The sequence below is a fragment of the Dendropsophus ebraccatus genome, chromosome 11 (genome assembly GCF_027789765.1).
Source record: "Dendropsophus ebraccatus isolate aDenEbr1 chromosome 11, aDenEbr1.pat, whole genome shotgun sequence".
NCBI lineage: Eukaryota > Metazoa > Chordata > Amphibia > Anura > Hylidae > Dendropsophus > Dendropsophus ebraccatus.
Window position 1 is genome coordinate 65,238,172 of NC_091464.1, and position 72,089 is coordinate 65,310,260.

Sequence of the window (72,089 nt, forward strand, 5' to 3'; positions counted from 1 at the left end):
TCCAGAAGGTAGGGGGAGGACAGAGTAGCTTAGACAGAGTGGAGCAGGCAGTGAGGATCTTCTGCAGCTGCAGGCTATGTTCACACAACGTAAGTTCTGTGTTAATCACGACCATTGTTGTACAACGGCAACAACGGCCGTGATTCATACAGAACTTACATTGTGCTGCAGGCTGAGGGAATCCCGGCCGGAGTGTATATACATAGTAGTACCCAAAATTAAAGGTTTGCCATTTTCTATAGTTTTTTTGCCTATGTATTAGAGCAGCATTGCTTATGGAAATACAACTCAGTGCCCACTATTTACTACAATGGTGTTTCATCTCTTAATGACCTTAGTAAGTCAGAGGGTGCTTGTGTGTCTAAGGCCTCATATACCTGTATTACAGATATAACATAATAACATCTACTGTCTGCCTTACTAATTTCCCTGTGCCACCATCTTTGTATGAAGGCACAAAGAGGATTTTCTGCCCGTATGAAAATGAAAATCATAGGTTCTGTGGGAGTTATATGAGCAGTGAAAAGGATGAACAGAATGGTGATGTTGTATCAGAAAAAACAAAAATAATCCCATTTATTATAATGTGGCAAATTCAGGTAGACCTTGACAAAAGATATGAATCAGATTGGGTAACAAAGGAAAAATAAATTAAATCAACATTCCAAAATTAAAAAAACAAACAAAAAGGTAACAGTATTTTTTTCTTTTCTTTACCATGGCCTCCAAGGTGGGTTAGGGCTGGGGGGTTAAAGAGTTTTTCCACAGGATAGGAGACAAGTAAAAGATTGTGTGTGTGTATGTGTGTGTGTGTGTGGGGGGGGGGGGGGGCGACCTCCGTACCCCTCGGCAATCTCCAAGTTGGGCCTGGCTTCTGTATTATAACTACAGCCGCGGGTATGACAAGTGACCCGCAGCTCAATTTATTCCTATGGAGGTGTAAGAAGGAGGCGGGGCCAATCTAGAGATGTCTGGGTCGTACAGAGGTTGGACCCCCTGCGATCTCTTACTTGTCCCCTATCCTGTGAAGAGGGGATACGTTAGTTTAATGTGGAAAACCTCTTTAAGGGTGCATTCACACCTACAGGATCCACAGCAGATCCGCAGCAGATTTGATGGTGCAGATTTGATGCTGTGTTCAGTTATTTAAATGAAATCTGCTGCGGATCTGCTGCGGATCCGCAGCAGAAAATAAGCTGCGGTTCCGGTAAGTGTGAACATACCCTAAAGGGGTGGTGTCATGAAACAGTCAACAGTACAGACACTTTCCCACAATCCCCCTTGCTGCATGTGAAGTGAAAATCAACTGCCAGTACTAATGGGACAGATCATGTTACTGGGATTAAACTGAGCATGAGCGTCCCAAGAAGGTGGATGCCTGGCGGGCCGTTACCAAGGACAACAGGCTATGAAACTAAGTAGCACATGGGGGATTAGTGAGTCTATATCTCTCAAAAAATACATTTTAAGAAATGCCTGTAAATCTTGAACATGTTTCATTTAACACAGTGCATCACTATAGGCCTCATTCTCTGTGACCCCACCCCTTTAAATAATTCATACCTTGCCCCCCAATAGAGGCATGGTTTGTGTCCACTGGTTGAGAAAAGAGTTGCAAAAACTGTTTAGCAAGTCAAACCAACTTTTTATTTCTATAGTACTAAGAAGTTAAGAAATAAATTTAAAATGATGCCCTTATTAAGCAGGGTAGGTAATTAAGTAGGGCAAACTAATGGCAGTTTACAACCTGCTGCAAAGGGGCTATTTCCTTTGTATCCTCAGAGCTTGGGCCTTACCCTCTTGGTATCTCTGAATATCATTTAAAATAGTAGGTAGTCCTATTTTTTTTTGTTTGATCCTTTGGAATGATAACTCCCTGTTATAAATTTTTGTTTAGTTGCATCTGTTTACAAGAGAGAAGAGCATTCCTTTATTTTACAGCATGCGTTATCATGTTCAGCATCCTCTCGGCCACTCAATAGACCCTTGTGTTTTAATGATACTTTAGAATGCCGATTTTCTGCATGGTGTTCTGCTAAATGATGTCTCATCACATCCCAATCTGCATTGTTTCTTTTTTTAGGCCATTATTTCTTTTCTAAGTACCTCCGTGCAGGTTATTAGTTGGAAATAGTTGGATTATTTAGTGTCTTGTAATTATATGCAAGGCCTCATTGTAAACAGGAACGCCATCTCCTAATTGCACAGGGCTGAGCTGGTTTACATCCTTACTCTCCTTATCGTTTTAACCCTAGGTGCAGATTAAAGAAGGACACTTAGTTCACACTTTACTGTCCCCTCTGTTCCTGAAAGTAGGTTGCTTCTAATTATCTATTCATGACAGGTGAAGGAGCAAGGATTCTTCAGTACTATAGAGACTCATGGGGGAACAAGGGTTGTCCATAATAAAGTGATTCAAGATAGAACATAGGTTTCTTACTGGGACGGGCCTTTTCCCCAGAGTCGTGACTTCATCACAACACGGTCATGCGGTGCAATGCAGGCACTGGGAGAGGTAAGTAAGGACTGGTTAATACATTCCCCCCTGCCCCTGCTGGCTGCCCCTTTTTGAAGATGCCTGGACTTCTCTATTAACCCCTATCTATACATACACATTCCTGCTGCAGATGCCCCATGAAACAGAAACGTAAATATACCTTCTTGAATTCAGGGGCTTTTGATGTGTGTGATAGATTGATCTGTATGTCCAGAGATGACAGGCAGCTGCGATCCTGCAGCTGCCTGTCATTAACACCTGAACGCTGCGATCACTATAGATAGGTAGTCAGTGACAGGACAAGTGACAGGTCCCGATCGCTAGTAGCGACGGGCGGGGTAAGCTACTTTGCTACAATTTTTTCATGTACACCAATATGATATTAATAAAAATTAGAGATCATGGGGCAAAAAAAATAGGTGGAAACCTTTTTGGAAACGCCCTTTAGAAATTAGGAAAAGCACAGAAATAAATAGGTGGAAAAATAAAAGCGCTATAGCTCTTAGAAATTTTTTCTGCATATATGTCCACCATACTATTGTATGAAAATAATACAACCATACGGGTAGTATTGAAAGGCCCAGACAGCGGAACGTTGTACTAAAGTAAATTTGAACTGATGTATATGGGCCAGACATGTCCAAAGCGCTGCATACTCTGCTGGCATACTCTGCATGTGTCTGTTTTGTTCTCATAGTCTTAGCATATATCTTTATTCTATTTCCCAACATGCAGGCAGCTTCCATTATATACTCGTCAATTGCGACCATCCAAGTTTCCCAAGCCGTATCCTATACACAAAGGAAAATATACTGTAAAAATAGAACAGGAAGAAGAAGATATAAAGAGAGAAAGCAGAAGTGGAATATAAAGGGAAAGGAACTCTTTAATTAAATTTTTCCAATGAGTAAGCCTCCTTTATCCATATTTGCCAATCTTCCAATCTTTTATAATATATTTTATGATCAACAATAGGGAAATTTCATCAAACATATGTTGGCTCTTAATCCTTTAGATTACTGATATCTTTGATATTACATCTGCTTTACTTAATTGAGTGATGCAAATACACGCTGCTAAAAATATGTAAAACTTAACGTCTACATTTTTGCAAAATGACTTCAGCCTAAATATGTCATAAAGCCAGTTCTGGCAACCGGGGAAGTGCCCAACCTGTTACTTGTAATATAAGATCAAAGACGGAATTCCTAAAGCTTAGCGATATAGGGCATTCCACCTTGTGTAGTAATGTGGCCTTACTACCATACTTCCTCCAGCAAACCTGTGAAAAGTTTGGAAAACTGTGACTAATTTTCATAGAGGATTAAATCCATTGTGGGTGCAGTTTATGTGACTGTTTTACATGAAGGGGTTTTATTTGACCGTGCTTCAGCTTTATTTCAGTTCTATAGAAAATGACTTCTCCAGATTTTTCGCCCATTTTTCTAACTGGCTACTTTGTCAAACTGATTATACTGACTGAGTAGTAGAAATGTCCTTTAGGGTAGCTTTACACGTACCGGATTTGCAGCGGAAATCCGCTGTGAATCCTGGTACAGTGAGCTTCAATATGGTTACATACCTGCAGCGGAATTTTCATTCCATCACTTCGACTATGTAACCCGGCCCCTTTAACTCCCTGCCGCCCGCAGCATACATTACCTACTCGGCGCCGCTTTTGCATGTGAGGCTCCCGGCTCCCGTTGATCCCTCTCAGCCAATCAGTGACTGCAGTGGGGCCATGCACTGATTGGCTGAGGGGACCGTCAGGAGCCGACGGTAGCCTTGAGCAGGTAATGTATGCTGCGGGCTGCGGGGGGTTAAAGGGGCCGGGTATATAACCCTATTGAAGTTCACTGCACCAGGATTCACAGCGGATTTCGCTGCAAACTGGCAGCGTGAAATCTGCTGCAAATCCAGTACATGTGAAGGCACCCTAAAGGCTTAGACAAACATGGCCATTTTCTTCCAGAAACAGCACCGCTCCTGTCCTCAGTTTGGCTGCATTCACATGTCTGTGATATACATACGGTGTATTTGTACACTGTATTTCATGGAATGAACTCTCCCTGCAACATAATTTATTATAATAAAGTAATCTCCACACTTGAACTGAAACAAACGTGTCATTTGAGCAGTATACAGCTGTAGCTGTTCTGGAGCTTACTGTTTCATAATGACTTATGATGCCGGGAGTCCCGTAGAATTCAGTCCATGGTATACAGCCAGCTTACAGACATGTGAATCTGCTCTTTTGGTGTGGTATTGCAGCTAGGTTCCATCAAAGTGAATTGAGCTGTATTGTAGTACCACACACAATCTGTGGGCAGATGTGGTGCAGTTTTTGCAAGAAAGTATCAGATTTTTCTTCTATAACAAACCAGCAAGGTCCAGGTGCTTTATCATCACTCTGATTATGTATGAGATTTAGGGGGAGATTTATAAAACTGGTGTAAAGTGAAACTGGCTCAGTTGCCCCTAGCAACCAATCAGATTCCACCTTTCATTCCTTACAAATTCTTTGGAAAATGAAAGGTGGAATCTGATTGGTTGTTAGGGGCAACTGAGCCAATTCTACGTTACACCGCTTTGATAAATCTCCCCCTCAATGTTTTATTGTAATTGGCCATCCCACTTTCCTAGAAGGTCAACATTCGGTAAGCGTCCGTATTACACAGTGAACAATTGAAAGCAGTTTGTCTCCATTTAATGTGTAGTGGCTATTCAAGTGAACAGGAGCTGAGCTGTAGTTACAGGTTGTCACCACGACACAGTGAGCGGAGACCAATTTCTTCCATCCTTGTTCCGTGTGCAGTACAGGCATTGATAGTAATTTTAGCCAAAAAAAAACCTTTAAGGTTTACAAATTCTTTTTCTTTTATCATTATAACATTGCACTGCTTTAAATCCCGTTTGCTCAAACAGACCTGGACTTTTCGCCCATTGAATTCTAATTTACTTAGGTTTTTATGACAATCACCTAGTGGGCCGAACCTTTTTTTTTTGGGCACCTTTTTAATTTCCTGTAGTGTATTATAAGCTACATTTACTTTATTCATTTTCCCTACATATTTAAGTTTGGTTATTTCATCCTCTAGCAATTTATTTTTTTCTCCTTTTTTCATTCACTACTTGCTGGATAAAAAGTCCTCGTATAAAAACGTACATCACGTTCAATTCCAAAAAATTATCGAATAACATTTTTAAATTGGGGTTTCTTAGTGCCAGAACTGGTATTTATGGGAAAAGTCTCTTGTTGTTCATTGATTGCCATGAATACTAGAGATGAGCGAACTTGCAGCGTAAGGAACGCTGCGTAAGAAACGCCTGGAAAACTGGGATACAGCCAATGCCAATGGCTGTATCCCAGTTTTCCAGGCATTCCTTACACTGTATCCACCCGCTGCACAGAGCGAGCAGACAGAGTGAATCAGACGCCGAGATTTCTGGTTCATACGAACCAGAAATCCGGCTAGTTCGCTCGTCTCTAATGAATACTATGGAGCTCTCTCATCCAACAATTAAGATCATGTCTGTCTTGGAAACTCTGTTGACTAACTGGATGTTAACTAGAAAGAAATGTTTAATTGAACGTGATTTGTGTCTACATGAGTAAAACCTTTTTTTTTTTCTTCTCTATTTAAATGATCATGTCTTCTGACTATATATCCTCAGTATAAATGATTGCAGAGCCCTTACAGTCTAAATTCTTCTATTTGGAATATTAATCCACTTTATTTTGCTCATTCTTAAAAAAATAAAACATTAAACCATTTTCAGTGCATTGATAAGGTGCATATAAGCAAATATAAAGGGCGGTGGAGCAAGAGGTTCCTTAAAGCGACTCTGTACCCACAATCTGCCCCCCCCCAAACCACTTGTACCTTCAGATAGCTGCTTTTAATTCAAGATCTGTCCTGGGGTCCGTTCGGCAGGTGATGCAGTTATTGTCCTAAAAAAACTACTTTTAAACTGGCAGCCCTGTCTCAAACAGCCGTGGCCTAGAATATCTGTGCCCTAACTTTGCACCACCCCTTCATCCCTCCTCCCCACCCTCTTCATCATTAGGAATGCCCCAAGCAGATTTTCTACTATTCATCACCTGTGTCAGCACGGCACATGGGCTGGATCGATAAGGCACCTGTGCAATGTTCAGACAGGAGAAAATGTTCTAGGGGCATTCCTAATAATGAAGAGGGTGGGGAGGAGGGGAGGAGGGACGGAGGGGTGGTGAAAAGTTAGGGCATAGATACTCTAGGCCACGGCTGTTGGGCACAGGGCTGCTGGTGTAAAAGTTGTTTTTTAGGACAATAACTGCATCACTCCATCACCTGCCACAGGACAGATCTTGGATTAAAAGCAGCTATCCGAGGGTACAAGTGGTTTGGGGGTTGCAGATTGTGGGTACAGAGTCACTTTAAGGGGTATTTAAGTAAATTAAAGTGCAGTTACATCCAATGACTCTGAGACAGTCACAGGTGACAATTTCACTTCTTTTTTCTTCTCCATATGGCCTTGGCCACCATGAAATATTCTACCAGTCAAGAATTATCTCTGCAGAATCCACCCCGATATAATAGGCCCCATTCTATGTACTCATATAGTGTTAGGCCCCCTGTGCCCACCTTATATAGTATATAGGTCCTTTCTTTCCTCCCATGCAGTATATAGGTTTCTTCATTGCCCCCGTGTAGTATCTGTGACCCCATGTAGTAGAATGGTCCCTCTGTGTCCCCATGTAGTATATAGATCCCTTGCGTGCCCCTATGTAGTATATGGGTCCCCTCTGTGACCCCATGTAGTATATTGGTCCCCTCTGTGACCCCATGTTGTATATTGGCTCCCTCTGTGACCCCATGTTGTATATTGGTCCCCTCTGTGACCCCATGTATTATATAAGCCCCCTCTGTGCCTCATGCAATAAATAGGCCCTCTTTGTGACCCTGTGTGGTATCTAGGTCCCCTGTGTGTGTCTGTGTGGTATATAGGTCCCCTCTGTGTCCCCATGTGGTATCTAGGTCTCCTCTGTGTCCCCGTGTGGTATCTAGGTCTCCTCTGTGACCCCATGTATTATATAAGCCCCCTCTGTGCCCCCGTGTAGTATATAGGTCCCCATGTGCCCCATGTAGTATATAGGCCCTTCTCTATGTCCCATTGAAAAAAAAAGACTTACCTGTCACCTGCTATCCAGAAGGTCCCTGCTGGCACATGCAGCATAATACACAGGCAGCGTAATACAGAGACACTGAAATCTGTGCCTGAAATCCCTCATTCTTTGATGATATCTCAGGTGATCGCCTGGGTGATCGCTAGATCGTCTGGGCAGCCCATAGAGGATAGTGGCGGTATGCTGCCACCACTCCTATTCCACAAGGCGACAGCAGCAGATGGCTGCTATCACAGCCGCTTGTTTTTCAACATGTTTGAAAAACAAACAACTGCAATGATCAGCCGGCATGAACGATGTCGGCTGATCGTTGCCTTTTATTCCACGGGACGATTATGGGCCATAACTGCCAATATCGACCGAATACGACCGTTTGTCTTTTAACATGTTGAAAGACAAACGACAGCAACGACCAGCCACCATTGTTCATGTCGACTGATTGTTGCCTGCTACTACACCAGACGATTATCGGCCATATACGGCCTATAGTCGTTTAGTGTAATAGGGCCTTTAGAGTTCTTACCCATAGAGACACAGAATAATGGTACAGTATGTATAACATAGTTAGATAACATAGTAGATTGTCTCTTTCTTTACTTTTAAGCTATTTAGTCGTTCTGCATGTTACCAGCTGCTATTATTGACTCCAGTTTCTGCATGACATTATAAGAGCTCACATTGAAGTCAGCTCTTGGGGTTAGCTAGACTCTCCGCTGCCTACACGCACACCCACGATCTTATTGTTAGTTGGCTGTAACTTCCTCAGACTAATAGGCTGCATTCTGCTCCTCTTAGATGGTGTAAGAAAGGTTTCTAATTGTTAATGAATAGGGTATATGCAGATAGCAGACAGAACAATCCATGCATTGAGTACCTACAGAAATGAGCGTTTGTTGCTATGAAGCACTCGGCCAAGACCGATCTCAGTAGCACAAACCGTTTTTTCTATTACTTGAAGCCCCCGTTATGCTGAGATTTCTATTGCTGGGCTCGGTTATGAGTAGTACATTGTACCTTATCAGTTCAACTGAAGTTTACCATGGAGTGGCGTGATCATAGACCTCCCTCCCCCAATAATAATTCCTATAAGAACTTTCAGAAATTGCGTCTTTATTATCTAATTGTTGTAATGATTCTAAAATGACTAGAAAATCAGAACGAATCATAATTTATACATTGAAAAGAAAGTTTGTACTATCTATCTCCTATCTATCTATCTATCTATCTATCTATCTAATATCTATCTTCTATCTATCCATCCATCCATCCATCCATCTATTTGTTTTCTATCTCCTATCTATTTATCTTTCAAAACTTAACAACAAAATGCCCTCAGGTTGTAGTGTGATGAAGCGCCAGCAACTTGAGTGTGAACTCACATCTCCTTGTAGTTATATCCAAAGAACTTTGCAGCACTTCCAAATCATGAAAAGTCTAGAGAAAGGCTTCGAAAGGAAGCAGAAACATTGCATGTGGCCAGGAGTGGTAACACTTACCCCCAGCCTCACAGCAACCGGACCTTGGTTAGAACTACTAAAGTTCAACTTTACTTAGCAAAAATATATTGTCAGGTAGGGTACTGGAAAGACAAGTAGACAATTGCAGCCCTAGACAGGCACCCGCCCCAGCTGTCCCTACTTACTTGCCACAAACAGTACTTACTGCGGTATTTATATAGGAAAGAGGAACCTAGGTGCAGACAGCTAAATGGCTAGGTCAGCTCTCAGTCACCATCAAGCCGTGCACCTTGGCAGAGGCAGGAACCGGGCGTGCCGCTCGGTTCCTGACATATATATAGTACAATAACATTTCAAACAGTGCTTAGGTACTTATTGCAAAAATCAACAGCAGGAATAGGAAAGGACAAAAAGAGCCTTCTGCCCCTCAGTGTTGAGTTTCCGTCCTAATGGGGTAGTACGAGTCCCAGATATTTGTCACTGGGTGGAGCTGGCTAGTAGTATCGTTCCTACTCAGCCGAGTGTAAGATAGTAGAGAGCGGCTAAACTTGTACTGTGCTCTAGTGTGGTACTGTCTTAGTGTTCCTCTCCTTTCTGTAGGTGGTTGACTGTCTAGAGTATAGAAAAATCCACGGTGTAGGCAAGGGGTTAGAGACTCCCCTGGGGGTGAAGTTTAGTTGGGTAACTAGCTGCTGTGAAACAGATCTAGTCTCTTCTTTGTCTGGGATTAGACTAACTATTCTTCCAGGAAGTGGTGAGCAAGCGAGAGAGGTGTGTAGCTAATCCTGGGTTTGTCTATCTATCTGTGGTTACCCAGGGGTAAAGTGTGCAGTGACTAGATGAGGAGAAGGGGACACACCCTCTGTAATGTCTGGCAATTAGAAAGTGGGCTGTTCATGGTGGTAGTGGTGCAATAAAGTGACTAGACACAGGTGTATAAAACATACAGTCTTGCCACCCAGCAAAGAAAATTTACAAAACCATTGAAAGGGCACATAGTAGTGCAGCAGCAGATGTGAGGAGCTAACCCTTATGTGTGTGAGTGTTCTAGATAGGCCATTCTATCTTCTCTTGCTTTTGCTGATGTAGGAAATTTGTCCTGAATTACCCCTGAGTGGGTTTAAATGTGTTGCAATAAGGTCCTCGTGCAACATGAGTTACAGGATCTGTTGTGGGTCTTTATGGAATATGTGATATGATAGCCACAATGCCCTGGACCTTGCCTAAGGCCCCTGTAGTCTCCAGGATTGCTAAGAGGTACTCCTTCCCCTGTCAGGTCTCCAAATTATCTAAAGAATCATCATTATCAAGGTATTATTACCCCTTTAGATAGGAGTAAAGGGGATCACTGTGTTGTTTAGGCTTTTTGTCTGGAGCCCAGAAGTTATCTCCATGCAGTCCTGGCTAGTGAAGCGACTATTAGAGAAGAGGAGGAAGAACACTGCTCACTCCTCCTTACTCTGCTCTAAACTACAACTAAACTGGTCACAAATTTGTATCCGTTAGCTAAAATAAAGTGTGTTCTAGGGAGGCTCCTCCAAAGAATAATAAAACCTAAAGGGATATTCCATTCAGGTAAACTATAGGCTGAATCATCCCCTCTCCTGGACACTAACAATTCACTCCATACTTGTTTTTATCTATTCAGTCTCCTTCCCGCAGTTTTGAGCTGCTGCTTTCTGCTGAAGACACAGAAAACTGTGTGTGAGCTTTTCTCTCTACCCCCCCCCCCCCTTCCCAGCTAATGTAATCAGTGTTTCTGGCCTATGCAATCGGTAATGCCGGAGAATGTACAGTCAAATTACTTGTGACCTTACTATGATCAGCCCTCCTGGTCCCCAGATACAGCCGGCAGATACAGCAGGCCAGGAACAATTTTTACATGAGTCAAGTTGGAAGGGAGGGGGTATAAGGGGGAGAGAGAGTGAACAGGTCTTATAAGGTTTTCTGTGCCTTCAGTAGGAAGCTCAGAAATGAGGGAAGGAGACAGAAAAGGTAATGACATGTATGGAATAAATTGTTAGTCTCCAGTAGTGGGGATGATTAACCATATATTTTACCTGAGTGGAATATACCCTGAAGGAATGGGGACCTCTTTAATATGCACTTACAAATTTCACCATTAGGTGGCAACGTAGTAGACAATATGCAGTATATGACTACAATATAGTAAAGCACATATAGAATCACCGCATAAGTGTTTTAGAAGCAGGATCTGTACTGGGACTGCATATCTATTTACAGTATATCTTTTTATATCATTTGTCTTTCTCTCTCTGTCATGTCTATCTATATTTTACCAACAAGACACAGCAATCACTGAGATCAGGCAATACTGGAACATAAATAGGGAAACACCAAGGTGGCCCCTTTTGCTTCAAAGTCTAACTTGGTTGTAAGTAATGCAACATGACAAATACCAAAGCCAGGCATGCATGCACAGAGAGCTGTTTCAGGGTATTTGCCCCTCGTCAGTGTGGAGCAGGATTCTGGCTAGCAGGGGCAATCAAAAGTAGAAGGTGACAAAAATAATAATTTTTACAGCATTGACTGTATGACTATGTTAACACAACTTACTTTTTATGAAAGTAATGGCCATTGGTTTTCATAATGCAATGAATTGCATTAAAGTCAATGCAAACAACGGCCGTTGTTTCACACAATGTATTGAACAACGTTGGTTGAAATAATAATTGTGTCAATTATTTCCAGCCCTTGCCCATAGACTTGAATGCAATCTTCATAGAAAACAACAGCCGTTGTTTATATATTGTGTGAACATAGCCTAGAGCAGTGATTTAAAAATAAAATAAATTATATTGCTGTGTATGTAAAAATCTAAACTATTAATATATCACATTTTAGTATCCTCTATGCCAGTGCTTCTCAATTCCAGTCCTCAGGCCTCACCAACAGGTCATGTTTTGAGAATGTCCTTAGTATTTCACAGGTGATATCATTATACTCAGTGAATCATGTATTATCACAGGTGTTTTTGTATGAGATATCCTCAAAACATAACCTGTTGGCGAGGCCCGAGGACTGGAATTGAGAAGCCCTGGCCTAGAGGATACTAAAATGTGATATATTAATAGTTTAGATTTTTACATACACAGCAATACAATTTATTTTATTTTTAAATGGTAAAGCTTTAGTGTCTTGTTATTAATTTAAAACTTTTTTTTTTTTACTTTTTTTCTAACTTTATTTCTTAAATGACACTAGGCTACTTGACCAGCAGGGGGCACAATGACAATGATCAGTAAAATACACTGCAACACTTTTGATATATTTCAGCACAGTATACTAGGTGTATTAGCTTACCCTTCACTAGACCATCACCTGCAAGGCAATCCCAGGCTAAATCGGGGTGGTGATGGCTCTTATGATTGAGTGAGAAAGGTCTCCTTGAATAAAGCATTACTGGCTCATCCTGAAAACAGGTCATCAATGTTTTATTCTTAGAGAACGGAAATATTGGAGTGGGATTATGGATCAGTTTTCTAAACCTTGGTCTTTAAAGGGGTTAGCAAGCGCTACAAAAACATGGCCACTTTCTTCCAGAGACAGCCCCACTCTTGTCTCCAGCTTGGGCGGGGTTTTGCTGTTCAGTTCCATTCAAGTAAATGGAGCTTAATTGCCAATCGCACCTGAACTGGAGACAAGAGTGGTGTTGTCTCTGAAAGAAAGTGGCCATGTTTTTGTAGCACTGGATAACCCCTTTAATAAATATTTGCAGGACCCCCATTACTAGGTAAAGGGGACTGCTTTGCTTTCTAAACAGACTGAGGGGACTGAATGTCCTTTATACCGGGCTTCAGAGCTGTAATCAGAACACTCTGACATTTTAGCTATTCATTTCCTCCATTTGAGTCACAACGATGATTGTGCAGATTAATCTCTTTATTTCTTCTGTCCCTATATTTGGGTTTTTATAAACTTTTTAATAACCAGCTATATAAAATGATGCATCCTCAGTAGTCAGGCTTTCCTAATCTTTGTTACAATCCTTAAAGCATTTCCTTATACCCCCCCCCCCCCCCCCCGCTTCTATCGTTTCCCTGAAGTCCACAATAATAGGTTGTTTTCCACTTATAGTGAAGCAGAACTTAGATATAATCAGTCCATTACATATTTACCAGTCAGCCATCTCTCCCATAATACAAAGCAGCAAATGTCAGCAAACCCACACATCTCCTTGAGAAGGACGCTCTCTGCCTTTTATAGCAGAATCGCATGTCATCTACCTGTTCTATTGATTCTTTGGGTACATTAGCTCCTAAATCTCATTTTACCTTTCATAACTAAATGGATTTTATTAATGTACTGTAACAAGGTATAATGGACTTACGAGGCAGTCTGACCAATTGGGACTGAATGGTAATATATTAGATGAATAGTTCGCCTGGCTGAACCTCACTTTCCTGTAACTCTTCTATGAAGTAGCTCAAGATGACTTTACTGGAGTATATGAAGAGCCGGGGACAGTGGGGAAATAAGGGGAATAAAGCAGCAGGAAGCTAGTGTGCACTTGACCTGATATTAACCTCCTCTCGTCTCTGCACTGTTAAAGGGGTATCTAGAGAAAAAAATATATATTTTCTTTCAAATAAACAGGTGTCAGAAAGTTATACAGATTTGTAATTTACTTCTATGTAAAAAAATTAAGTTTCCCAGTACTTATCAGTTGCTGTATGCCCTGCAGGAAGTGGTGTATTCTTTCCAGTCTGACAGAGTGCTCTCCGCTGCCACCTCTGTCCATGTCAGGAACTGTCCAGAGCAGCAGCAGCAAATCCCCATAGAAAACCTCTCCTGCTCTGGACCATTCCTGACATGGACAGAGGTGGCAGCAGAGAGCACTGTGTCAGACTGGAAAGAATACACCACTTCCTGCAGGACATACAGCAGCTGATAAGTATAAGAACACTTGAGATTTTTAAACAGAAGTAAATGACATCTATGAAACTTTCTAAAACCAAGTATTTGAAAGAAAACACTTTCAATGGATTACCCCTTTAATCCTTGCACAGTCAATGCAGGGAGAAGCCTGGGAATCTTTCCATCCCAGTCAACACTTTTTTAGGAGATTCTCATCTGTGCATAGGATTTTCTATTTTTTATGTATACCTAAAGATTTACTGAAACTTTATACAAAATTTCTCTGTTTTATTCAACTTTGCAAAAGTTTTGGAACAGTTTTACCGCGTCTTCTTCTCCCAGTCGTCTCCCAGGTAATGAGCACAGTTATCAGCTTCCATTAGATCCTTGCATAATGCTGTTTATTCTGCTTTCTTTGTGTTGTACCGCCATGAGACAACACATATATTGATAGCGCGTTGCTATTATGTGCTTTTTGACCCAGCCTTATAAATTCAATGTCAACAGCTCGCATGATGGCAATTGCTTCACAATAGCTAGAAGTGAAATTAAGCATAAAGCATACCCGCTTAACACTTGTACAGGAAAGTGCCCTTAGCCGCTAGAGACTGCTAAGTGTTTTATCTCCTCAATGGAAATAATAACACGCTAAAATCTCAGAAGTTGATGGATAAATGAAGCTGCTCAATGAGAATCATTGCTTATTTTTCGAACTAGAATATTCAACTATGTAAAGCAAACTTGTTGATACAGTAAATAGGTTCACTATGATGTAGCCATCTTATGTGCTTAAAGGGGAACTATAAAAAGGTTAGATGAATCTAACCTTCTGATAGCCCCCTATAGTGCCAGGGATGCTGAGTATGAAGGTATGTGTGTTACCTTCCTCCTCAGCACTGGTCCCACGCTGTAGTAGGGTTAAAGGGGTTATCCAGTGCTACAAAAACATGGCCACTTTTCCCCCTTGCTTGTCTCCAGATTGGGTGGGGTTTCAAATTCAGTTCCATTGAAGTAAATGGAGCTTAATTGCAAACTACACCTGAACTGGAGACAAGAGGACAGACATGGACAGAGGTGGCAGCAGAGAACACTGTCAAACTGGAAAGAATAAACCCAGTAGCACCAGGGATGTGTGTTACCTTCCTCCTTTGTGCCGCTGCCGTGCTGTTAGTCGGAGTATTCTTCGCTCCAGTGCATTGTCAGGAGCATTGCCGCGTCATCCGGCCCTCCACCGATTATCATTAGAAGGGGCGGGCTGAATTACGCGGCAGTGCTGTGAACATTGCTCCGGAGCTTAAAGGGGTTATCCAGCGATACAAAAACATGGCCAGTTTTCCCCCCTCTCTTGTCTCCAGTTTAGGTGTAGTTTGCAATTAAGCTCCATTTACTTCAATGGAACAGAGTTTGAAACCCCACCCAATCTGGAGACAAGCGAGGGGGGAAAGTGGCCATGTTTTTGTAGCGCTGGATAACCCCTTTAAGCTCCGGAGCACTGTTCACAGCAATGCCGCGTCATTCAGCCCGCCCCTTCTAATGATAATTAGTGGAGGGCCGGATGACGCGGCAATGCCCCTAATAATGCACTGGAGCAAAGATTACTCCGACTAACAGCACGGCAGCGGCACAGAGGAGGAAGGTAACACACATCCCTGGTGCTATTGGGGACTATCAGCAGGTTAGCTTTGTTCAACCTGCTGATAGTTCCCCTTTAAAAAGTTGTTTTTTGGGAGTACTGCAACATAACTCCAAAAAGGGGGAACCTTAACTGTCAATGTATGAAAGAATGCTTTATAAATACATTTCAATGGGGTATTAAAGAGGTACTCCGGTGAGAATTTTTTTTTTAATCAACTGGTGTCAGAAAGTAACACAGATGTGTCAACTGCTTCTAGATAAAAAAAAGATTTAACCCTCCAGTACTTATCAGCTGCTGTATGTCCTGCAGGAAGGGGTTTATTCTTTCCAGTCTGACAGTGTTCTCTGCTGCCACCTGTGTCCATGTCAGGAATTGTCCAGAGCAGGAGAGGTTTTCTATGGGGATTTGCTGCTGCTCTGGTCCTATATACATAGACTGTATATACAGGTGCATCCCCATGCAGTTGCAAATAACCATGCAATGTTGTTGATCAATGCAGCCTTATAGACAAACACAAACACCCTCAATTGTACTGTTTATGTCTGTTATTGAGTAATAGTGAGTAAACATCCACTGGGCAGGGAGAAAAGGTAAAAAACAAAAAAACTTTAATTAAGTGACCTTTAAATTTCCCCCTCTCAGCAGCAAACATATTTACCAAACAAGATTTGTATAACGGTGAGGAAATAACAAGGAGACTTTGTTACTATTCCTGATATAGCTAAGATATGCCATCATTTACCCCCCCCCCCCCCAAGCTTCTGAATAAAGTCACAATGCTATAGTATTCCTATACACAACATTGCCCCCAGTCATCTGTCTGTTATGTAAGCAGCTTTAGATACAAACTGTTGTCAAAATAAACTTACAATGCGCGCTTCATTTATCATGGTTTATGCCCGGTTTAAACGTAACCATGCAGAATTCAAGCAGGTGCAGATTGCTCCTCAGCTCTTTGATACATGCAGGTTCTGCAGGCTTTACTAAGAGGCGTGCGGGTACATGGGGGCAAGTACAAGTGTTCACACTGGCTATGAATACTGCACAAAGAACACAAAAAAAACTAAGAAAATCAGCATATTCTTGGCTGCACAGCACAAGCTGAGGAGCACACCAAGCTGCGCAAATGTACAATTCTGACAGAACTACTGGAATACATGCCCAATATCGATCAATCACTGACATTGGTTCTTTAGTAGGGTCAATGCTAGGGAATGTTTTTAAAAATGGAGGTTATTTGCAAAGATTTATAATTTCAATGTAATTGTGGGAATGTCCTTTTAGATCTGCTGTGTTGTGGATGCATCACCGTGCGGGGAGTACTCTTGTTCTCATGATCAGGAATAGCGTAGCCTGCAGCAGACTTCCTTCTGCTAGAAATATTAGAACCTTAACAGACCCGATGGATCAATGGGATATATCAGTGTTTATTTGGATCTGTTGGAAAAATGTATAATAATAATTAAAGATGAGCGAGGCGGACGGGGTTTATGTTCGTACAAAACTGACTTCTAATTCTTGCCGTCTGCCTGCTCCGTGGAGAGGGTCGATACAGCCTAAGAATCGCCTGAAAAAATGGGATATAGCCTATGGCTAGGTTTACACGCCACCTTTTTTTGGCTAATCTTTTTGGACCTCCGTCATTTTGAGGCCAAATAACATCCATAATTTTGAAATCACGGACGTCATTGCGAACTAATGGTTGTAATTTTGCCCCAAAATGATGAACATCCAAAAAGACAGACAGGTGGTCCTCAGGTTGTATTTACTCCCTCCGCAGAGCAAGCAGACAGCAGGAATCAGAAGCCGACGTATCATCTGGCTCGCTCATCTCTAATAATAATGATAATAATAATAATAATAATAATAATAATAATTTATTTGTGTGAAACTTTACCCTTATTGCTAGTGGCTTTTGTATCCGTGCTCTTTACAATGACCATAATGGAATATACTGTATGTTCGATCAATTCTTATACACTAAACTATTATATACTATTACATATTATCAATGTTCTTAAACTTTTTCAGGAGTCCAGAATTGATGGATAAAGACCCGTATTTGTAGAATATCAGAAGGCAGTAAGGTAACCGATGGAACCTAACAGGATCTCTGGAAAATACATGCAGATACTGAATGGATCCAGCCATACAAGAACAGGCAACAATTACAGTAACCTGATAATAAAACATACACAAGAAAGGTTAATTATATATCGTCTAAAGCTAAAGTACATAAAATAATAGTCTTTTACTTAGAGCTTCACTCCAGGATAATTTGGAAACCTTTTGGGAGCCAATCTCCATTGCCCTGGCTGTAAATTACCCGTATCCAGCTGTTTGCCAGTAATTACAGCGCACCGGCCATACATAATGGTGTCAGCATCTGCATGTCTGCATATTTTCTCTTCCATTACAAGCAAATGGATCTAGTCAGGAACAGGATCCCTGGTGACCAGGGCAGCAACCTGTGTGCAGGACAGAAAAAGACACTGAGATAAATGTCATTATGTAGAGTAAGTTCTCGGGAGGACTCTTAGTGACCTGGGCTGGGGCATCAGTAACATATGGCCTGACGATTAGCAGATTGCCAAATCCTATAAGGCTGGGTTCGCGATCCGCCTAACGTATACATTTTACAGGACAAAAAACAGGAGGAAAAAAATGGATGCACTTGTGTGCAAAATCTATGGCCCGGTTTTTTCCATTGGTTTTTATTATAAAAAATGGATCAAAACAGATGTTGGGGGAGATTTATCAAACATGGTATAAAGTGAAACAGGCTCAGTTGCCCCTAGCAACCAATCAGATTCCACCTTTTATTTTCCAAAAAGTCTGTGAGTAATGGAAAGTGGAATCTGATTGGTTGCTAGGGGCAACTGAGCCAGTTTCACTTTACACCAAGGGGGAGATTTATCAAACATGGTGTAAAGTGAAAAAAGGCTCAGTTGCCCCTAGCAACCAATCAGATTCCACTTTTTATTCCTCACCGACTTTTTGGAAAATGAAAGATGGAATTTGATTGGTTGCTAGGGGCAACTGAGACAGTTTCACTTTACATCATGGGGGAGATTTATCAAACATGGTGTAAAGTGAAACTGTCTCAGTTGCCCCTAGCAACCAATTAGATTCCACTTTTCATTCCTTACCGACTTTTTGGAAAATAAAAGGTGGAATCTGATTGGTTGCTAGGGGCAACTGAGACAGTTTCAGTTTACATCATGTTTGATAAATCTCCCCCATTGTTCTTTTTTTTGGTGTACACAAAAATGTGGTTGTCTACGTTTTTTGTGTACGTTAAAGGTAACTATTTAAAAATGGATACGTTAAACGGACTACAAAAAAGCAGTGTAAACCCAGCCTGAGATAATACTAGGACACTGTATAACAACCCAATAGCTATTGCATCCAGCTACATCCTTGTCCTGTTCTCCAGCAAAGAGCTGCCCAATTCTATATCATACTGTATGTAGTAAATAAGAAAGTCCTGCAGCACTCCTCAATGATAAAGAAGGTGGGTGCCAAGCGGTCAGCACACGGGACCAATAGTGCGTGGTATATAGACAAGTAGATAACCGCAGCACTCAGAGTAGAATCAAAAAAGCGTGAAGTTTATTCCACCCAAAACTTGCGACGTTTCGCTCCCACACTGGGAACTTTTTCAAGCAGTGTAACAACATGTGCTCAATACAAGTATATATGTGTTCACATTTCAATAAGATGATTGATAAACAATCAATAAATAAAGTGCAAAAAAATCCATATACATATTATGTCAATATACAAAAACAAATCACAGTGCCAACATAAGTGTATCATTCCACGTGTAAAAATAGTGACATTACAAAAGTGCAACCGATGCAGAAAAATGCAAAAATTAAGTAAATAAGTATAAATGACCAGCTGGGTACACAGAGGGGGGTCACTCACCAAGGAGACTAACAGGTGTGGCGTTCATAACGATACACGCATGGTAAGATGGCATGATTCTAAGTCGTAACTGCCGGCGTCTCAGCAGCAGAACTGCGCATGTCCGCACACTGGCCAATCCGGCTCTGCTTCTGACGTCAGCTGGAATCACGGCCAATTCATTGGTTGGGCCAGTGCACATAGTAAACATAGATGATGACGCTACTGTGCAGATTGTTACTATATTAAATAATGTATCACACTAATGGGCACTAACTCAGTGTAAATAGACTCACTCATACCTCCCCGCGAGGCACATCCAACTAGCAGGGGGAACCTCCAACACGGCAGTGCGGTATCAACCATAGGTCGGACACACATTACCACAGTCGGACCGGACAGAAGTAGAACCGCAGCAGTACCAGGACTGGCGCTGCATGCGATTTGCTAACATCCACCCCTTGGGGGCCAAACGCAGGGGAAAATCATGCACACCACTGAGTGGGAATGACTCAAATAAATAAAGAATATGGAAAAAAAACGCAACAGTCTGCACAGTAGTCAAATCAACAACAGCCACAAAAAGATTATAAACAGCCACCGTCATCCTGGATCTTGGTGAACCCCATGTGTCCCACAGGAAACTTGCTTGAAAATTTCAAATCTAAATAAAAAGAGAGAACAAAGTGTATCAATATCATGTTATATATAGAGCAACATGTCAATACAGTGGTAGAATAGACCAGGTAGAGGTGGGTCACAGAGAAACCACAAGGGGGCAAGGGCAAGGCAACTATCTAAGGTACCTGGGGAGAACTTTGAAATCTACATTAAGACCCCTAGGTTTGAGGGAGTCTAACTCATGGATCCAACGTAACTCTCTTTTCTTGAGTATAGCCAACCTATCACCACCTCTAGTAGGTACAGGAACATGATCAATAATCATCACCTTCAAGTCACGTTCATGGTGATGCATCTCAGAAAAATGTTTGGGTACAGGTAGATCCATTCGCTCCTTGCGGATGGTATACCTGTGTTGGGAAAGTCTAGTTCTGGCATCATAGGTGGTCTCACCATAGAGAAAGGGACAAGGACACCATAATGCATAAATGATCCAAGATGTTTCGCACGTAAGGTGGCCACTGATTTTATAAGTGCGACCAGTGTTGGGATGTACAAAATGATCACCTTTACAGATGTATCTACAATTGACACATCTGTTACAAGGGAAACAACCATCTCTAAGAGGACCAAGTAGCAATTGGGTAGAAGGTTTTTTCTGATAAGTCCCTGCCCTAACCAATTTGTCCCTTAAGCTAGGGGGTCTCTTATATGACATCAGGGGTTTCTGTTGAAATTCGCTTATATCGGGAAAACTTCTTTGTAGTATAGGCCAATGTTTATGTAGTATTTGTGTCACCTGACTACTAATACCACTGAACTCTGATACAAACGGGATTCTCTTCATCTCAGTCTTTGTGTCATTTTTGGTCAAAAGACTACTCCGATCCACTGTCAGAATTTCCCCTTTGTATTTGGCGGTAAGTCTCTTGGGATATCCACGTGCATGGAATTGTTCAGCCTTACACTCTAAGGCTGCGAGGGCTTTCATAGGGTCTTCTACAATACGCTTTACCCGTATGAATTGGCTCTTAGGTAAGGAGTCAATAGTTCTCCTGGGGTGATTGGATTCGTATTTAAGAAGAGTGTTTTTGTCTGTGGCTTTAGTGTAGAGCTCTGTTTTAAATCTGTCCCCTTCTCTGTATACCAGAGTGTCCAAAAATTGGACCTGACTCTCTGATACAGACAGAGTAAATTTTATGTCTGGGTCCATGTTGTTGAGAAACTCATGAAAGTCGTGGAGGTCAGTCAGACTACCCCCCCAGGCTAGGAAAACATCGTCTATGTATCTCCACCACGCCACAATGTGTCTGGCGTGGTGGGACACATAGACGTAAGTCTCCTCAAGTTGGGCTACATACAAATTGGCGAAAGAAGGCGCCACATTAGAGCCCATAGCGGTCCCTTTCTTTTGGAGATACATCCGGTTGTCAAATAAGAAAAAATTGCACCTCAAAATCATGTCTAATAGTGTCAGAATGAAATCAATGCACCCACTACTGTAATCAGATCTCTGGAGAGTGGAGGCAATGGCGCGTATACCCTTATCATGGCCTATAGAGGTGTAAAGGCTCTCTATGTCAAGTGAGGCAATGTAGGTGATCTGTGAAGCATGTAAAGTACCAAGTTTGTTCAAAAAATGTGTGGTATCCTGTAGGTAAGAAGTCATGGCAAACACATGAGGTTGTAAAACTTTATCTAAGAATTCAGACGCCTTACTGTATGTAGGGATGGTCCGAACCTGCTTCGGTTCAGGTTCGTACGAACCCGAACTCTCAGAAATGATTCCTGCTGTCTGCCCGTATACAGCGGGAGGACCGCCTGGAAAACTGGGATACAGCCATAGCAATAGGCTGTTTCCCAGTTTTCCAGGCGGTCCTCCCACTGTATCCACCCGCTGCACGGAGCAGGCAGACAGCTGGAATCTGATGCCGAGCATTCGCGTTCATACGAACCCGAACCTCGGCAGGTTCGGACCATCCCTAATCATATGTTTACTTGTGCGCTTTCTGCTATTCGGGCATATTACTTTGGGTTTTTTATCCTGAGGCTTTGATGTCTTCTTTGGTCCATATGTTTTCCCTTTACAACCTTCCCATTTCAATTACACAGTTTTTACACACACAGCTGGGAACAACCAACATCTTTTGCTACACTGCTTGTTGGATTTACATATTGAAGGAGTTTTATGACCTTGAAGCCATGTTATCTTTCCGTTGCCGGTATTGATTGTGCTGAGGGGGTTAAAGGGGTTATCCAGTGCTACAAAAACATGGACACTTTCTTTCAGAGACAACACGACTCTTGTCTCCAGTTCAGGTTCATTTTGCAATTAGGCTCCATTCACTTGAATGGAACTTAGCACCAAAACCCCGCCCAAGCTGGAGACAGTAGGCCTGTACCTTTTTTCACAATTTTTTGTGCAAATGATAAATTGGGAGCAAATCCCAGATTAAGCAAATTTAGGTCAATACTCAAAACAGGCAGATAAACAAAAAACACATTTAAAAAATATTTGCCTGTCAAATACTGGTTCATAAATAGAACTTATTCCAAAAACTTGCGCAAAAATAATATATTCATGAAGAAATAGGTGCGACACCCTTAATAAATGTCCCCCATAGAATCTGTTAAAACAATTTGTTGGTAATTTGTTGGATGTGTGTTTCATTTCCCCCACGGATTGTATGCCTGTAATGTATGTTAATAAAGTTGTTGCAGTACCATGTATGTCCAACAGGTGGTGACAAGATTCTTTTAATACCAATCTATTAGCTTCTCTCACAATCTACCACTGAGTTGTAACGCAAGGTTCACACAATGCTTTTCTCTGAAGATATTTTTAGGTTATATTCACACACTGTCAAAATGGCAATGGTTTTTAGATGACAGCATTCATTTAACTGCAAATAACGGCCATTATTATAAAACAACGGCTGCTATTATGTGAATAACAGCCATTTAGAGATCAACATCTGCTAGATCAGTGCTCGTTTACCGAGCCTATTACACGGCTCAATGATTGTGCAGCAAGGGCTACACGGGCAGGAGCTGTCCCAGTTTAGAAGTATCAGCAGCTGCAGTAAATCGGAAATGCAAAAACAAGCCAGAAGGACACTGGGGGACCCTGGAGAGGTAAGTATAACTAATTTTTTTTTTTATATCCTTTATCAGACTATTACACAGAGCGATGTGCAGCCAATGATTTTTCAACTTTCTGAAAGACGATGATCAGCCGGAGAAAGACAATGATGTTTGACTCCTCAGCTGGTCGATGTCTTTATTACATGGCGCAATATCGGCTCGAATTGGCCTGATTTGGCAGATAATAACTCCATGTAATTGGACCCTTACTTCTGTAGGACAGGGTTTGCTTTAGACCTGCAGCCTACAAGAGACCTAGAGAGACGCTAAGGACTTCTGCATGCTTTCGTTGGTGCACTCAGTGATGCACCAGAATGGAGAAGGAAGAAAAAGGTCCTGCTGTTGTGTGAGAAAGGAGAGTTTACCTTATATTGGTGTGAAGGAAGCATTACTATCAGGGGTCCTACCTGTCCACTGGGGGAAATAACTATTTACTGGAAGGAAGTTCCTACTTACTGAGGGGGACATACCTACCTACTGGGAGTCTATCCACTTACTATGAGCGCCTATCAACTGGGGAGATCTACCTTCCTATAGGGGGACCTACCTACTTTCAAATGGGACCTACCTACCTGCAGGGGGACCTAACTACTTACAAGGGAACCTGCCCAAATACTAGAGAAAACTAATGGAAGAACCTACCTACTAGGGGTCCTACTTACCTACAAGGGGGAACCTACATACCTACTAAAGAGCTTAACCTACCTTCATGGGAAAGAACCTACTTAATTCGGGGGGAGGGGGGGCTACCTACATACTTAAAGCGACTCTGTAACCACTGTCCCCCTCCAACTACTTATACCTGTTTGTAGCTTATGTGAAGTCCATTCTTCTGTTATGTGTGTCCACACTGGTTGAGCTTTCATTTGGCTGAAAAGCAAACTTTAGTTGAAGAGATGGTGTGTCTAAGAGGAGGGGCCGAGAGCGTTTGTGCCCAGATGAAGCGCCGCCTGTGTGGTCTTGGTCTGCGTCTCCCCCTCCTCTCGTTGCGCCCTCTGTTTGCCCTCACAGGACACGTTATTGCGCCATTGCCGTTACGTTGCGGGTCACGCTGCATGTCGTCCACGCCCTGTGTTAGCGATGCGCTTGTGCCTGCCCCGTCTGCCATGTCTGTCTGAGCCGCCTCTATGTCTGTCCGCGGCCACCACGCCCCCTGCCCCCCCTGCTTACGCTCTTTCCGTCCGCATCCTGAGTCCTCTTCCCGGCTTCAGCCGTTGTGCGCCGTAGCAAATGTATCCCGCGCAGGCGCAATGATGCTTTAGACTGGCCGGAGAAGACCAGTCACGTCACTGCGCTTAAGCGGGATACGTTCGTTACGGCAAAGAGAAGAGGACTCAGGATGCGGACGGAAAGAGCGTAAGCGGGGGCGTGGCCCACAACATCACAGCAACGGCGCAGGCGCAATAACAATGTCTTTTAAGCACCTCCTTGTGCTTAAAAGGCCATAGCACTTGCATTTTTTCCACATAGAAACCCCACATGAGCCCTTATTTTTTACGCCACTAATTGTACTTTGCAATGACAGGCTGAATTTTTTCATAAAGTACACAGCGAAACCAAAAAAAATTCAAAGTATGGTGAAATTGAAAAAAAAAATGCATTTCTTTTATTTTGGGGGGTTTCGTTTTTACGCTGTTCGCCCTGGGGTAAAACTGACTTCTTATATATGTTCCTGAAGTAGTTACAATTACAACGATATGTAACATGTATAACTTTGTATCTGATGGCTTGTAAAAGATTCAAACCATTGTTAACAAATATATGTTCCTTAAAATCGCTGCATTCCCAGGCTTATAGCGCTTTTATCCTTTGGTCTATGGGGCTGTGTGAGGTGTCATTTTTTTATGCCATGATGTGTACTTTCTATCGGTACCTTGATTGCGCATATGCAACTTTTTGATTGCTTTTTATTACAATTTTTTAGATTTAATGCAACCAAAAATGCACAATTTTGCACTTTGGGATTTTTTTGCGCTTACGCCACTTACCGTGAGAGATCAGAAATGTGATTAATTAATAGTTTTGGAGATTACGCACGCGGCGATACCAAACATGTTTATTTATTTATTTTTATTTATAACATGGGAAAAGGGGGGTGATTCAAACTTTTATTAGGGGAGGGGGCTTTTTATTAATAATAACACTTTTATTTTTACTTTAACAATTATACTAGAAGTACCCCTGGGGGACTTCTAGTATAAGTGCACTGATCTCTCATTGAGATCTATGCTGCATAGATATGCAGCATAGATCGATGAGATAGGCACATCGATTGCTTCCGGCTGCTGCAGCCTGAAGCAATCGAGTGCCGAGCCGGGATCAGCGCCATTACGGCGCTGACCCCCGGACGGGGTAAGATGTGTGGATCGCTCCTCCGGGACAACGTCTGGGAGGAGCGATCCTCCCCACTAGCCACTAGGGAACGGCTGCATCAAGTAATCGGATGCAGCTGTCAACTTTGACAGCTGCATCCGATTACTTTATTAGCGGGCACAGCGATCGGACCGTGCCCGTTAATAGCCGCGGTCCCGGGCTAGGAGCAGCACCCGGGACTGCGGCGGTTCAGAGCGTTGTATATGAAGAAGTATAGAAGTAGGAGTCTATGTAGAAGTCTATGTAAAAAGTATATGTAGTGGAATCATCCTGACATCCTCACTGGTGTCCGTGCTCTCATCTTCCTCCCCGTGCGAGCATTTTCCCATGCATCTCCCTCCCTTCCTGTGCTACCCAGTGCCATGCATATCCCTCCCTCCCCGTGCTGCCTGGTGCCCATGCATCTCCCCCCCTATGATGCTTGGTGCTGTGCAGCGGGGTGAGTGCTCCTTATCTGCTGCTCACACCGCTGCATGGCACTGGGCAGCACGGAAAGGTAGGGAGATGCCCAGGCAGTGGGCAGCACGAGGGGTAGGGAGATGCATGGGAACCGGACAGCACGGGAAGGGAGGGAGATGCATGGGAACCGGCTAGCACGGGAAGGGAGATGCATGGGCACCGGGCAGCATGGGAAGCGAGGGGAAGATTCCACTACATACAGTATACTTTCTACATAGAGTTCTACTTCTATACTTTTCCATATACTGCGCCCCCTGCTGGATGTGTGAGTTGTAACTGGAAGAACTCTTCATGGTGTTTTCAGCTGAATAGAAAAGAGAAAAGTAAATGAGAAGACATCACATGTTGTCATTGGATGTACAGTATTGTAATTGCACATATGAGGAACAAGCAGGCCCGCTTCTGCCATGAGGCGGAATGAGCCTTCCGCCTCAGGCGGCAGAATTTGCGGTCCGGCAGGGGGCGGCATTATGTCCCCCCACTGTCATTTTTGTTAAGTATCACTTAACAAAAATTACAGCGGCCGCTCACCTGTCCCGTCGCCCGCACTCTCCACATCCCGTCAAGTCCCGCAATGTCACCCTGCAGCTGTCACGGACCTCCAGGCTGTGGTGAGTGCCCGGGGTCGGTGGGGGACGCGCTGGGATCACCCCACTCACTCACCACAGCCTGGAGGTCCGTGACAGCTGCAGGGTGACATCGCGGGACCTGACGGGATGTGGAGACAGCAGAGATCGCGGGCCGGCTGCGGTGTGGGACAGGTGAGTAGATGGCTGCTGCTGCTGCGGCGTTGGCGTCGGGGGGAAGGGGGGTGCTTTTCCGGGGGGATGCCGGCTATCAGTCGGGGCGGCCGCCTGAGGTTTGCCTCAGGCGGCAGAAACCCTTGAATCGGCCCTGGGAACAAGCCCCCCAGGTAGCCCAGACAGACCAAGAGAAGAGAGGATACACAGATTTGATCCACTGACATGAACGAGCATCCCCCATAGTTTCCATGTCCACCATCCAGACACAAGCAGCCCCTTCATTACACACCCAGTCTCTGTCAGGACCTTTTCCAGGCACTTAGCAGAGGGAAATTTGCTGTCACAGTGGTCATTTTATGTTCTGCCATTGACATCCAGCCAGGGTCACCTGTGTTTGCAATAGTGTCATGATTGAGAACCGTGGACCGCTATGAACTGGAACTGTATCGTCTTTAGCAATGAATTCAGGTTCTATCTGTGACTATATGATAATCGGAATTGAGTTTGGAGGCTTCATGATCAGTGCTTTTATCCTGCCTTTTGTGTAGAGTGACACACTGCCCCCTGCTGGTGTGTGATATGGGGAACAATCATGGCAAGACAAATCAAGGGGCCTGGACTGCACAAATGATCTTGTATTGTTTGTGCTTCCTGGGAAACTGACAGCATGGATATACATATATCCATAATGTCAATTTTCATTTACAGAGCAGTACATACTTACCCCTGCTTCTGTAATCCTGTATCCTGTTTCTTCGGCTCTCCCATCCAGCTTCTGTGTCTTCAAGCTTCACCTCCTCCATAATGATTGACAGCCAGAGGAGGCGGAGCCTGAAGTCACAGCAGCTGGAAATAGGGAGAGTTGGAGAATACGATGCTGGATCGGAGCAGGGGTAAGTATGTACTTATATACCCTGTGATATGGAAACTGACAGCACAGATATATGTATACAGGAATATGTGTGGCTGACGGCGATACATTTTAGACCCTGCTGCAAAGCTTGCCCATCCTCTTCTGATCACTGTCACTTTTACACGGCCCGATTATCGTCCGCAGGAGGGTTTCTTCCAATGCTTCTGCCCAATAATCTACCCGTGTAAAGGGCCGTTAGGACCAAAAGAAGTCTGACATAGAGTTTGATCTTCACCAAGTTTGCTGCTGAAGTTTTCATAGTGGCAATTAGCATTTATTCTAGATTGTTATGAAGAGTGATCAGATGAATTGCAATTAATTACATTCCTTGCCATGATAATTAACCTAATCACAATCTCTTCCTACAGAATTTCAGCCCTGACCCTAATGAACTGCAGACTTCTCTTCAGTGATCTTCTCATTAACTCAGGAGAGATTTTTAAAGGGAAACTATCAGTAGGTTAGAAGCAGCTTACTTGCTGATATCTCCTTACAGGATATAGGGCACTGAGGATGAATGCAAGGGTGGGTGCGGGGCTACCACCCTCAGTGCACCTGTAAGCCCGACCCTACCAATGAAAACTAGGGTCAAGCTCTGCAGTGACATCACTCCGGCACTCATCATTGTAGAGCTCCGGATGAATATTCATTAGAAGGGGCAACCGGCACACTGGGTAATAGCCCTAGTGCTCCAAACCACCTCATTCGTATATGGATGAAACTATAACATACTCAGAAACTTCATCCTCAGCGTCCTATCAGATATGGCGACATAGCAGCAGCTTAGAAGGTTCTAGAAGTTTCCTTTAATGAGGACAGGGCTGAGTGAATTATAAGGCTGTGTTTATACATTGCATTTTTTCTGTAATTTTGCAATGATTTCTGCAAAATTGCAGCACGAAGATCTTTAGTAAGGCTTCATTCAGATGTCAGTATTTTTCATCAGTATTTGCAACCGATTAATTGCTATTGTGCTATTTATACTGAACATCCTGTAAATCTGCTGATGCACATTCTGCAATGCAAATTCTATGGTAGCTTCCACATTTTGCAGGAATGTCTGTGTCATCACCGTTTCTGTGACAATTCTGTGACATTACCATTTAACTCTTTGAGGACCAAGCCCAAAATGACCCAGTGGACCGCGCCAATTTTCATTTTTGTGCTTTCGTTTTTTACTCCTCCCCTTTTAAGAGTTCTAGCATTTTTATTTTTCTATCTACAGGGCCATGTGAGAGCTAGTTTTTTTTCAGGAACAAATGTACTTTGTACTGGCGTCTTTCATTCTACCATAACATGTATGATGGAACCTCAAAATATTAATAAAAAATTATTTATGAAAATATAAATTGGTGAAATAGGAAAAAAGAATGCAATATTGTAAATTTTGGTGGGTTCCTGTGTTATTCTATAGGTCAGTCTGAACACAAACATATGTAGGTTTACACAGATTAAATATTTTTTTTTTTTTTTAAGGAATTGTTAATAAAATGGTCCTATTGTGATAGTTTTTCACCTACAGGGCTGTTTGGGAGGTCATTTTTTGCGACATGATCTCTAGTTTTTATTATTACAATATTTATGTAGCTCGGACGTTTTGATCACTTTTTTAAAACATTTTTTTTGTATTTATAATGTAACAAAAAATCGGTAATCCTGGTGCTTTTTTACCTCTTTTCATTCACGCCATTTGCCGTATGGGATGGCAATTGTTATATTTTAATAGATCAGATAATTATGTACACTACGGTATATAATATGTTTAGTCCCCTTGGAAGATCCTTAGATTACATACAATGGTCATTGCTATTCCATAGGCATTGCATTGATCAGTGTTATAGACGCTCTGCTGATTGAGCCTGATTGAGACCTCCGGCGGTCCGACACAGCGATTAGGAGCCCCACAGTCACACTGCGGGGGTCCTGATCGGTAAATGACAGGCTGCAGCGATCATGCTGCAGTGTGTCATTAACCCCTTAAATGCTGCATTAATGGTGAGGGCCCGGCTGCTCATTGCAGCCGGCCCCCACCTGCTATGAAGCGTGCTTCGCTCCAGAGCGTGCTTCATAACCCAGGACATACCTGAATGCCCAGGGTCGTCTGGTGACAGGCGGCTTCTCATGGATGGTTAGAACAGCTAGTGACATCATTTTATGCCATCCTGCTCACCCTTTTTATGGTGGAACTGCAAAATACGGAACACAATACAGATGCACTACAAATGATATTTTGTGGCTTGCGGAGACAAATATGTTGGTTACGAATTTCATCCTTGAAAATATACTGACGTGTGAATGTGACCTAATAATCGCCAAGGAAACACGTGAAGTCATCCTTGTTTTGTGTCAAATAGGGCTTCACAGGCAAGGACATTGCTGCTTGTAAGATTGTCCCTAAATTAACCATTTATTGGATCATCAAGAACTTCAGGAAGACTAATTCAATGGCTATAAGGAAACTTCAGGCCACAAAATAAATTCTAGCAAGTACCAGGACCATCTCCTAAAGAAGATTTAGCAAAGGGATCCATTCATCACCAGCGCAGAGCTCGCTCAGGAATAGTGATGAACGAACATCCCGATGTTCGATTCGGAGCCCGAACATGAACATAAAAAAAAGTTATTGTGTTCGGTTCGTGTTCGCCGAACATTCACGAACAAATAACAAATGTACACTAGAAGCGTACGTTTCGGTCTACTCACATGCGTACAGATTATCAGGGGCAAAGTGTAAATTACGCAGTTGCATATTCTTTTGCGTATGCAGTTGCGTACAGATTACGTACAATTTGGTGTAGAGTTACGCACGTGTACAGATTATCAGGTTTAAAAGCGCAAATTATGGAGCTGCGTACATTCTCAGGTTCGAATACGTTTGAAAATGATCGTTATAAATTGTTCGTGATCGGCGAACACGAACAATCAGCGTCTTGTATGAACATTTATGAACATGTTCGCTCATCACTACACAGGAATGGCAGGAGGCTGGGGTAAGGGAATCTGCATGCACAGTCAAGTGAAGGCTTTTCCAGGCTGACCTGATGCCAAGAAGAGCGGCAGAGAAGACACTTATCTGCAAGAAAGCCATGCAGTACAGCCTGACATTCTGCCAGAATTACAGGAGTGGACTGCGGAGGACTGGGGCAAAGCTATTTTTAAAGTGTCACAGTGACACATTGCTGAAATCTACAAAAAGATCAACACCGTAAATATTGACCTTTACAGAAACTTGATGTATTTGTCAATAAATGTTGAAAATCTTCTAAAATGCTTATAACTGCACTCCACAACATATTAGAGATCAGCACATTTAGGCTGGGTTCACACTACGTATATTTCAGTCAGTATTGTGGTCCTCGTATTGCAACCAAAACCAGGAGTGGATTAAAAACACAGAAAGGCTCTGTTCACACAATGGTGAAATTGAGTGGATGGCCGCCATATAACAGTAAATAACCGCCATTATTTCAATATAACAGCCGTTGTTCTAAACCAGGGGTGGGGAACCTCCGGCCCGCGGGCCGCATCCGGCCCCTGAGACCTCCCGATGCGGCCCGCGGCCCGCAGCTCCCCTGTGATGCTTGCCGCTCTGCTGGGGAAGAAGCCGGCATACACCGCATCCTCCGGTGTCTGTGACAGCTGGCGGACACCGGAGGATGCTGTCTGTGCCGGCTTCTTCCCCAGCAGAGCGGCGCGTGTCTTTAGTCTCCTGCTGGCCGTGCGCGATGACGTCATTTCATCGCGCGCCGCCTGCAGGAGAAGACCGGCACAGAGGACCTGGGAGAGAAGAGGACCTGGACTGCGTGGGAGCGGAGGTAAGGTGAGTGGGATGTTTATTTTTTTATTTGGGGGTTAACTAGGATCCCAGGGACATGACTGATGGGGGGGGGGGGACAACTAGGCTACCAGGGACATGACTGATGGGGGGGGGGGGGACAACTAGGCTACCAGGGACATGACTGATGGGGGGACAACTAGGCTACCAGGGACATGACTGATGGGGGGGGGGGACAACTAGGCTACCAGGGACATGACTGATGGGGGGACAACTAGGCTACCAGGGACATGACTGATGGGGGGACAACTAGGCTACCAGGGACATGACTGATGGGGGGACAACTAGGCTACCAGGGACATGACTGATGGGGGGGGCAACTAGGCTACCAGGGACATGACTGATGGGGGGGGGGGCAACTAGGCTACCAGGGACATGACTGATGGGGGGGGACAACTAGGCTACCAGGGACATGACTGATGGGGGGGGGACAACTAGGCTACCAGGGACATGACTGATGGGGGGGGACAGCTAGGCTACCAGGGACATGACTGATGGGGGGGGACAACTAGGCTACCAGGGACATGACTGATGGGGGGGACAACTAGGCTACCAGGGACATGACTGATGGGGGGGGGACAACTAGGCTACCAGGGACATGACTGATGGGGGGGGGGGAATAACTAGGCTACCAGAGACATGACTGATGGGGGGGGGGAATAACTAGGCTACCAGGGACATGACTGATGGGGGGGACAACTAGGCTACCAGGGACATGACTGATGGGGGGGGGACAACTAGGCTACCAGGGACATGACTGATGGGGGGGGGGAATAACTAGGCTACCAGAGACATGACTGATGGGGGGGGGGAATAACTAGGCTACCAGGGACATAACTGATGGGGGGGGGGGACAACTAGGCTACCAGGGACATGACTGATGGGGGGGACAACTAGGCTACCAGGGACATGCCTGATGGGGGGGGGGGGAATAACTAGGCTACCAGAGACATGACTGATGGGGGGGGGGGAATAACTAGGCTACCAGAGACATGACTGATGGGGGGGGGGGAATAACTAGGCTACCAGAGACATGACTGATGGGGGGGGGGGGGGACAACTAGGCTACCAGGGACATGACTGATGGGGGGGACAACTAGGCTACCAGAGACATGACTGATGGGGGGGGGACAACTAGGCCACCAGGGACATGACTGATGGGGGGGACAACTAGGCCACCAGGGACATGACTGATGGGGGGGACAACTAGCCTACCAGGGACATGACTGATGGGGGGGACAACTAGGCTACCAGAGACATGACTGATGGGGGGGGGGACAACTAGGCTACCAGGGACATGACTGATGGGGGGGACAACTAGGCTACCAGGGACATGACTGATGAGGGGATAACTAGGCCACCAGGGACATGACTGATGGGGGAGACAACTAGGCTACCAGAGACATGACTGATGGGGGGGGGAATAACTAGGCTACCAGGGACATGACTGATGAGGGGATAACTAGGCCACCAGGGACATGACTGATGGGGGAGACAACTAGGCTACCAGAGACATGACTGATGGGGGGGGGGAATAACTAGGCTACCAGGGACATGACTGATGGGGGGGGGAATAACTAGGCTACCAGGGACATGACTGATGGGGGGGACAACTAGGCTACCAGAGACATGACTGATGGGGGGGGGGAATAACTAGGCTACCAGGGACATGCCTGATGGGGGTTAACTAGGCTACCAGGGACATGACTTGGGGGTTAACTAGACTACAAGGGGCATCACTGGGGGTTAACTACAATAGCAGGGGCACTAGGGGAACAATACTATGCCTTGTCCTGGGTGCGGCAAACCCCCGCTACTAACTGCCGCGCACGGTATGCGGCCCTCGAATGATTTTATTAATGCCCGACCGGCCCTCGACATGGAAAAGGTTCCCCATCCCTGTTCTAAACTAACAGCAAATATTTGCCATTAAATGGCGGCCATCCACTCAATTTCAACATTGTGTGAACAGAGCCTTTCTGTGTTTTTAATCCACTCCTGGCTTTGGTTGCAATATGAGGACCACAATACTGACTGAAAAATATGTAGTGTGAACCCAGCCTTATAGTAATAACAAAGGGAAGCGCTCATCAGTCTGCTTCCATTTAACTGACTGCTGCTCTGTGCCGCTCCTCCCTGGGTGCAGGAAAAAGCTGGATCCAGCCCTGGGAAACTTCTCCGAGTGTTGAATATCCCTTATACAGCTCCATTGGATCAGAGGTGGAGGCTTATGTCTGCTGCTTCATGGGTTTAGCAACATACTGTATGCAGGTGTCATTTGTATAGACGCTGTGGGGGACATTTATGAAACGTCCGCCTGAGGCGTATGCCAGGGAGAAGGTGCAGATTCGCCCCTTCTCCCTGCCGTACACCTGCCGTATGCCCCGCTTGCCCGATGGGCGGGCTTTGGGGGGGGGGGGGGGGGGGGCGTGACTGCACACAATGTTTGATAAATCTCCCCCATAATGTTCTGTAGGAATTCAGGTAAACCTATGTATTAATTCTTAATGATTTTATTTTCTATGTAACTTACCTAGCTGTGACAGGGGAGTAACTGGTAAGAAGGGACTGGTAGAGTTTTTGACCTGGCACATAATGCCAGTGGCAGCACCAACCAGCCGCTCTACTTTAGCCAGATATTAAACCCGTTTTTTGTGGAAGATCAATGAAAGCTTAGCGACATCTCTGGGTTATGAATATGCATGATAGAAACATTTACACATCTGTATCTGTTCAGACTATGCTGTGTGGCACTGTCTGTAGCAGAGCACACTGTCTCCCTGGACTGCTTCATGTCTGCTGTTCTCTCTATGTTCCCATAGAAAAGCTCTCCTACTGTCCAGACTGGAAAGTATATGCTACTTCCTGCAAGACATACAGCAGCTGATAACTACTAGAAGACTGGAGATTTTTTTTAAATAGAAGTAAATTACAAATCTCTGGCACGTTCTAGCACCAGTTGGTTTAAAAGATTTTTTTTTTTCTGAATTGCCCCTTTAATGTGATGACCTACCCCTATAGCTAAATACCCTGGCCAAAAGTTCTTATACCCCAGGCATTCAGGACCCTCCTAACTGCAGTCCTGTTGCTGTATATGTATGTAGTACATATAGATACACTGGTCAATGGTCATAGATACAATGATCCCATCTGGTTTACTTTAGTATATCAGAAACCCACCATAAGTAAGGGCCAGTTCACACGGAAAAAAGTGGCAGAATTCTGAATAGCGGCCGCAGAAAACTGACATGTAACTGTGTGTATACACTCCGTCCGGGATTCCCTCAGCCTGCAGCACTACGTAAGTACAGCAGAAATCACAGCCGTTGTAACAATGGACGTAATTTTTGCGGAGCTTACGTAGTGTGAACATAACCTAAGTTTTCCAGGACCTCCATTCCCTTAGATAGAACTCAACAGAAAAACCACACCTGGATAACCCCGACTGTTCACTTGCTGCCTCATATATATCCAACCCCATTGTCACAAGATTATAACTAGAGATGAGCGAACCGGGTTCGGGTTCGAGTCGATCTGAACCTGAACGATCAGGCATTTGATAAGCTGGGGCTGCTGAACTTGGATAAAGCTCTAAGGTTGTCTGGAAAACATGGATATAGTCATTGGCTGTATCCATGATTTCCACATAGCCTTAGGGCTTTATCCAAGTTCAGCAGCCACCGCTAATCAAATGCCAAAAGTTCGGGTTTGGATCGACTCGAGCACGCTCCAGGTTCGCTCATCTCTAATTATATAATCTCTAGTTATTCACTTCACCTGTCGGCGGTTTTAATGTTATGGCTGATATTGGAATTTTTCTAATGCTATCAGCAGTTTTTTATTTTTATACGTTGTAACAAATGACGTAAAGGATGTGCTATATATCGTCCCATACAGATGAGGCGCAGTCTCTCTGCACTGACTGCGCTCTAGTTCTCTGAAAACTTCATCCTGAATCAAGTGAAAGCTGGAAATCCTCCTCTTCTCCCCAGCAGCCAATGACATCTCAGCCCAATGCCAAACTTTCCTCCAGTGAGATGCACAGAGAGTGGTCCCTGCCCCCAGCCCTATGCAATCGTGCAGATGAGCCCCCGTCCTGTGTGTATAGAGCCGAGCTGCCTATTGGCCGGTGTGTGGCATGTCTATTGTGTGCATGCTAATGCAGCTGCCTGTGTCTTCAGCCTGCTCGTCTATAAGGGACATATGGAGAGAGCATCCAGCAGCAAGGGATATGCTGGGCTCACTTACCCACTCATAGGATAAGACTTATACAGGGAAGGACCTGATTGGGAGTCCTGCAATGAGTTGTCTGGATGTTATGTATCATCACCAAGTGTATGGCATGCACCAGTATCTGCCTGGCACGGCAGCTTGTACATCAGCGTATTACCACCACCATCATAACCAACAGGTGAGTTTTAAAAAAATATATATATATATTTGTACTATTATTCATAATATTGCTAAAACATTGTACCAATTTATATTGAGAGTAGTGGATACTGGGAACTGACTTCCAGCTAATGCATTGGAACTAAACACCATGTGACTAGAGAAGCAGAGCAGATAAACCTCTCGATCTATGACCGCCCTGAGTGTTTACAGGTTATTTTAAACTGGTCCGCCAGCCGCGGCGAAGCAATGATGAGTTTGTCACGTGGCGCACATCACCGCAATATCATGCTAATAAATTATCTGTGGTTTTATCTAGGACTACAGGTGTGAGAATAATAATAATAATAATAATAATAATAATAATAATAATAATAATAATATAATATGTCCATGTAAGTAATAGAAGAACAAACATATTCACAAATAACAGGAAGGAATGAAAATAATGAAGCCAAAATGTAAACTCTCTGGTAGGGGAGATCTGAACAGCAAAGAGTCCTGGGGCAATAGTGTCAGTCAGTGCTATACGTCTATAAGACACAGGGCTGTCAGCTGACTATCATGCAGTCCTTATGACGATAAAGAATAACCCTCTACTACTACAATCATTCACCGCTCACAGACACAGAAACTTTTGCAGATTGTTCTGTACATAATGAATAATTAATAGTTTACCATAGTTTGATATAGATTGTTCTGTACATGTGAATAATTATTAGTCTATCTATCTATCTATCTATCTATCTATCTATCTATCTATCTCCTATCTATCTATCTATCTATCTCCTATCTATCTATCTATCTATCTATCTATCTATCTATCTATCTATCTATCTATCTATCTATCTATCTATCTATCTCCTATCTATCTATCTTTCTATCTCCTATCTATCTATCTATCTATCTATCTCCTATCTATCTATCTATCTATCTATCTATCTATCTATCTATCTCCTATCTATCTATCTATCTATCTTCTATCTATCTATCTATCTATCTATCTATCTATCTATCTATCTATCTATCTATCTATCTATCTTCTATCTATCTATTATCTATCTCCTATCTATCTATCTATCTATCTATCTATCTATCTATCTATCTATCTTTCTATCTCCTATCTATCTATCTATCTATCTATCTATCTATCTCCTATCTATCTATCTATCTATCTATCTATCTATCTATCTATCTATCTACTATCTATCTATCTATCTATCTATCTATCTATCTATCTATCTATTATCTATCTCCTATCTATCTATCTATCTATCTATCTATCTATCTATCTATCTATCTATCTATCTATCTATCTATCCATCCAGCCTCTTTTACAGCACTTATCCGGACCTCTAACCACGCACATTCCACTATGACACATCACTATCTTTGTTGGAATGTTGGATTTTTTGCTCAGCACATAATTCTCATAAATGGAAACGTAGAGAGTAGCAGAGAGCAGTGAGTGTGACCAGGAGTTACCTCTCGGGTGCTGGAATGTGCGGCTCAGCAGACATAACACTACCTGGAAATGACATAATAAGTGCTGTATACTGTACACTACCCATTAGTAGGAATTACACTACTCAAATGTTTTTCATTAGCTTGTTATATGTTTAGTGTTAAGTCATTGTATTTTGTATTAGTGTTCTGTGTTTATTTATTAGATGCTAAATGCAGCTAAACATGTGAAAACATGAAATTTAAGGGGGTCATCCAGTGCCACAAAAACATGGCCACTTTCTTCCAGAGACAGCACCACTGTTATCTACAGTTTGGGTGCAGCTTTTAGAACTCAGTTTTATTGAATTTAATGGAACTTAAAGGGGTTGTCCAGCATATATCTTTTTCTTTTAAATCAACTGATATCAGAAAGTTATGTAGATTTGTAATTTACTTCTATTAAAAAAATCTCAAGTCTTCCCATACTTATCAGCTACTGAATGTCCTGAAGGAAATGTTGTTTTATCTTCAGTCTGACACAGTGCTCTCTGCTGACATCTCTGGCCGAGACAGGAATTCTGTCTCGGTTTTCTATGAATCCCCATAGAAAAACTCTCCTGCTCTGGACAGTTCCTGCCTCGGCCAGAGATGTCAGCAGAGAGCACTGTGTCAGGCTGAGAATAAAATAACATTTCCTTCAGGACCTACAGCAGCTGATAAGTATGGGAAGACTTTGAGATTTTTTAATAGAAGTAAATTACAAATCTATATAACTTTCTGATTTGAAAGAAAAAGATTTTCGCTGGACAACCCCTTTCATTGCAAACCACACCTGAACTCGAGACAAGAGTGGTGCTGTCTCTGGAAGAAAGCGACCATGTTTTTGTAGCACTGGATAACCCCTTTAATGCAATATTCAACATATTAGCGGAAAATATTAACAAACACAGCTAGAAATGAACACATTTTGCAGAGTTGATCAGGCTATTTGTGTTATGTATGGTTTTACTCATAAAGTTTAGAGAGCTGAATCTGCCATTTGTGTTATATATGGGGTTTTACATAGGACTGCATGTCAACCATCCTCATTATAGTTACTCGTAAAGTTATCACCAAGCACAAACATTGCGGCCCTCGAAGTATACAGATAGATAAGTCTTACGATCCCTACATGTTACATTCCGCATCCATGGCTATTCTGTATCTTAGGCAGTTGTAAGGGTTTGACTTTACATAGAGATGTAGCAGAGCTGAACAAGCTTGTGACTGCTTCATAATACTGTAATCTTCTAACCACCAACCCCCTGGCCTGTGTATATAAGGTATACTATAGTGTTTCCCATATGATCCAGTAGTAAGGCTAGAGTGTGTCCTGTTATCAGCCTGACAGCAGACTAGAAGCATGCACAGAGCGTGGGTGTGAGGTGGGGCCTGCACTGACTTGGCTCAGACGCCGCAGTCATTAGAGACTACAGAATTCTGTTGTTGCATTCCATAAAGTTTTATCATTATTAAGCATGGAGATCATTCTCTACATGGGAAGTGTCTCTGAGCAAAGGAATCTCGCCAGTAACAGAGAAGCATTTCTGAGCTCTTCTGGCACCGGCTACAACTACACGAATATTTGGCATAGTGGATACAATTGCATTACAGTCAGAAAGGCTTTCCACTAAGTTTGTACATCCTGTAGTATTATAACTGGTAGCAGGGTAACATCAGCTAGGTGCCGGAGAGAGATACGCTGGGGGACGTCTGGAGTATGACCACCACTGACTGCTGCTGCTGATCCATGGACATGATCAACTTCAATGGATCGAGTCTAGACTAAAATATCTATATAGTGTACATGAGGTTCAGCCGCAAACACTTCACTGGACTCCAGAGCTGAAATCTTCAGTATACGCCTAACAGATGCCGGCTGAACATACTGAGAGGTCTACTTCATCAAGGTAAGTAGATGTACACATAGGGGGAGATTTATCAAAGGGGTGTAAAGTAGAATTGGCTCAGTTGCCTCTAGCAACCAATCAGATTCCACCTTTCATTTTCAAAAGAATCTGTGTAGAATGGAAAGTTGAATCTGACTGGTTGCTAAGGGCAACTGAGCCAGCTCTACTTTACACCTCCCTCACAGTCTTTGTGAAGACCACCCCTTTATCCAGACCAGATAACATAACAATTGATAGTTTATTATGAATAGTAAAGGCCATTTTCTTTGACAGGGCCACCCCTACAGAAGTCTATGGGATTTACGATTGTCTTCTTAAACTTACTAACTAGAAACTCATGGGGCTTGGGGTGAACCCATCGCATGTTTGGTGTTAGGAACAAGCAATTGGGGATAGGAACAAACCTGGCCCTTAGGGTCTTGTTGTCTGTCTCTAAAGTAGACATTGGAAAGGGTTATTGGGCAAACAGCAGCATTGGGACCAGAGATATAACATAGTGGCACCAAGAGGGGGCGCTGTTCCTATTTGTTCCTCTACATCTGCTGTTTCTAAGCTTGCCTCTAAGGCTCAGTTCACACATAGTATTTCGTAGCCAACACCAGGATTGGAACTGACAACTATCATAATAAAAAGTTTTGCACCTTTTTCTGTTTTTTTTGGCCCCATTCCTGGTTTTTGCCTAAATATTTATAAAAATTAACTCCGAACTGTGGGACAGATCACTATATGAGCTCAACATTATACTTTTAATTCTTTTTACATTCATTTTTTCAATGTACTTTCTGCATGTTTACTATGATTGGTAATCAATAGAGATGAGCGAACCGGGTTTGGGTTCGAGTCAATCCGAACCCGAACGTTCGGCATTTGATTAGCTGGGGCTGCTGAACTTGGATAAAGCTCTAAGGTTGTCTGGAAAACATGGATACAGCCAATGACTATATCCATGTTTTCCACATAGCCTTAGGGCTTTATCCAACTTCAGCAGCCACCGCTAATCAAATGCCGAAAGTTGGGGTTCGGATCGAGGTTTTATTTCACTTTTATTCTGGAAACATAAGGCCATTAATGTAGCGACGTGAAGTAATGCGTGTAAAGAGGTGGCTCACAGCGTGGATAATCCTGTGAAATATCCTTTAACCATTTTCATTTTCCAGTATTTGGACATGGTTTAGCGTATTGTGCCGTCGCCATTGTCTAGCAGACATGTTTAACATTCATAGTATGCACACGGGGAAACCATTTTTGTCTTTTTGACATTCTCCAAGGGAAACCTATGGCCTTGTGGTCAGGAGGGGAGAAAGTTGTAGTGGAAAGTTGTTTTGTAGGGTTGTATGTAGCTGTCAGCAAATTGCAGCTAGCCAGAAAGTGCCACTCCGCAGTCAATATCTATGTAAAGCACCACACCGCCCTTAACGTTCTTTGCATATTGGCTATTTATAACAATCTGATCCCCCTATTACTCACATAGACATAAACATAGGCCATAATGAAGTTCTTATTGTTTAACTCTTTTATGCCTTGGGGTATCTTCTCTTTTCCCCAATCTAGGGACAATCATACCAGGAGACAATTTTTATTCAGTCCAGTAGGGAAATGTACCTTGGGTTACTCAGCAAGAAGAACAGAATAGGTTAAATGCTCAGTCATTGCATTGGATGGCATTTCAATGCGATTTGATAGGATTCTTTATAGGAGGAGTGGGATAACCTGTAGTGCAGTGCTGTCATCCTCCTGCTGGCCGCTGTCACTCACCCTGCTCACTCTCCCTTTTATATGCAGGTGAGGGGGAAGTCGCCTCCTGGGCTTGGTCAATAAGTGGGTGGACAGCACTCACAATTTTTCTTGCTTAGTTAAAGAAACAACTCTGCGCGGACGTCCAGGCTATTGTGTACACAGATGTAGAGTGGAGTTTTCATATGTTAAAACAACTCGGCTGTGTTCTTGTGTTTTTCAATCTGTCATGTACATAAAACAGGTAGAGTGCAGCGTGTCACATCATGTGATGGCTCTATTATAGGCTTATATTATAGGCTTATATTACTCCAGAACCATCGCACAAATACTTTATTATCAATAGCGCAGAAATAAAACAAAGGTATACTTCATATGTATTATATACTGTATATATTATATTTAATTCAAATCTATATTATCTATCTATCTATAAATTACAAAAAGTGTTGGGGCACTCGGAGAAAAAATAATGAGGGTGGGTGCCAGCATATAAACCGGGGAACCTCCAGGCAATATTTTGGAATCTATCTATCTATCTATCTATCTATCTATCTATCTCCTATCTATCTATCTATCTATCTATCTATCTATCTATCTATCTCCTATCTATCTATCTACCCATCTATCTATCTATCTCCTATCTATCTATCTATCTATCTATCTATCTATCTATCTATCTATCTATCTATCTATCTCCTATCTATCTATCTACCCATCTCCTATCTATCTATCTATCTCCTATCTATCTATCTATCTATCTATCTATCTATCTATCTATCTATCTATCTATCTATCTATCATTTATCTTTCTTTCTATGGTATATGTTTCTATTTCTCCTATCTTTCTCTGTATCATTCTCTATATCTGTCTATACTGTATATCTATGCTGTAAGTAAGCTAATTGCTCTACAATATCTATCTACAGTATCTATCTATCTATCTATCTATCTATCTATCTACAGTATCTATCTATCTATCTATCTATCTATCTATCTATCTATCTATCTTCTATCTATCTATCTATCTATCTATCTATCTATCTATCTATCTCCTATCTATCTATCTATCTTCTATCTATCTATCTATCTATCTATCTATCTATCTATCTATCTATCTCCTATCTATCTATCTATCTATCTATCTCCTATCTAATTATCTATCTATCTATCTATCTATCTATCTATCTATCTATCTATCTATCTATCTCCTATCTATCTATCTATCTATCTATCTTCTATCTATCTATCTATCTATCTATCTCCTATCTATCTATCTATCTATCTATCTTCTTTCTATCTATCTATCTATCTATCTATCTATCTATCTATCTATCTATCTCCTATCTACCTGTTGTTAGCATAAGTCACATGTACTGACTTCATAATAGGAAATGTATGAGTATAAAAGTAAAGTAATCCATAGTAAGCCATAGCATATAATCACACACCTCTGATGTACCAGCACACTTCGTTGCCTGCTCTTAGCTCTGCTGTACCCCCTTTATGAATATGAGCCCCCCTTTAGGATCAGGGCCAGCCACTACACTGTACAGCAAAGCTGAGCACCTGGTCCTCTTCTGGTAACTTTATATTCCTAGTCCTAAAAGATCACTTTAAGGGTTGTCAGCATTAAAATATTGTATGTGGATTACAATTAACCATAATCATCCTAAAGACCTGGAAATGTATTATAAAAATAAACTGTTTTGTCCTGCTCCTATTTCTGCTTGACTTGAAGTGTAAGAAGCTACCACCAGTTGCTTGTTTTAGGATATGTACAGGGGATCATAATCTTTGCCTGGGGATAGAAAGGCTTAGCTTTCGGATGTATGCTCTGCAGACTGGTGCACATGTACTCACTTTGTTGTGCCGGAATGGAATTAGAACTATGTGCTGGTACATTGTGCCAGAATGCTGCGAGATGTCTGCACGACTGTTTATTTTTTTTAATTTTTTTTCCCAGGATTCTTTTTCCGTTTTACTCTTATATGTAAGTGGGTACAAAATGATAAAAGGCATTTTTATCCTCCTTACAGCTGTTGCAGAACATGTTTGCTAGTGCAGGGAATGCAATTATCATTATGCTTTCCCATCATCTTTATATCTTTACCCGACATATAGTGCAGGGGTAGGGAACCTTGGCTCTCCAGCTGTTGCAACTCCAGCATGCCTGGACAGCCAAAGCAATATCTACGGCTGTCCAGGCAGAATGGGAGTTGTAGTTTTGCAACAGCTGGAGGGCCAAGGTTCCTTACCCCTGCTATAGTCCATATGGGTCAGGGTTAAAATAGTCTGGGAATGGGAAATAGAATTAGTGGTCCAACACTGTTAAACCAATGGGGAGCCCTAAGGCTTCTTTCCCAGCATGACTAGCTGGGGAGGAGTATGTAAGGAGGAGTAAGAGGCAACAGAATACATACAGTATATAGTCATGTATACAGGAGATAAGTGAAAAATCATCATGATAACCGTATCCTTCTCTCCTGCCAAATGAATGATAGTTCCAATAAAGATGGACTAATCACTTGGTCAGTGCATGAGAGCCTATGCCTAAGGGAGCCCAAAGCACCTGGGTTGTTAGAACATCATCTACCAATAACAGAAGAATAAACAAGTAAAAAATGTATGATCATTGGGGATTCAACACCTGAGATTCACAAGCTATGACAACGGCAGAGTACCGTGCTTGCCTATCTTTTCAGACCCATAGCTATCTTGGTCAGACCTGCATTAAGTAGAGTGACATACAGGCACACTACAGCTCCATTCACACAGGGGGTTTAGGGAGGGTCATTGCCATCAAATTGAATAGAGTGGTGATCTGCATGCTTGGCCACCACTCTATTCACTGTCTGAGGAACGCTGTACTTGGCTGTGTTTTGAAGTCCCATAAAGAATGAATGGGTCTCTTTTCTGATGATCACAGAGGGGTTCAACTGTCAGATCCCTGGTAATCATACATTTGTCAGCTATCTTGTGGACTAATGATAAACATTAGTGGAGAACCCCTTTAAGAAGTAATCTAACGACCCAACAGACTGTGGGCCTATAGGTTCTCCAGGCAATGACCAAATAGTCAGTGCATCAACCTTCTTTGGATAGGGGATAAATGATAAAGTTAGCAAACCCCTTTAAGATTTAAGGGCATAAAAAGGAAAGTGAAACGGTTTTGTAAACCCCATGGGGACCTGATCACTCTGTCCAACCTCTATGGTATAGGTTTTAATTATACAAACAGGATACTGGTGATATGAACCTGAATCATAATAAAATCAATCTGACAATGTAATAGCTTTGTGGTTTGACGTTTTTTTCTTCCTTTCCATGCAGAAGAAGATTGCGGCATACAATAAGATGCAGGAAGCCTTAGAGATGGTCTTTCCAACCAAGCAAGAAGAAGATGAAAAAGACCAGCCGGCCGAAATGGAATATCTGAACTCTCGCTGCGTCCTCTTGACCTATTTTCACGGAGACATTGGCGCGGTCGTCGATGAACATTTCTCGAGGGCCTTGAGTCAAATAAGAAACTTCAATCCAGAAAACACAGCCTCAAAGAGCAAAATAGGAACGAGTCGAGGTAAATACTTAGCTATTTTTTTTTCTACCATTAACAAAATTTCTGCTTTTATAGAAAAAAAATGCATAAGCTCAATCTTCTATTTAAAAAAAGGACAAAAAGCTTTTAAGCTTCGATCTACTTCTAAAATAGTCCCATAAATAGCAGCATGAAATAATTTATAGAGTAGCAAAACATATGGATGACCTGAACAAAAATTGGTAGAAAATATATTTTATAAAGAAAAAAAAACAAAAGAAAACAATTTTGGCAGATTTTTTATAAAATATATAACGATACCCTAAAAGTTATTGGACTTTTCCAACTTTCACCCTTTAAGTATATCTTTTTATTATATGTCCTATGTCCCTTGCCCTGTTAGTATGCAGTATCTTCTTTTCAGGCTAATAAATCGCAAAAATCGCAACAACTTGTAACCCCCCCCCACTACCAAATGTCATTTCGAGGCTAGTACATGTGGCTTACACCTAATTTGACAAGGAGGCGTGGCTTACTAGAAAATGGGTTTGGCTTCATTAAAAGAGGTGTGACAAAAATGTACAAAAATGCTCAGACAAATGTAAAAAACAGTTAGACAGTATAAATGCACCAGATTTTGAACAATCATCATGGAAAATCTGGCTCTTTCTTTCTTGTCTAGTGTAACTTCACACTGCCTAAGAATTAAAGGAGAAGTCCGGCAATTTTTAAAACTTGTCAGCTGGCAGGGGCAAACATAATAAACGATCACTACTTACCTCTCCCTGTGCCCCTGAGGCGCCATGTCACAGGCTTCGGGGCTCCCACAGAAAGGCTTTTTACTCTGAGTTGCGATGTCGTCATGACTCAAGGGAAAATACCTAGCACAGCTGATGGATTGCCCCATCAGCCAATGAGTGACTGCAGCAGTGTCCTGTAACAGTCACTGACTGGCTGAGCAGGCAGTCCATCAACCGAGTTGTTGAAATTTTTTTATAAAAAAAAAAAAAAGTTTTATTTATTTCCACTGGATTATATTTGCATTTAGCTAAGATCCTTATAATTCCCACCATGCCATAATCTAGACTTGGGAAGTGCTAATTCATGTGGTGAAGAATAACCCTGTATAACATCCTTATATTATTCCTGGCTATATGAAGAATTTGGACCAGCTTTTAGGCTCTCGACCTTCTACTTTAGTACAGACAATTTCTTACAAAAAAAAAAAAAAAATGACAGTAGACTGTCTAGAACCATAAACAATAACACAGAGCTCTATGATTCTTTATACCCTGTTAGACATGTAAAGGAAAATCTAATCCAGGCATCAGAAACTGTTCCCATGGGATGTTCCCTCTTAAAATAGTTGACGTTTTACTTATAATTAGAAAAATGAGTGAGCTTAACCCCGAACAAGGGAACAAACTCATGCAAACTATTATTCAGTAGATAAATTTATCCATGCTTCAGCGTGCTGCTTCCCCTTTTCCAGTCTTGACTATAAAAGGCATTCTAGTATGTCATGGATTTGCTGAATCGATTATATCATTCTATTTGGAGGACTCTTCTCGTAGACGTCCTCGTAGTATGGAAGGTTTACATTTTCCAAATTAAGATGATGTTATAAGGACGATGATGTAATGAGAATGAAATGAATGGAATCCTAAAGGTCAATTTGTAACTATGATAATTTATATGGAGCTAAAAAGAAAAGTCTGTTTAGCATCTCCAGAAACTATAAACTGAAATACTGTCTTATGGTTAGACTAGATGTAGACCACACTGTATAGTGACCTGGAAGATCATATACAGGAATTATAGGGTTGAGGAGGTCTTACCGTCTTCTTTGTAGAAGCTTTGAATCATACTAAGCTTGTGTTATCATGCCAAGCTATATAGTTGTACAGGACATAGACAACCATGTCAGTACATATTTGTGTATTAAAGTACTGTATAGGCAGTAGTAGATAGCTGCTGACAAATGTATGTTGATGTTGATGTTGGTGTAGATGGTCATCAATTTGGAAAATAAAGATTTATTCATGGCCCTAAGCAGGGATAGGGAACCTTCGGCCCTCCAGCTGTTGCAAAACTACAATTCCCATGATGCCTGGACAGCCGAAGTGGTGGGCTAAAGGTTCCCCATCCCTGGCCTATAGAGTCTAGGAAGCACAGCCAAACTGTTCAATTACCGTAGATTCTTTTGTCTGCTCGCTCCCCCACTCCTCCCCATTGATGGTGCTGGAAGCCCAACATACCAATCAAAGTTATGATAAAGCTCAACACTTCATAACTGTGGTACAGTACACATAGCTTGGGTGATTGCCAGCAAGCAGAGGTAAGCTATGTCCAGCACTCACTTATCGTGGCCTGGTTTACATCCACAGAATGCGTTTTGGCCCTTCCATAGCCTTCGTTGACAAAAATAAGCTGAAACACATAATGGATATAAACCAAGCCAAGTGTTTTTAAATAAATAATAAGCATATTTAATATTGTTAAGTGTTTGGCGTACTTTACCTTCAATATACAAAAACTGAAGAGGAGGGGTGGGGGAGAGAGCAGATGAGTAAAGCTGGTTAGCTTAGGGACTATACATGAACATTAAAGATCTCTACAACAGTTGTGTAAAACAGACGGTTAATTTTGATAACTGATTATTTTATTCTTTTGCATTTCCAGAGAGTCCGTCAGTATCATGTCAAAGGACTACTTTACCTCCATCCCTGTGGTCAAACACATATCAGTCATCACCACCAGCTTGTTTGAGTGGAGCTCATCCAGACTTTACAACAACAACCACCGCTACCCCTGATCCTAACAGCTGGTCCGGAGATAATGTGCACCAGACTATTCCGCATCCTCCTCCGGAATCCTGGCATTATCCATTGGCCTCAACAACCAGTTCTCCATACGCGCACATGCATGATGTTTACATGTATCACCACCATGCACATCCACATATGCATCACCACCATCACCATCATCACCACCCTGGCTCCCATCTAGATCCAAGATATGGACCTCTTCTAATGCCCTCAGTGCGTACAGCCAGGATTCCTGCCCCGCAGTGTGATGTAGCTAAAACGGAACCAAGTACCACAATGGCTACAACAGCCTGGGCTGGGGCATTCCATGGCACTGTGGACATCGTACCAGGTTTTGGGTTTGAGACAGGTAACAGCTTCACAGCCTAAATATTCATGGTTCTAGGCATGTCATGAGGACAGTACAACTGCGGAGGACGTCCGATCCTGGATTTCAACATACTACTCCTATGCGTCTTGGAGAAAACCTATCTTAGAGTACCTAAAAGGACTTTATGATTGTATTTTCATATATGAAACCAAATGTCAGATTCCATGTAAATGTTTTGTATGTCATCTTTTCTTGAGATTTTGAGCAAAACATTCTGTGAATAATTAAAAAAAAATAGACTGGTTTTATATTAAATATTAATGATTTTTTTAATTGGCTTGGTCCAGATTGCCCCTGTGTTTGCGTGTGGTCTGTATTCATGCATTACCATTCCTCTGGTTACATGATTGAAACCAGATCATCCGAGCGAACAACATAAGTGATCTAATGTACATTATGGGCACAAAAACAGGTGTGACAGTTTTTGCAAAGCCATAGAATTATTGTTAATAACCTTTATACAAGTACAGGTAGTATAGTAGAAAGAATGGTCCTTAATGTAAGCCATGCAAGGCATTATCCACAACATTTTTCATGCACTATTATGCATTTCGATTCTTATTAAGGCATTATAGGATCTTATTGTCTGCTTTTTACTGGTACAAATGGCAGCTGAGGTTTCTCATAAACTTAGGGTAGGAAAGCAAAATTCTTTAAAACATCCATATGACATTACACCTAAACTGTGTATGAGAAAAGCTATAAAATACTGTACGGGTGGTATGATGGGTGCATTGCAATATAAAATCACAGTATACTATACAGTGTACCATATCGACTGGTAAACTAGGCTAAGACCTTATTCATAGCTAAAGGATTTAGACTGGAATCTGGCTTTAAGTAACCCCCCCCCCCCGCCAACACACAATCATACTGGATGTAGCGTTGCATATCACTACATGAATACTCAGCTTGGAGCTACAATTTACTCTTGTTTGCAGGAGTCAATTATTGTAAACTTGGTGCACGTGGGAGCCTGTATACTCATAGGTTGCAGAAGCTAGCACTGGTTCCAGAAATGCACGATTAGTTATAAATCTGGGACCTATGTTACATTCTAGGGGACCAATATGGTAAGTTTACCATATTGGTCTACTAGGCATTGCTCCCACTTAGCCAGAATCCTACTCCACACTGATGAGGGGCAACACCCTGAAACAGCTGTCTGTGGATGGATACCTGGCTTTGGTGTTTCCCTGTTCATATGCTCCAAATTGTAATTGAGTTAAATATTGAAAGGACCCCTTAATATGATGGCTTTGGTGGTCTTCATACAGGAACCATCCCTTGCTTAGGTACATCCCTGAAGGGATATCTGGCTAGTCATGTGTTTTAAAACTTGTAACTGAGGCTCTGCTGACTTTTTTGCACTTACTGGGGGAGACATTCCTGGGAAACCCTTGTTATGTGGATGAGCATTATGTTGATAATAAATGCCAGTTGAAAGTCCTGCCAATAGAAGCAACACGTGTGGCTTCAGGATACTGGCACATATTGCTGAGCTGTAAGTGTCTGTACTAGGGGTGGCCAACAAATATGCAAAGGCTTTCCAGAAAATCACACCAGAAGTTGGGCAATCTTGGGTATCTCCATTGAGTATCTCGTCAAGAGGCCTCCAGACTTGATCTAGACCATTGTTAGATCCCAAACAGAACCTTGACTAATCATTAAAGAGTCACTGTCGTATTTTTTTTTTTTGCAGAAATCAATAGTCCAGGCGATTTTAAGAAACTTTGTAATTGGGTTTATTAGCCAAATCTGCCATTATCTGCATGTAAAAAGCCTTTTCCCAGGTCCCCCCCTCCTTCCTCTTTTTCATCCACTCCAAAAAATCGGAAAATTGTGACTTGTTGCAGGAGTCGTCCCCTGTCTGCTCTAGGGAGAGGGGAGGGGGGAGGAGGGAGGAGGGAGTTAGCCGGCAGCAGAAAGCAGATAACAGAGGATTACAGGCACGGAGCTGGGTGACAGCTGTAATCCGAGCTCAGACAGGTCACTGGTGACTGTCACAGGAGATATCCCGTGAGGGATTTGTAGATTAACTCTTTGTTGTCCTGTTTTGGTCTTTTCTTTAGCTCTCTCCATAGGAGAACAATGAAGACAGGGGGGAGAGCTTCAAACTGCTTTTTCATGATAAAAATGCATTTTTCGGATAATAAACCCAATTACAAAGTTTCTTAAAATCGCCTGGACTATTGATTTCTGCAAAAAATTTTTACGACAGTGACACTTTAAAGATGTCATGGATGGTGGACAAGAAAACTAGGGGAGCTGCTTGTGCTTGTTGGCAGAACATATTTCTTTGGTAAATGAGTGTATGCTGACAACTTATCGGCAAATTGTAATATAAATGAGGCCTAAAATTTGCTGTTATCGTCCTGGTTTTCTAACGGTAAATACTAACTGAGAACATGCCATTTCAGCATCCCAATCTTTCAGGAAAGTTCTGAGACCCCATTGATCACTGACACAAAGTGGCTCAAAATCTCAACTTATTGGCTTTGTTTTGATTTATTAGGCTAGATTCACACGCTGTATGACAACGGCCATTCTGTGACCCGACTGAGTCACAGAACGGCCAGTGTCAGTGAAGATCATCCTTTACTGAACTTCATTTATGTTGAATTGGGATGCCGATGCTTCATAGCGCTACAGTAGCTTATGACGTACTGGTCATGGGTCATCTGGTGACAGGCGGCCATGATGTACCAGTATGTCATGGGTCATCTAGGGGTTAAAGATCGCACCTCTGCTCTAAAATCAGTGGTCTGACTGGGGTATATATAGCTATTATACCGTATTTTCCAGCGACTTGGCGTATAAGCTGATCTCTGACTTTTCAGAAGATTGTCATGAGTTCGCCTTAAACGCCGGAAAATGTTAACCCTTGCCTGACTGTAGTAGGCTTTACTAACTGAAGCCCTGCTGCAGTCAGGCAGGGGTTAACTGCAGTGGGCAGCGTGGGCAGTGTGATGTACACTCTCTCTACGCCGGAGGTCCCTAAACCTCTCCTGGAGAGTCGAGCATCTCAACGGAGAAGCTCGGAGATGCTCAGCTGCCGGGGGAGCTTCGGGAATGTGACAGAGGCTTCGGGGACTTTCAGAGCCTCTTTCATTCTCCCGAAGCTTTCCCAGTAGAAACTCTCCTGGCTTCTCCAATGGGACGCTCGGCTGCCCGGGAGAGCTTTGGGGACCTCCAGCAAAGGCAGTGTCACACTGACTGTGCCGGAAACGGGACAGGAGATGCGCGACTGCTGGGAACGGGTCACAGGTGAGTTAACTGTTTTTTTTTTTTATAGTGGTTGCCGCATACGGTGGGGCTGCAGCCATTTTTGAGCTCCCCCATCATATGCGGCGACCATACCCGGTGTAAAAAAAAGACCCCCGACTTCTGAGAAGATTTTTTGGTTAAAAAGTTGTCTTATACGTCGGAAAATACTATATACATATTTATATAAAATTTAAACAGTATTTATACACTATCTCGCTATATAGTTGGTAACTTAGACAACAAGCTGTCAACAATGGGAGGGAATGAATGTACTTGCAAAAATATTTAACTTGATGAGTCCTACAAGTATAACTATGTTAGTTAAAGGGGGAGGGGGCATGATTGAACATTTTAATTTATTTTAAAGGGTTAAATGGACTGGCTAAGGGGTTTTCTAGGCAATTAGCTACATACCTGATTAAAAATAATAAATTACGTTTACTTCCCTGGCTCCTATTCCACTGCCGGTATCTTACCGCTCCTTCTCTGCTGTGCAGCTGCTTTTTTGTTCTGGAGTTTTGACGTTGCAGGACCTCTCAGCCAATCAGTGGGGCTCAGGTGAGATACCATTGCAGCCACTAACTGGCTGGACAGTTTTGCAACATCATGACCCCTGACCCTAGAAGCAGCCACACATCGGGGATGGAGCGGTCTGATACAGGTGGTATGAGATAATGGAACTTCACCCCCCTGAGCCATGCACTGGCTGGATGAAGGAGTGTGTGACATACATGTCGCTTTGCTTCCTTTGTCCAGGGACGAAGATATTTTCATAAAGGGTCTTGGGTGCTGCCAAAATATTAGCGAAAACATACTCACCTGGTCTGCTCCTCTGTTATTGCAGAGCATGCAGGAGCAGCCTGTTTAGTCAATCACAGGCTGAAGCAGGTCAAACTGTGATTGGAAAACCATCAGTAAGCGAATTTAGGCATGCCTGGAATAAGCATATATCTATCCTGAGATAAAAAAAGGGAATACTATAACTGCAGATTAGATGGACCAGGTGGTTTGTTTTGCCATTGATTCTCAGAGTTAGGAGTGGGTGTCCTACAGGGTTATAAATCTTTTATATGCCTAACGTATGATCCACATCAATGCAATGGCCACTGCTCTGGAATCCTCCTCAGTTCCTAGAGTCACTCCCCAAATATGCATTAGCCCCATATAAGATAACAGACTTCAGAACCGGACTGCCATCACCAGGCAGAGAATGGCTACACGACTCCTACTACTAACGTAAAGCGCTCTTTTTTTTTTTTTTTTTTTTAAAGGCAAAATCAAGGAGGCAAAAGAGAATAGCCAAAAGGAACATGTCAATAAATGGGGAATGAGGTAAAGACATTGCAAAAATAGCAGTATTCAAAGGTACGGCAATCTGGTCCCATGAAAAACGATTTATACCGAAGACCGATATAGAGCTGGTCTAGGCTAATTGTCCACAGTCTAGTAATAGAATCATTGCCACACATATAGATGTACAGTACAAGCCTCAAAGGCAGACTATGGGTCATGTTCTTTACTGGCCATGTCCTTATTCATTGACAGACAGTCTTTTGGGTACTATTAGACAGGCTGATCAATAATGTAAGCATGCACCTTTCTGCTAGATCAGCTCTCCTTTACTGAGCCCATTACATGGCTTGATAACGGTTTAGCAAGGGCTGCACAGACATCGTTAGCAATGTCTGTGCAGCCCTTGGCCTAAACTGTTAATACATCTCCACATGGTCAATGGCTAACAATTAAATAAACTGTTAGCACAAACCTTTCCATGCTTCCGGTCTTCTCCTGCCCTCTGTGTGCTTCCCAGAGCTGTGGCTGCAACTTCAGAGCCAGTCTCTGAGCTGACAGGCCGCTAAGCCAATCACTGGCTGGGAACGCTGAGGCCAGGGATTGGCTGAGTGGTCTTTCATCTCAGAGGCCATTTTGAAGCTGCAGCCGTGGTGCTGAGATCCATGTAGAGGGCAGGAGAAGACCGGAAGTGTGTAAAGGTTTGTATTAACAGTTTATTCAATTGTTAGCTGTCGGTTGCGCATCGCTATCACACGTCCACACATGCACGGTCCCACCAAGGACGTGCGTGCTCAGCTTCGGGCTGTGATTTCTCTGCCCAGGGACCAGATCCAGAAGCGGGACTTTTAGGAAGGGTTACGTATGCCGTAGGGTTACGTATGCCGTATTACGTAAGCTCCACCAGGGGGTCGGGCAGGCTCCGCCACGGCATCAAGGCTGACAGGACCTCTTTAACAAAAGGTTATTAGGTTACTTAAACCCACTATTAGTTTCCCTTTAAGGAAAGGGAAAGATTTAAGGTGCCTTCATGTTAACATGGCATAAATCATGATGAATGATCCCATAACTTATGATGAATTTTGCTATTTATTTTCCTTTCCATACCATCTCACGTATAATAGTTCCGAGCATAATTCTCATAGTGTAAAGCAAAAACAGGCAAGAGTCTCTGAAAATAAGCAAAGTTACCAGACATAAGTCTCCATAGTATTGTGTTGTAGGTAGGTTCCCGTTTAACAAAGAGATTTGCTGAGCGCTGCAGTTAAGTTTTAGCACCTCGGGAAACTCACATTCTGTAATAATTACAGTCTGCAAGACGTCTCTCAACAGGAACATGCAAATTATTACACTGGAATTTATGGATGTCTGTAGCCTTCTAACAAACAGGTTAGCAGATGGCTTCATCAGGCTGGGGAAAAGAAGCCTTCTATTATTATATATTGTTCTGGAATTTCCCCAGTGTATTTTTTTTACTATTATACTTTACAATTAATTAGCAAAATAGATTTTCACGGCTGTAGAAACCTGATAGATCAGGTCACGCACCCAGGACAGAGGAGATCCAGCAGGAGAAGCTCCACCTTGGAGCCAGTTTATAACAGGTTTAAGGAAATTGCTGTCATCATTTAGCAATGTGGTAATATGTATTATAGAGAGTAAATAGGAGTTGTAAATGAGGATAAGCTACGGAGCCAGACATGGCCCATGGACAAATGTGCTGATTTTTCAGGAAGAATAGCAGACTTTTTTTTTTTTTCACTCTCATATGACTTTGGTTTTGACTGTCCCCTTTTTATAAACCCTCATAATAGAAAATGCAAAAATAACCTTTTTGTTTTAAAAAACGTGTATTTGGACCAGTGTCCTGCAGACATCTGGGCTGACTGGACAGTATGAGATTTTGCAGGGAAACATTGTTGTATGCGATGGGGTCCCCAGATCATCAAACCAGCAGGGGGCAGAAACATAGAAGATTGTTGGCAGAAAAAGACCACTGGGTCCATCTAGTCTACTTTGTTAGTATTTCCCTTCTTATTATCTTAGGATAGATATATGTTTATCCCAGGCAGCTATTGTAGATTTACCAACCACATCTGCTGGAAGTTTGTTCGAAGCATCTACTACTCTTTCAGTAAAGTAATATTTTCTCACAATCTCCCTCTTCCTACTGGATATACCTCTAGCTATACAACCCAGCATACCATTATATATATACAGCCCAGCATACCATTATATACACAGCCCAGTTTTTTCCAGTGCCAGTTGCACTCCTGGTTTTGGCTAAAAATAATAACACGCAAAAAGGTCCTTTCTCCTTCTTATGATACCCCAATACTTTGTAAGGCCCTTCTCTCCTTCAATTACTTGTGCGAAATACTATGTTAGTATAATGTCCTCTAGACTGCAAGGCAAAGGTTATATAACTGTGCTAAAAATATTCAAAAACTAGAATGATATTTTTCATTAAATAAAGTATGCCTCAAATCTGACTTTTTACATTTTTTTTTCTTCCTGAATGAATGAAAAAGCAGTAAAATAAAGTGTAATAAAGTGTTTCTTAGGATATGCAAGAATTCCATGTTCTAATCCAATAATGAACTTAATTCTATAGAAATGATGCTCTTTGAGCTTGATGCTCGACGCTTGACTGAGCACCTCGTGGTCCTTGGGTAAATAGCCATACACCTTCAATAACTTTGGACGTCAGTTATACCTATTACTTTTTTCATTCAATTTTTTTTTATATTTTGTCCCTTGAAGGGATGTTTAAATAAAATAGACAAAAATTTGAACGATAAACTGTAATAGGTTTCTGCAAGACACATTAGAACACATTGAGCAGAAGGCAACTGGTTAACCCTTAGAGGATCGGGCCAATTTTCATTTTTGCACTTTCGTTTTTTCCTCCTCGTATATATAGGGCCATAGGGCATGCATTTTTCCACCTAGAGACCCAGATGAGCCCTTATTTTGTGCGCCACTAATTGTACTTTGCAATGGCAGATGTAAGGTAATTTTTGCCTAAAACATGCTGTGTAACCATGAAAAAATTATATGCGCGGTAAAACTGAAAAAAAAAAAAAATTTGCAATTTGCAAAACTTTAATTTAATTGATGGCTTTTAAAAAATTAAAACCTTTTTTTTAAAAAAATTAATGTTCCTTAAAATTGCTCTGTACTTTCTATTGGTACCTTGTTTGCTTATATGCAACTTTTTGATCGCTTTTTATTACAATTTTACTAAATTTGATGCAACCAAAAATGCGCTTGCGCCGTTTACAGTGTGAGATGAGGAATATAGTAATTTAATAGTTCAGGCAATTACGCACGCGTTGACACCAAATATGTTTATTTATTTATTTTTATTTATAAAATGGCAAAAGGGGGGTGTTTCAATCCTTTATTAGGGGATGGGATTTTGTATTAATAAAAAAACATTGTTTTTACACACATACTAGAAGTCCCCCTGTGGTTAGGGTTATTCCCCCTGGGGTTAGGGTTATTCCCCCTGGGGGACTTCTAGTATCACTGCTCTGATCTCTCATAGAGATCTATGCAGTATAGATATACTGCACAGATCAATGAGATAGGCGTTCTACTGTTCTCGGCTGCTGCAGCCGAGAGCAATAGAGTGCCGAGCTGGGATCAGTGCCATTAAAGCGCAGACCCCAGCCGAGACAAGATGCTGGGATCGCTCCTCCGCCATTGCATCGCGGTGCGGTCCCCCCACTAAACCACCAGTGAAGAGGGAAATGAAGCATTTAGATGCAGCTGTCAACTTTGACAGCTACATCTAAATGCCTAATTAGTGGGCATGACGATCAGACTGTGCCCGCTAATAGCCGTGGTCCCGGGCTGCATATAGCACATATGCATTTACATCCTGGGTCATCTAGGGGTTAAATGCTCAAGTCTCCCGTTAATTTCAATGGGGTTAGTTACTCAAGTTGAGCAGCAAGTATTGAAAAATACTCAAGGAACGAGCACATAAAAAAAAAACTGTCAAGATCAGATCAGATAGAAAACCTCTCCTGCTCTGGACAGTTCCTGACATGGACAGAGATGGCAGCAGAGAGCACTTTGTCAAACTGGGAAGAGTCCACCACTTCCTGTAGAACATAGAGCAGCTGATAAGCACTGGAAGACATGAGATTTTTAAATAGATGTAAATTACAAATCTACATATATTCCTGAAATCGGTTGATGTAAAAGAAAAATATTTTTGATGGAGTTCCCCTTTAAAGTCAAATCTCCTCCGGTCTATTTTTCATATGACCATGTAACAGCTGTAAATACTGTTAGAAGAAAGGATGCTTGTACAACATGGCTGCAAACATAATCATGTACAAAAAGGTGAAATGAATAGCTGGTCCTCAATGGGTTAAAAGACATTCAACATTATTGGCAGATGCTTTCGTGGTAAAATAGTGGATGCATTCATTTGTATTGAGAACAATGGGATATGTTGTGTCATTAGTTTCCCTCCAGTCTTTATATAACAAGACAGAGGGAACAGAGTCTGGTTATTGTATACTGACTGTAGTCACACACGGCAGATTTGTAGCATATAGTCACTGAACATCAGCCCAGGGAAGGGGGTTGTTTTGGTCCCTCAGTTTCCGGCCCTGCGCACAGATAGTAGTACTAAGCCCCCCAGTATCCGGCCCTGCACACACATCGTAGTACTAAGCCCCTCAGTATCCGGCCCTGCACACACATAGTAGTACTAAGCCCCTCAGTATCCGGCCCTGCACACAGATAGTAGTATTAAGCCCCTCAGTATCCGGCCCTGCACACAGATAGTAGTATTAAGCCCCTCAGTATCCAGCCCTGCACACACATAGTAGTACTAAGCCCCCCAGTATCCGGCCCTGCACACAGATAGTAGTACTAAGCCCCCCAGTATCCGGCCCTGCACACAGATAGTAGTACTAAGCCCCTCGGTATCCAGCCCTGCACACACATAGTAGTACTAAGCCCCTCAGTATCCGGCCCTGCACACAGATAGTAGTACTATGCCCCACAGTATCCGGCCCTGCACACCAGGGGCGGATTAACTTTAGCATAGGCCCCGGGCTGTTCACCAATTCTGGGCCCCCCTAACCCACTGTAACTTTGTCGGCACTAGCGTGGTGTTCATAGTACAGGACAGATAATGTCACAATGCCCTGATTTGTGCAAAATCTAAGTTAAAAAGCAGCGATAGTTTGCAATTCATGGCAGAATTGGGCCCCAGGCTACCACCCAAAACGGACCCATCGGCTACTGCTGCACACAGATAGTAGTAATAAGCCCCTCAGTGTCCGGCCCTGCACACAGAAAGTGGTAATAAGCCCCTCAGTATCCGGTCCTGCACACAGATAGTAGCACTAAGCCCATCATTATCCAGCCCGCACATCCACATGGTCATACCATCACTATTATTAGAATTCCCGCATCCATACAATAATGTCTTAAAATTGAGTCTTAACTGCTCAGCTGGTGGGATGGCGTCTACCCCGACGTGCCTTTTGCATTATGATGCTTCCTCTGGGGGTATGGTATAACTACACAGGAAGGGATAGTCTGCAACCAGTTTTTCCCATCAAGAGTTTTGTAAGAATGCATGTTTCCTGGAAACCAGTGAGACCTAGTACCAATGGTTGCCTAGATACCAGTGAAGCTTAGTGTCTGTAGTTGCCTTGATATCAATAAAACCTTGTACCTGTGGTTGCCTGGATACTAGTGAAGCCTAGTTAGTACCTATGGTTGCCTGGTTACTAGGAAGACCTAGGGGGACATTTATTCATTTATTAAGTCCGGCGTTTTTTACGCTGGACTTATAAATGTCCCTGCATCTCCGGTGCTACAGAGATTTATGTAGAGGCGGACTGCCTCTACATAAATCCCGTGCGCGTCGTTGTGCACAGCCAAAAACCTACGCCACCTGAAAGGTAGAGTAGGTTTTTCGGCGTATTTTTGAGTAGAAAAAATGATAAATCACGCGGACTCTGAGTCCGCGCCCCCCGTTCCGCCCCCTCCACACCCCCTTATCCCCCCCCCCCCGGCGTACTCAGCGTGAAGTGGCGATATGCGAATATTTTATTTGCAAATCGGCCATTTGCGAATAAAATCGTTCGCATATCGGCACTTTACGCTGAAAATCATCAGTACGCCGGATGATGCATGTCCCCCCTAGTATCTGTGGTTGCCTGGATACCAGTGAAGCTTAGTATCTGTGGTTGCCTGGATACCAGTGAAGCTTAGTATCTGTGGTTGCCTGGATACCAGGAAGACCTAGTATATGTGGTTGCCTGGATACCAGTGAAGCTTAGTACCTGTGGTTTCCTGGATACTAGTCATGCCTAGTACCTGTGGTTGTCTGGATACCAGTGATGCCTATGACCTTTGGTTGCCTGGATACCAGTGATGTATAGTAACTGTGGTTGCCTGGATACCAGTGAATCTTATTGCCTGTGTTTGCCTGAATACCTGTGATGTATAGCACCTGTGGTTGCCTGGATACCAGGGATGCCTAGTACCTGTGGTTGCCTAGATACCAGTGATGTATAGCATCTGTGGTTGCCTGAATACAAGTGATGTTTAGTACCTGTGGTTGCCTGGATACCAGTGATGTATAGTACCTATGGTTGCCTGGATACCAGTGATGTATAGTACCTATGGTTGCCTGGATACTAGTGAAGCTTAGTAACTGTGGTTGCCTGAATAGCAATAAAGCCTTGTACCTGTGGTTGTCTGGATATTGGTGACGCCTATTACTGTACCTGTGGTTGCCTGGAAACAAGTAAAGTCTATTACCTGTGGTCACCTAGATACATGTGAAGCCTGCTGCTTGTGGTTGCCTAGATAATGCCTCCCATCCCTTGTGGTCCATTGTGATCCATGTTTTGTTGGAAATATCCATATTCTTAAATGGTTTTTAATTTTGTTGAAAAGCAAAGAACGAAAAGCGCACTACTCTTACAAGGAGTCAGGCTGTCAGCCTCTGCAGACATATAGTAGTAATGGGGCGGTGGTGTTCAGCTCTAATGACAGCCGTGTAAATATGGCAGGTTTATTAGACACAGGTAACGGCCCGTGTGTAACACACCTGCTGTATAGAGGTCCCATCTCTGTATTATTGGGAAATACTAGAAGAGTGACGCTTGTATGCTTCTGTGTGTTATTAGAATTTTTTTTATAATCCAAATTGCACCAATTGATGGAATACTATATATATTAGTTTTTATGTTTGTGTTCGGGATCCAAATCGAACATCAGGATGTTCACTCATCATTAGTTGTAGCATCACAGTAAGGTGTAAGTGCTCTCCTGTGTGTGTGAGTACTGCTGGTAAACAGCCTGCATCTGGTCCTATCCCCTGAAACATAGAGAATGCGGGGCACTAACATCAGCTCACCACTACTCTAAAGGGTTAAAATAACGCCACACAAGTTTTACATTTTATTTATTTATTTATTTTTTAAAGTACAGCTACATGTTAACACATTTTCTCCGTATAAGTATAAGGAAAAAGTGTTTCATGAAAGTGAGTATAAGGCGTCCTACTCAAGGATTTCATCATTCTTACGTTGACATCAAATACACAGAACATGTTCATATCAGACGAATGAATGCCATAAATTGAGATTAGCTCCATGAAGATGATATTTGTTATATAAAACAGCTGCGTACATGAAGAAGTCGTGCCGACACATTTCCCTGAATCTAACCCATGTGTAAGCTTGTCCTTATATAAGTGAACTCTGAATAAACCCTACTTTATCCTTACAGCCAGCTTGTTTACCTCACCTCGCCCTTCGCTGTAACCCGAAATACTATTTATACAATACCAATCAGAATGCCATAATGCCGTTAAACTTCTCAACTACATATACCCTGTAATATTCATAGAACAAGGCCATTATTGTATATGTGTAACATTCCGTTCATAAAGGGACGGTGCATGTTTTGGCCAAAATATACCCAATAAAGCTATAAAAATGTTAAAACATAGCACATGGAGTTTTATTATCAATAAAAATGTAATCTAAACTGTATTATTGAGAAGTATTTATTGTGTGTATGACTTTAATAAATCATCTGTAAGTTATTTTGAAGAATATTTTGTGGACTGGTTTTTCCAAGAATTATTCGCTGCTTGTGTAAATACCTCTGCGGGTTTTCAGTTTTTCTTTTACACACACTATGCTTATTCATCTAATATAAATTGCAAATTATATAATATGGATAAAGTCATAATATTCCCAAAAGAAGTGAAGGCGCACATACAATCGACTGGAATTAGCCTGTGTATAAAATCGTCTCATGAATAAAAATGGATTGCAATAGTTTCTAATTCCTGGGGCACTCGTTCCGAAGGGCTGAAATAGAATTCCCAATTGTTATGATGTCACACAAGGTAAAAAAATTTATTGGCTTAAAGGGTTAACTTATTAATTAGCTTCACGCCAATAATTCGGTCAATAGCTCTTTTAAAGGGGTACTCCACTTAAGAAACATTTAACCCCATTCAATCACTACCCATAATCTAAGCTTGTTTGTAATAGATTTCTATTACATAAGTTAGGCCGTTTGTCTGCAGCACATCCTGACTCACACCCTGAACCTACAGAAAATACTTCCTTCCTGGTCCACTCTGTCTTGGCTCCTCTGTCCTCCCCCTCCCTTCTGAGACAGAAGTCACATGATCTCTGTCTTTTCTGTTTCCAGGCAACAGCTCATCTGTAACCCCGCTCACCACTGACATTACACATCAGTAAACACCTGGAGAAGGGGTGAAGAAACAACAGAACAGCCTCTTGAGCAGTATAGGGGAAAAGAGGCAGTTGTTGAGCCAGCGATGGGCAGATACTACAAGATAAGGCGCATACTGGCAAGTGGCAATAGTTCTGAGGTGCAATGAAGTTTCCTGCAATGAAGTTAGCCAAGCCAGCACTGGGGTGGGCAGGCAACAATATAGGATAAGAAGTCTAAAGTTCCCATTCATCCCATATATGTTACATGGAGGCTAGGCTTCTTCCAGACTCTCACAAACATATCTGTATGGACTTTGTGTACCCAGTTATGCCTGAATAGTAAAAAGGCCTTTCCCAGTGTAATTACCAAGTGTGGTCATCTACTAGCATGGACATCTACCAACCCGGATTCATCAGAGCATTTATTACTCTAGAGAACATGTTTTCACTGTTCCACTGGAGACATTCTTTACACGTTATCAACCCACAATAAGGATTGCATACAATAATCACTTCATGATGTCTCCGATGCTCAGCACTTTAGTGGTTCTCTATAGTAGGTTTTGCGGCTTGATGTTATCTGTATGCAGTGTATATGGCTGAAATACTTAGATGGAAGAGAATAATATATGGGACTTGAGCAACCCTACAGTTGCCATTTACTATATATATATATATATATATATATATATATATATATATATACAATATATATATATATATATATATATATATAGCCAATTATTCCTGCTTGCTCTGCCATACTGCGCCATGGCTGTAGTACTGACACAAACAGCTATTCCAAGTGTAAAGTCTATGCTGCATTAGAGTAGACATCAGAGGAGGTTCAGTATCACTACCACTGATATGCAACTGGGCCAGGACCACGGCTTCAGCATCCCTGCATTTTCGGAGATAGTTGTTAGTGGGGAAGTAGTATTTTTTTCAATATGGTGTATCTTTCAATAACATGCTACAGAAGAGACCTTTTGAGACTGAGTTCGTTCTATGTCATGTCAGTAAGATGTATTGTGGGAGAATAAGCTTGTTACAGCTCGTACTCTCTGTGGACAGGACGACACATTTGTATAGTCACCTCCCCATTAATGTTGAGCAAAGGTATGGAATATGACAGCTCTTAAATGGGTTATTCCACTCAAACCTAACTTTTTATATGTTGCTGCCCATGGTGAGAATAACAATTAATTCCATACTTATCTATTCAGTCTCCTTCCCCCAGTTCTGAGCTACTGCTTTCTGCCTAAAAAAAAAACACAAAAAAATGTGTGTGAGAGCCTTTCTCTCTGTTTCCTCTCCCCCTTCTGTCCCTTCTGTCCCTGGAAGGCTTTATCTGTAGCATTGTAGCTCCTTTATAATGATGGGGAAGTTATTCTGAGGTCAAGTTGCTGATGAACTCACTGTGTGTAACCCTCCCAGCATTACAAAGAAGTTACAATGTTGCAGATAAAGCCTGCCAGGGACTTGTTTCCATCAGCAGTCTCAGAAGGGAGGGGGAGGAGGGAAAGACAGAGAGAAAAGCTCCCACACAGATTTTTGTGTCTTCAGCAGAAAGCAGCAGCTCAGAACTGGAGGAAGGAGACTGAATAAATAAGTATGAAAGGAATTGTTAGTCTCACCATGGGCAGCAATATATAAAAAGGGATATGTGAGAGGAATACCCCTTTAATAACAAGAAGGTTCCAGTCTACAACAATCTATGAGTTCTGCGTTTTTCCTATTCTCACTCCTGGCATCAGTAGGTATGGTCTCTATTGGAGACAAATAATACAATGGTCATGTAGGTGTAAGCCATGTTGGTTATGGTCTGAGAAGATTTCCTGTATAGTGAGACTTGTATTTGTTGAGTCAGATAGTGTCGCGGGTGAGCGGGAGGACATCTGGAGAGAATTCTTCACAGCTGAAGTGTGTTTCCCCCTGGGCAAAATCTATCACTTAACTGGGGTCTTTTTTTCTGATGTAAACTTATAAAATCTCTTGTACAAAGTTTAATCACTACAAGTATTCATGGAGTATGTGCAGCTTCCTTGCTTTACTTTGTTCATTGCCATCATTCCTAAGGCTCCCAAGACTGGTAAATCTCCAGCCGATGCAAATACCTATGTATATTGGTCGGAGCAGCTAATGTGTATAGCAGCATCCCCCAATAGGAAATGTTGGATTTCAACATGCTGCATCCTGTGTTCCCACAAGGGACAAGCGGCCGCCAGAGGAAGCTGGCAGTGGCCTACACCCCTCTCCTGAGTGAGAAGAATAGCTGTCAGCTGAAGGATTATTTGGCTGACAGCTATCCATAGTGATTGATGATTGAAATCCACTAGAACACTTGGTTTATAGGTAGGAGGTTTGCTTGAGGTGCTAGGCATGAATGAAGGGTTTCATGTTAAAGTGACTCTGTACCCACAACCTGCCCCCCCCCCCCCCCCCCCAAAACCGCTTGTACCTTCAGATAGCTGCTTTTAATCCAAGATCTGTCCTGGGGTCCGTTCGGCAGGTGATGCAGTTATTGTCCTAAAATAACAACTTTTAAACCGGCAGCCCCTTGCCCAATGGCCATGGCCTAGATTGTGTATGTACTGTGTTAGGCTGGCACAACCTCTCTGTCCCTCCTCCCCGCCCTCCTCATCATTAGGAATGCTCCAGGCAGATTGTCTCCTATTTGTCAGCTGTGTGAATACTGAACATGGGCTGGATTGTTAAGCTCCTGTGCAATGTTCAGCATGGAGAAAATGTTCCAGTGCCATTCCTAATGATAAAGAGGGTGGGGAGGAGGAATGGAGGGGGTGGTGCAAAGTTAGGGCACAGATACTCCTCTTTGGCACGGGGCTGCAAGTTTAAAAGTTGATTTTTAGGACAATAACTGCATCATCTGCCGAACGGACCCCAGGACAGATCTTGGATTAAAAGCAGCTATCCGAAGGTACAAGCGATTTGGGGGGGGGGGGGGGGGGTTCAGATTGTGGGTACAGAGTTGGTTTAAGCTATTGGGCAGTTTTATAGCCAGCTATAGGTGATTGGTGGTGTGCACCCTTCTGGCACAGCCACATCACCGGATGTACACAATGGGGGAGATTTATCAAACATGGTGTAAAGTGAAACTGGCTCAGTTGCCCCTAACAACCAATCAGATTCCACCTTTCATTTTCCAATGAGTCTGTGAGGAATGAATGGTGGAAGTTGATTGGTTGCTAGGGGCAACTGGGCCAGTTTCACTTTAGACCATGTTTGATAAATCTCCCCTAATGTATGCAATCAGAATATTTGGTGTAGTGGCCGTGCTGTGTTACTGCAGTTCACTTTCTATTGAAGTGAATAGTGTTGACCTGCAGTAGTGCAGTTTGACTACTACATTTGTGCAGAACAGATGATGGGCAGAGACCCAATCACACCTCTTTTAAAAGAAGGAGTACTCTGGCGGAAATATTTTTCTTGCAAATCAACTGGTTTCAGAAAGTTATATAGATTTGTAATTTATATTATAAAATCTGCAATCTTACTATATCTATCAGCTGCTGTATGTCCTGCAGGAAGTTGTGTATTGTCCAGTAGGACACAGTGCTTACTGCTCCCACCCCTGTCCGAAACAGGAACTGTCCAGAGCAGGAGAAGTTTTTTATGGGGATTTGCTACTGCTCTGAAGAGAACAGAGAGCACTGTGTCAGACTGCAAAGGATACACCACTTCTTGCAGCTGATACGTATGGGAAGACTTGGGATTTTTAAATATAAGTAAATAACAAATATATATATATATATATATATATATATATATATATTTGTAATTTGTACTCACGTTAAAATCTTTGTCTTTTAAATTAACTGGTTTCAGAAAGATATATATATATATATATATATATATATATATATATATATATACAGTATATATCTGAAACCAGTTGATTTGAATGATAAAGATTTTCACCGGAGAACCCCTTTATTGTAAATAGCTTCAGGTCATCATCAAGTTTTCTTTTGTTTTCAGAAGTCTCTTTCACTAGTTTTACTGGAATGCTTCTTGTTTTTAGGGACTACCTATGCAAAGAGGTGTCATACATGAAGTAGTACATATTGTTAACAATCAATTAAATAGCTGTCAATCAATAAATTTGATGTATACATGAGGAAATGTTCTTTAGTCATATGGTTGCATATATCACTCATAGGTAACTTTTAGAAATAAACTTATACTGCACAGTTTAATTTTATGGTGGTCCCCTACTGTGCGGGACAGTCAGAAAGGATGCAGAAAAAAAAAAGTATACAGACAAACATCGGCCCTGGAGATGCCAAAAGAACACTCAGTTGTTTTGCTTTTCTTCCATTTTAGTATATTTTAGTATAGGTGTTTTTTTTTTTTTTCATGTGAATCTAGGAATTCTATTGAACAACTGGGGGAAAAAAAACCCCACCAAAACAACATTGATAGGCATATGGACATGGCAGTCTTTTTCTTTTGGCCCCTCTATATAAGTCTATGGAAGGTAAAATGCAATGCCGCCCACTCCGTTCACACGACGCACCTGACAACTCCCGTTTTTCAGTGTAATTGTGAAATCAATTGACATGTCAACTAATAACAGCCACTGGGCATGAACAGTGGCCGTTATTAATTGTCCGTGCATCCGTCCTGTGCATTAAAATCAATGTTAATTGTCCAATATAAAGATGACTGTTGCTTATCAACGGCTGTTGTTACACATTGTGTGAACATAGCCTTAAGCTGTGTGGCACACACTTACAGCTCTCCCGGCATCATATTGATGCATGATGCTGGAAGAGCTGTAAGTGTTTAAATATTTGCAGGAATATACAGACACAGCCTGTGGGTATATTCTCCATCACAGTGACTGGCATAATTCAACGGCAAATAACGGCCGTCAATATACAAACAACGTTATAATTTTAAAATAATAACCATTATTTGCCGCTGTATGGGGGCTACATAATAAAAATGGCCACCATTTTTACTGTATTTGAACACAGCCTAAAAGTAGCCTCATTATTCTCTATGTTAAAGGGGTTGTTCACCAAAAATGTTTTCCTTTTAAATCAACTAGTGTCAGAAAGTGCCAAAGATCTGGGGGCATACAGCAGCTGATAAGTACTGGAAGATTTGAGATTTTTTTTAATAGAGGTAAATTACAAATCTCTGGCGCTTTCTGTCCCCAGTTGATTTGAAAGAAAACTAATTTGGTGAACGACCCTTTAAATTGTCATGTAAATCCACTTGGGTTTTTCGGATTCACTTGAAACAGATGAAGTTTGTAAAACATTGTGCCCTAAAATCTTTTTTTTTTTTTTTTTTTTTTGTACAGCATAGGAGCAGGTTTTCTTATACGGCCATGCACGTACATTGCGGCATCGGCGCCGAATCTCTAGCTTGTGAACCCGGCCAAAGAACTTCACATATTTTTAGGTAACAAGACTGATTTCCATGCTAAAGCCTGCGAGCGCTGACATTTCCTCCTCAGCACAGTCGTGTTCCCAGTGGGTCAGATTTAAGCCATCTGCAGCCAGATGGAAGAGGAAAGTGGAAGCATTGTGGGTTAATGTGCAGCTGTCGGGCTGTGCTTAAACAGGTCTCACATCTCAGCTCTGAGCTTCAGTCACTGCTCAATGTGAGAAGAGCAGGATTATACAATACTAACTCACCACAACCTAACATCTGCATTAGTAAAGTCCTTCTTCGCTGAAGAAGTCAGTAAAAAAAAAAAAAATTTGACAAGTGCCGCGTTCCTACGTATCACGGGAGATGACAGAAAGTGCTTAACATAGACACAACATGTTATAAAGCTCTGAAAAGGAAAGCATTGAGACCAAGAACAAAGGAGGAGTCCTGCCGAGCGTTCCTGACGTCCGTGTCTTTGAAATTCAGGACTTGTCAATCTTTTGAAATGGAGACTATAGGTGAAAATTAAACATATAGAAAGTATTATAGGATGGAAGTGACAAGTTCTTCTGGCTACAAAGTATCATGCTGCTTCAGATAAGATAATGCATTGGGTGCAGCAATATCCTGTCCTCCCAAGGTTCTACTGAACCAGACTGGTGGTCTATGGTTAGAACCATTGGGATATCTGGGTAATGTGCTTCTTCTTCTATTATAAATAATAATAATAATAATAATAATAATAATAATAAAAAAAAACAACACCCATCTTTAAAGGTTCAAATAACTCACTGGAACTACTGAAAAAAATATTCTCACAAGGGTGGCCCGTTACCCTTCAATATGCTCTGCACTGCAGAGTATTTCATTTTTGCCTCTAATATCCAGTTATCAACTTCATGCCAATCATACCCTGTACTGTATGATCGCCACCAATTTACGACGTGTTATATGTACAATGGGCTTCAATGTCTCTAGTCATTTCAATTGGAGAAAACATGAAAGTTTCATTGTTATCAACAGAGAAGCTGACTGCAGTGTACCGTTATATGAGAGTGGTTATATCACTATAAGGCTATGTTCACACTACGTAAAAGTAAGGGCCGTATTTTGTGAGTTGTGGACATAGCCTTATCTTCTGTGGGAACCAGACCGGAGCGTATACACATCGTATACGCTCCGGACGGGATCTCGTACGGGGCCGCAAATAACTGACATGTCAGCTTTCTGCGGCCGCAATTCAGTGAATTGCAGCCGCAGAAAGACCTGTCAGTTCACACAATGAAGCGAGCGGCTCCGTCCACTTGCTTCATTGTGTGCTATGGGAGGCTCTGATGCGGGCGCGCGCTGATGCTCCCGCATCAGAACCCTTTGGCCGGAAAGATCATCCGGCCAGGGTCACGGAACGGCTGGTCTCTTACTGAATGTGAACATAGCCTAAGGCACACACAATATTTTGACACTCGTTTTACACCTCTTTCTGACAAAATGAGTTCCAAACTTTCAAACACATAAAAATAAAAGTAAAATATAGCCATAATTTCAATGTAAAAATGTGTCTGTAGCTACAATATAAGGCTATGTTCTAACAATGTGCAGTTTTTTTTAGATGTAAATTTCATTGAAGTCTATGGACAATGGTCGGAAATAATTGACATGATCATTATTTCGACGGCCGTAGCCAAACAACGGTCGTTGTTCGATACATTGTTTGAAACAACTGCCGTTGTTTACATTGACTTCAATTTATATCATTACTTTATGAAAAGGACGGTCGTTGTGTAAACTGAAAACAACAGCTGCTCTTTTCGTTGTGTGAACATAGCCAAATAATGTGCTCCATTGAAGTCAATGGGAAATTGGCTAGTAATGCACACACTATATAGAATAATGGCCGCAATTGATTACAACTGTCCATGTAATAAACATGCTCAATAATCACAGCCTGAGTCAACAAAAAACGAACGTTTTTCACCTGTTCACACATTTTATTTTCACTATGTTAATTTACTGTTTACTTTGTATTCACAACTTTTTTGAGATTTCTTTTTTTTAACTTTTTCTCATTTTCATTTGTGTGAGAGTAAAGGGTAAAATGTAATGCTAAATGTAACAACAGTTTTTATGGCTAAAAAAATAAAGAAGAAAACATAAAGAAAGAAGTAAAGAAAAAACTGCTATGTGATATCCTATTTGCAGCAAACAAATGCAAATATTTCCTTTTTTTATTATGAGTGATGTATAATACTAATTATACTAATAATTACATAAATATACTGTCAACTATACGTTTATATTGTTAATTAGCTAACAGCCATTATGTCCTCTCTGTATGAAATAGAGTGGTAATTAGCCGTAACCATACGTATGATTTAGCATTTATGTTGGAATAGGGTGACATGTATGATTATGCATGATTAAAAATCAGTGAAAATGAACGTATTTAGTGTAGTCTTACAGTGCCGAACCTAAAAGAACACATTGGGGGAGATTTATCAAACACGGTGTAAAGTGAAACAGGCTCAGTTGCCCCTAGCAACCAATCAGATTCCACCTTTCATTCCTCACAGACTCTTTGGAAAATGAAAGGTGGAATCTGATTGGTTGCTAGGGGCAACTGGGCCAGTTTCACTTTACACCATGTTTGATAAATCTCACCCCCATATGTTTATTTTGATTAAAAGAGATTACTGATGTGCTATGTTTAAAATGCTGCAAATTGCTGCTACCATTTGAAGCAGTATAATATTAAAAAAATCTGATAGGTGGCAGAGGAGAAAATAACAAGCAACCTTTGCTTGCCTCTCCCTGTGGCCGCAAAGTGCAGTGTAACCGGCTGTAATGGTCGCATGGAGGACCTTTAAGTTACAGTCAGTGCTTGGGAAATGCAGACTGGGAACTTGGGCAATGCAGGCTGGGAACTGAAGCCATGGAGGAGGAAACAGGAGAAATGCCAGAGGAAGAAGCTCCCAACAGCCGACCTAGAGGCAGAGCAATGACCGTGGAATGGCTGTGGTGATTGTCGTGCCACGGTACACGATGGCAGATACCAACCGTGGGTGCTAGGTGGAGCACCCCAGAGGTCAGATCTACGTTGATCAGATACTTATCACCTATCTCGTAGAGAGGGGCCACATTAAAAGTTAAAACCAAATTAAAAGGAAAAACCTTTGGATCTGCTTTTTGCTTTAGTTCAAAAAATGTCTCAAAGCTTTTTATTCCCTGACGTTTTTGGAATTAGGATTTTTTTTAGACATACAGGGGGAGATTTATCAAACATGGTGTAAAGTGAAACTAGCCCAGTTGCCCCTAGAAACCAATCAGATTCCACTTTTCATTCCTCACAGACTCTTTGGAAAATGAAAGGTGGAATCTGATTGGTTGCTAGGGGCAACTGAGCCAGTTTCACTTTACACCATGTTTGATAAATCTCCCCCCCATGTACTGTAAACTGGTTCTGACTATATCTCTCCTTCCAGAAACCACTTTTAGGAGCTACATGACTATGAGACACGTCTCTTATTTCCAATGCTCGTTGGTTTGTTTTGCGTTCTCTCTGCTGTTTGCTTCCTGTAGGATTTCTCAGAGGGAACAAATATCAAGTCATAATCCCACTATACTCAGGTTACCCTCAGCTAGCCACAACAGGCTTCACATCACTTTCTAGGGATGGGAAATTATAAAGCCTTTAAGGCGAATGTAAAGCCTTCTCAAAGTTGTACTAATTTGTTCTCTTATGTTTTGCATGAATCCTAATAAAGTTGTAGAACATCCTATTAGGAGCGATAACAGACATGACCCAAGCCACAGGAACTATCTCTTACATATTCAGTAACGGATCACACTGATGGTAAAGCTACTGTAAATTAGTAGTTGTGTTCGGTTTCACAAAAAGAATTATAGATGACATGTTAACTATATGTATACTATTTTTATGAAATCATTCTAAGGGTGCCTTCACACGTAGCGGATTTTCCGCTGCGGATCCGCAGCGGATTTGACAGTGCGGATTTAATGCTGTGTTCATTCATTTGCAGCGGAAAATCCGCTACGTGTGAAGGCACCCTTAGAGAGGTTATCGAGACTTTTAAATATCTTAATTGGCACTCTTGATTTTTTATGCTGATTTGTATTTGTACTCCATGTTTTTTGTAGTGGTGGGCAAGCAACAATAGCATTGTCTTGTTTACTTGCTTATAAGGGCAGACCATTAATTTAAATGGCTACTTGGCCTTCAGACTCCCATCCCCCCTATTTCAACATGCCCCATCCTTTGTTCCCAAGGCATATAAGTTGCTGAAATAGGGGTCTGGCAGTGGCTTATTCAGGTCTCCCCTAGCTAAGTATTCATGTGCGTGGTGGAATCAGGCTTGGCCAGTCCAGCTTGATTAAAGGGGTACTCCACTCAAACATAACTTTTGATATGTTACTGCCCATGGTGAGACTGACAATTCCTTCCATACTTTTTATTATCTATTCAGTCTCGTTCCCCCAGTTCTTAGCTGCTGCTTTCTGCTGAAGATGCTGCTTTCTGCTGTGTGTGAGCTTTTCTCTCTGTCTCTCCCTCCCAGATGGCTGATGTAAACAAATGCCTGACTGGCTTTATCTGCAACATTGTAGCTTCTTTGTAATGCTGGGAGGGTTATTCTAAGGTCAAGTTGCTAATGAACACACTGTGATTAGTGCTCCCAGCATTACAAAGAAGCTTCAATGTTGCAGATACAGCCAGTCAGGGACTTGTTCTCAGAAGGGAGGAGGGAGGAAGGAGGCAGGGAAACAGAGAGAAAAGATCACACACAAATTTCTGAAAAGATAACAAAAAGTATGGAAGCAATTGTTAGTCTCACCATGGGCAGCAACATATCAAAAGTTATGTTTGATACTAAGACCCCTTTAACAATCTTAGTGCAATGTCATTCAAGACAGTCTGGGTAGGGGGAGTGTATAGCGAGTAGTAATAGAAGCCATTACATGTCCTGAACTGTAACTGAATACCAGTCTTGGGGAGCAGGGGGGCAGGTTGATCAGTCTTCTAAACTAAAATAGTAAAACAAAAAAACAAAAAAAAAACAACATAAAAATTGTTTATTTTGAATTTTTTCAAAATTTCAAAAGAAAAGATGAGAGTTTTACAGCCAATGGTTATCTGCAGTTTCTGGCCTATAAGTTGCACCTCTTATTGCAAGCCTCTCTTCCCTATGGGTGTGGGAGGTCTAGTGGACGGACATCAGTAACTAGACTGTGACAGCCAAGGACTACAATCCCACTAAGCCCCCTCACTACTTGTTCTCTTTGGTTTCTGCATGTAGTCCTTTATATAGTGTTTTCACCTAAAGGGCTTGAAATATACAATAAATCTACCCCCTTTATAAGCAGCTCTGTGTACAGTTTGTTAGTTATAGTAATGGTGTCTCTTGGCTAGACTAGAACAATTGGGTGATGAGTGAGGGGCTCACTAACAGGGTTATACTAGGCCAATATCTGTTAACATATAGA

General features: G+C 42.2%; 1 protein-coding gene across 5 annotated transcripts; it reads left to right on the plus strand.

Moving 5' to 3' along the window:
• Positions 1-1,355: 1,355 nt before the first annotated feature.
• Positions 1,356-48,115, plus strand: VGLL3 (vestigial like family member 3). 5 transcript variants are annotated; one of them, XM_069945245.1, is made up of 5 exons: positions 1,356-1,436; positions 3,233-3,404; positions 17,667-17,839; positions 44,487-44,733; positions 47,374-48,115. In XM_069945245.1, the coding sequence occupies exons 4-5, from the start codon at positions 44,511-44,513 to the stop codon at positions 47,886-47,888; spliced, it is 738 nt and encodes a 245-aa protein (XP_069801346.1). In that variant the 5' UTR covers positions 1,356-1,436; positions 3,233-3,404; positions 17,667-17,839; positions 44,487-44,510; the 3' UTR covers positions 47,889-48,115. The 5 variants fall into 5 exon arrangements, with proteins under 5 accessions (XP_069801346.1, XP_069801347.1, XP_069801348.1 ...); XM_069945246.1 differs by lacking the exon at positions 3,233-3,404 and having other exon boundaries at positions 1,370-1,436; XM_069945247.1 differs by lacking the exons at positions 1,356-1,436; positions 3,233-3,404 and adding an exon at positions 5,068-5,154.
• Positions 48,116-72,089: the final 23,974 nt, after the last annotated feature.

What these genes read in the sequence shown, in the direction of transcription:
- VGLL3 (XM_069945242.1), top strand. Translation starts at nt 35,933, where the DNA reads ATGAGTTGTCTGGATGTTATGTATCATCACCAAGTGTATGGCATGCAC. An exon ending in ACCACCATCATAACCAACAG is followed by an intron (nt 36,044 to 44,486) that starts GTGAGTTTTAAA and finishes CTTTCCATGCAG; the next exon opens with AAGAAGATTGCGGCATACAA. An exon ending in CAAAATAGGAACGAGTCGAG is followed by an intron (nt 44,734 to 47,373) that starts GTAAATACTTAG and finishes TTGCATTTCCAG; the next exon opens with AGAGTCCGTCAGTATCATGT.